The sequence below is a fragment of the Diaphorina citri genome, unplaced genomic scaffold (genome assembly GCF_000475195.1).
Source record: "Diaphorina citri unplaced genomic scaffold, Diaci psyllid genome assembly version 1.1 scaffold846, whole genome shotgun sequence".
Lineage (NCBI taxonomy): Eukaryota > Metazoa > Arthropoda > Insecta > Hemiptera > Psyllidae > Diaphorina > Diaphorina citri.
In genome coordinates this window covers 1-60326 of record NW_007378278.1, presented here as the reverse complement: position 1 = coordinate 60326, position 60326 = coordinate 1, and the positions used below count along the sequence as shown (strand labels likewise).

Genomic DNA, 60326 nt, shown 5'->3' with positions numbered 1-60326 from the left:
TGGTGTTAAATGCATCAAATTCTTCAAATGAACTCAAAGAAAGTAAGTACCTGTATTCAATTGTTCAATGAAGATTATATAACAACCCAGAAAAACTGATGATTTCCTCAAAATCCTCCAGAAATCCGTCAGTTGACAAATTGGTTTGGAAAAATATTTAGAAGTAATCAGTACCTATACGAGTAATTACGCATCTTTTTCAAAACTAACTACTTCTGAACTTCAGAGAAAAGAATTAAAAAAAAAAGTATATATTAAAAAAAAAAAATAAAAAAAAAAATGGAAACACAAAACATAGGAATGGAGTTTGGATAGATCAGAAAATAATTCAAAAAAGGTAAGTTCAAACAAGGGGAAAATTAGAAATTCTAAACGAAGGGAAATCAAGAAAAACTAGATGAACATGAGGTGATTTATTGGGTTAGTTTGTTTATGAAAAGAGATTCGCAAAATGCTCTCAAATCGAGGTACAGGAGATCTCAGTTGCACTTTTTTATTCAAAAATACAATATTTTGTATTAATAATAATATGTAATAAGTACTAACTAAATTTAATAATATTTATATAAATAATAATTATTTCCCTTCTTTTTCTTCTCCAGACAAATAACATTGGGTATATCCTATATCCTAGCACACATTACCGGAGAAGACAGATCAAGCTCTTGTGAAATGGATTCCGTTGAAGCAATGGACATATCCCACAACACTCCTAGTAGCAATCCACAGGAAGAGGTAAACAAGGATGAAAATGAATTAGAGAACATAGTACGGTATGGATACCGGTCTGCCTGCTCGCAAATCACTGTGGCAGTGGCACAAAACTTTCTCGTGTTAGCTCTTGGAATGTCATATGGGATGCCTACAGTGATTTTGGGAGCTTTGGATAACAAAGTTGCAACTAATCAGACTAAAATCGACACACCACACTTGATAATGAATGATGAAGAGTCATCATGGTTGGGAAGTATACTATTTCTATTCCATCCAGTTGGTGCTGTCATCAGCGGATATCTTGTGGATTTAATAGGCCGAAAAGTAGTCCTGATAATTGTATGCGTACCTTACTTCGTAGGATGGATTTTGTTGTCCTATGCCCAGTCCGTGGGTACAATAATGGTTGGATCAATGGCATTGAGCATAGGATTAGGATTTTGTGAAGGCCCTATGTATTCGTACTTGGGAGAGGTATGTGAGCCACGAATCAGAGGATCATTGACTTTATTAACAGCAGTGTCTGGAAATATGGGACTTCTTATCACATTCTTTTTGAACGCTCTTGTTCCCTGGAGAACAACAACATTATTAAGCTCCATCATTCCTCTACTTGCTGCAGTCATGTTATTCTTACTACCTGAATCTCCAGTCTGGCTGATTTCTAAAGGTAGAATAGCTGAAGCTGAAGAAGCTCTAAGATGGCTTCGAGGTTGGAGTAAGAAAGACAAAGTTCGAGCCGAGTTTGATCAAATGGTTAGGGGTATACAAAAATCTTCCAAGGATGCAAATAAAAATAACATGTCCAAAATTGACAAGATTCGAAATGAGTTAAATAACTTTAAAAGACCAGAAATTATCCGCCCATTTAATATGCTTATCATATTGTTTTTTGTTACTGTGATAAGTTCTTTCATATCATTGAGACCATATCTTGTTGAAATATTTCAAACATTTGGATTTCCTCTCAAGTCAGAATGGGTCCTAGTGTTAACAAGTGTTCTGGGTATTACTGGATCTTTGGCTAGCTCGTTGACTGTCAATAAGTTTGGTAAAAGACCAATGACATTGTGGAGCATGGCTATTTGTTTTGTTTTTACTATAGCTCTTGCTATATGTGCTATGAATGTGCACTGGCCTGGCTGGATTCCTCTGACAGTATTCTGTGTTTGTTTTTGGATTTCTGATTATGGAATACTAGCTTTACCATGGATGTTAATGTCGGAAATCTTCCCTACTGATGTTCGTGGTGTTGCTTGTGGCATTGGTGCAGGTATAAATTCTCTCATCAGTTTCTTCGTTACTAAAACTTATGTGGATTTGATACACTGGTTTGGCCTCCATGGTACTTTAATTATTTACAGTTTTGTAATGGTTATAGGCTTTGTATATGTGTACTTCTATGTTCCAGAAACAGAAGACAGAAATTTACAGGAAATTACGAAGTTCTTTGCCGAAAATGGTAGCGCTCGAGAATTTAAGAGACCAAATACCAAGAATTAAATGACATTTTTGATTTGCCAACAATTACGCTTAACTTACGTACCTACCTATTCATACAGTTTGATTAAGTCCCCTCATCTTAATTTTGACCGGGTGAATTTAGAAACTTGAAATTTTGTATACGGGCCTATATTTACCTTTAGTTTTAATAGGCTATCTAAAAATTCAGAGACTTTCTCAAGGTCGGCCCTTGTGGGACCAACTTTTTTAAAATCTAAAAATTCTAAAATGAGAACGCCCTACTTGTGAATTTTGTGCGACTACTGAATTTGGCGACTACAGGATTGCAAAATATAAAATGCAAAACCAAAAGTCAGCTTCTCAAATTTAACAGATCAAAAAATATTCAGGGGTTCCAGGACTTTGCAAACACTCAGTTTGTAATTATAATTAAGTACCTACCTAATATTTTTTATTAATATTTAATTAGAGTGAAATAATAATAATTAATTAATTAATTATTAGAAATATTACAAATGAGCAACGGAGTGAATTCTTCACTGTCACTAGATTTATATCAAATGTCAATAAGTTTATATACCACCTACTTGAAAGCGGTAGATCACGGGTTCGATTCCCTCCAGGGCGAAGTTTAACCTAAACCGAAAAAGTTCGTTCTCGGAACGGCAAGCTTTCTTCTATCTTGTCCTCCTCTCTTCGATTTCGGGACGATAAGACCTCCGTTGTTGCAATCCCCTCTATCAAACCTCTTGAAAAAAAAAAAATCTTTTCAAGATTTCGATCCTAATTTGGACCTTTGAGCTTCTGGGGAGGAGCTAGCCCTTTTTCTGAGTGCTTTCTACAGTTCACTAAATCACTAGTATGTACTTATACATGAGACAAATCCTCATTGACAGTGGGAGTAAGAGTAAGTACACCCCGAAACTTCAGAGGCGAAAAAAATGTCTCTGTCTGGAAATTGAACCTCCTGCGTGCAAATCCTGGAGCCCACAGTGTGATACGTACCAAGCCAAAGAGCTTGATTAGGTGCAACCAAAGTAATAAGGAAAGATTTTTACGCTACCTTGTTTGACTCGGAAGTATACATATGTATAGATAGTTATGTATGTAGGTAGGGTACTTGGGTACTCGAATCATTCATACAGTTCCTCACTAGGTAACATCGATTTCCATTTAGTTCCTGATGAAGAGAGACATGTGTACTTGTGTACTAAAAACAACATCGTGCGACAGAAAATAAATAAAAAATAATCATCGAAGAAAAAAATAAAGCAAATTCTAAAAAATAAATAATGAAAATTATCTCCCCAGGACTGATGTCTACATTTGATTACATTTCTGTTGGTAACACTTATCTACTTCAAGTTCAACTTTCTGATCTCCCAGTGGGGAAAAAGTCGTGTAACAATTTACTTACCTAACCGTTTGACATAATTTTTTTCTCTTTTATAAATTTATAATAATCTACATAATATGAAAAAATGGTTGTACATATTTAATTTTCCTCTCTCCCTGTGAATGTACGTATGTGAAACTGTGATTTTCTTTCAATGTTGCCGGGGTATCCGGTTGTTTATTGTGATTTGAAATAATTTTCTTTTTCTGATTTAAACTTAAATCCATTTGAAGTGAATACTTTTATTCTAAATAATAATTGAATGATTCTACAAATATTTTACAAAAGTTTTCCTAAGCTAACAACCCTCACTTTATTGTAAATTTCATTCAAAGGTTGTTCTGAAAACCATCCATTTTTAAGGGTGCCAATGTACGAGCAACTCGAAAGGAATTGAAGGAAAATCTACCCCATAATCTGGAAGGAAAAAGGTATGATATTATATTGGGTTTAACGTCAATGGCTACTTTGGGTTTTTCGTAACGAGGGTCTTACACTCCATTTTAGGGAAAATTTAGATTGTAGACATTACCTACTTTTACGCCATTACCTAGAGCAGGCTTGTCCAACCCGCGGCCCGCGAAGGCCCGCCTAAAAAAAATGAACGAGAATGAGAAATAATTAATGCATGAAATTTTTCAAATTAGTAAATATACTAAATAAAATAATTAATGCATGAAAATTTTCAAATTTATAAAAATTATCCCAATTTACCTTACGAATTTCATAATTAGTTTTCATAATAAAATAAAATTATATTATAATTACATTACCCCAGGCCATCCCCCCCCCCGTGAGTTGAGTTTTTGCGGCCCCCCAACTCTCTACCTTGGTCTCTTGCGGCCCTCAGGTGCCCTAAGGTTGGACAACCCTGACCTAGAGAAAAACAATAATTTTCATTTTGAGATAGGAATCCCAATATAAATCCAAAATAAGTTCAGGGATGTTCAAGAATAAAAGCGATATTCCAGGACAACTGGCGTACACTTTTCCTTGAAAAAATCCAAATTTTGTAATTTGAATAAAACAAATATAATTTTTTCATTTGTATCTTTTATCCCTAAATCCCGACGTTTTCTCATTTTCCTAGGGGGATAATGGTTTTTATTAGTCCTGACTCCGGACTGCGAAAAATTTTTCAATGTTCATCTGGACTCGAACGGGATTTGGTTGCCGACCCCTAGTTCATGACTTGTATTAGGCTTAATGAGTCATTCATTCAGTTCAAACAAACATACTATTTTGTGTTGGGAACTCCATCGTCACATGAACATGAATTGGTACATCATTAACAAAGATATATAGGGTAAAAGTAAATCCGATGGTACCTAAGGTGCTTGCTTGCTATGAAGAAGGTCCTGGGTTCGAAGCTCGGAATCGAGAGAAAAATTTGCACTCTTATCTCGATTGCAAGTATTCTTCCCACCCGGGGACGCATTTTATCCTAAACAGACAACGTTCGTTCTCGGAACGGCTGGCTTTCTCCTATCCTGTCTTCTTTCTTCGCTTTCGGGACGATAAGACCATAGTAATTGGAGTTCCCTCTATCAAACCCCTTAAAAAATGTATTTCAATGAGTTACATTTTCTCTGTTGTTTTCGTGTTAAAGGAGAAGATGTAAGAGAAAGCCAGCCGTTCCAAGAACGAACCATATCCTTTCAGAATAAAATACGCCCCGGGTGGGAATCGAACCCGCGACCTAGCGCTTACCAGGCAGACGCTCTACCCACCAAGCTGACTAGGTTGTCGCAACATTATTAATTGCAAAGTAATGACTAGAAAGTTGGGCTGAATATTTTTTTTACATTCCCAGTACATAGGTAGGTATAGGTACCGTGTATCACTTGCACCTATGTACATTGTACATAGATACCCCCAAGAGTTGTACCTATGAGACATCCTGTTTACGAAATTTTCAATAGAACTAGGTACCTATTCTCATTTGAATATAGACATTACTATGAAAAACATTTCCTGAACAATAATTTATTAAATTATAGAGGTAGGTCCGTTCTTTCGTACCTGTATTACACGATAAGGAAATCCACTTTTTTCAGGATGTTTGAATCGAAATGATTCTGTGCAAAAGAAGAAAAATATAAACAGATTCCACTAGTTACTGGCGACTCTTGAGGTATTGCCAATGTACACTATGTACCTACAGCCCATAAATTTAGACCACTATATTTTACGACCATTCGGAAATAAAGACCACCAATCTCTTCCGGAGAATTTCTGTTTTTTATAAGTACCAACATATTTTTTAGTTGAATGGGGAACCTATAGGATGTAATTTTATGTTGTTCTTGTTGTAGATTGGAAGATTAGAACCTTCATTTTTCTTTCACTCTCCATAATGTTCAAAAATAAATGGAATTCCTTTCCAAGAAGGCTCTTCACTGGCCCTGAAATGAAATAAAGGGAACTCTTCTTCGCCCATGTTGCAGGTGACACCCATCTCCTGAGTCAAAAGTTGAGCATGTGATAAAGTTTCTGAGGCTACAATGAAGGAGCCCCAGGACGCCGCTAATAACTACAAGGATGAACCAGAGAACACAATCCGGTATGGATTCCGATCTGCCTTATCGCAAGTCATGGTGGCAGTGGCACAGAACTTCCTACTGCTGGCGGTTGGTATGTCATTCGGCATGCCTACAGTGATTTTGGGAGCTTTGGATCACAAAGTTGCAACAAATCAGACAAGACTTGAGTCACCAGACTTAATAATGAATGATGAAGAATCATCATGGTTGGGAAGTATCCTCTTTTTAATTCATCCAGTTGGTGCTGTCATCAGCGGCTATCTGCTAGAGATAGTTGGCCGAAAAAAGGTTATGATCATTGTCTGTCTACCATTCTTCTTTGGGTGGATGTTTTTGTATTATGCCGAATCCGTCAGTTTCATTATGATGGGTACGATTGCAATGGGTATCGGCATTGGTTTTTGTGAAGGACCAATTATTTCCTATTTGGGAGAAGTTTGTGAACCTCGAATGAGAGGGGCATTGACTTTACTTACAGGAGTATCTGGAAACTTGGGTATTCTTATCATATTCTTCATAAATGCTCTTGTAGACTGGAGAACGACAACTTTGATTAGTTCAATCATTCCCATACTGGCCATGATCATGTTGCTCTTTCTACCTGAATCCCCAACCTGGCTCATTTCTAAAGGTAGAATATCTGAAGCTGAACAAGCTTTAAGATGGCTTCGAGGTTGGAGTAAGAAAGACAAAGTTCTCTTGGAGTTTGAACAAATTATTCGAGATATGTCAAAGTCTTCCAAAAATTTAAATGGAAACGATACAAAGAAGGTATCCAAGATTGAAAAATTAAAAGGTGAGTTTAATTACTTCAGAAGACCAGAAGTCACTCGTCCATTTAACATGCTCATGATATTGTTTATTGTTGTAGTAATTAGCTCCTTTGCACCAATGAGACCATATCTTGTTGAAGTATTTCGAACTTTTGGACTTCCCATTGATCCGGAATGGGTTCTTGTGGTAACAGGTGTTCTACAAATTAATGGTGCTTTAGTGAGCTCATTGACTGTTAACAAATTTGGTAAGAGACCAATATCCTTGTGGAGCACAGCCATTTCTTTTGTTGCATCTCTATTGCTTTCCGTGTGTGCCATGAATTTGCATTGGTCGGGTTGGATTTCTATGACACTCTTCTGTATGTGTTTCTGGATTTCTGGTTTCGGATTGCTAACATTACCATGGATGTTAATGTCCGAAATTTTCCCTATCCCTATTCGTGGTGTTGCTTGTGGAATTTGTGCGGCACTTAACTCCATCATCTGTTTCCTCGTTACCAAAACATACACGGATACAATCACATGGTTTGGACTTCATGGTACGTTGTTTATTTATAGTCTTGTGTCAGGTTTAGGATTTATTTATATGTATTTTTGTCTTCCGGAAACAGAAGACAGAACGTTACAGGAAATTATCGATTTCTTTGTAGAAAATCGCAGCGCTCGAGAATTTAAGAGACCAAAGATAAAGAAGAAGAAAAGTAAAGAAGTAGACAAAGTATTTACTATTGTAACCGAGTAGGCCTGTGAGGTACCCTGACTATAGAAGTACCTTGTACTTCTTGGTAATAGGAAGAGCCAAATTAGAAATGTGACACGAGTTATTCAGAACAATGTGGCTCACAAACTTCTTGACTGATAGTAAAGAACTAATGAATAGGTAATGCTAATAATATGATTAATATGTTTGCTTAGCAATACCAACAATGTACCTGATGTGAATATCGAATAGATATAGTAGGTACGTACCTATTGTGCGACAAATATTACTAGCAAAATGAGAATATCATTTCTGATACACACTTCAAAATGGGGTTTTCTCTTTTCTACGTTTGTTGTAAGTGTGAAAAAATTAATTAATGAATAGGTAGGTACTTTAAGATATTTATGTGTTCAGAGATATTCAAAGATTGACCATATTTTGGCCGTTTTATATTCTGGACTACCTGCGACTTCTGTGTTAAAATATGATATTTTATGTTCTAATTAGTGTCTTTCTGTTTATTGTGTGAATAATATTGTTTTATCGATTCTTACATTCTGAACTCCCAAGGTGTTCTTTCATTACTGTAATAAAATTGATTCTATTAGTATTTTATTTATTTCTGCAATTTAATATTTTTTCACCAATCGACAAGGCCTTGTATAAAGTTAATAGGCAGGTACATTCACTATTTTTATTAGCTTTTTTGCAACTGCATGACTTTTACTTGCAATATTTGTCTCCCACTAATTATTCATGGAGCTGGTTGGGTGTCTTGCCCATTCTACGCAATTCCAAGCAATATCTATCCGATCCTTCTTCTTCTTCTTCTTCTTCTTCTTCTTCCTCTACTATTGTCCAATTAATTTGGATAAGTAGATATATTCGATCCTGTAGGTACCTACATATTATGTATAGTGATATAATTTTCGTCGAGGTATAGGATAAGGAAAGTAGAAATGAAAAACTTTTGTTTTTATTTTTTGTTAATTGAGGGGTTTGAAACAAAAACGACTTATACCTAACTCATAATCATAAGTATATTAGGTAGTCTTATAGCCTATAAGTCATTATTAAGTCAAACGCCTCAATTATTTCTCTTTATTTCAAATTTACAGTTTATTTATACAAGTTTGATCAATCCTCAATGAGGGTTCTTTTAAATAGGGTAAATACAAGTTTATACATACATCCGTACATAATTATCGTGATTTTCGCTTTTTCTTTTGCAATTTAACTAATTCGTTGAAGGATTTTCTTTAGAAAACTTGATTGTCTGACGAAAAAATCAAGTAGCGACTGTCTTTGGCAGTATAACTAAGAACACCTCACTTCTGGACTTGACGTTTGCATGCCTCAGAGCAGGCTGGAATGGTTTTAAGAAATATTACAGACAGACACAGCTTTGCCTTACATTCTATCACCTACAGTAACAGTATAACTTGAGCCGGGCTTGATCAACACATCTGCTCTGGTTGGCATAGACATTCAGTCGACTAACATCCCCCACAATATCTTTAGTGTCCAAAATCAGATCGTATCTCATCGTTGACTCAAAAATGGCCAACCCTGGTACCGTTACGATAGAGATGGTATAGTCTCGTTGGGTCCAATTTCCTGTCTTAGATGACATAGAAAATATCGACTGCTCATACTGCGCGGACAATATCTTGTGTACTTTCAACTGATGACATTTGTCCGTCAGATTTTTTAGTAGGACCTCATTGATGTGAGATACCAACGTCTGGGATAACTCTCGAACCGTAGGACTTTCCAGTGACGTACGAATTAATTTGTTGTGGCAGGTACAGTAGTGTGCAGGAATGCCTGCCTGATGGCAGCCTCTCGTGTCAGGAATATTCCTGAACAGGCTGATACCTCGCGGAATATTGTCTTTATCAGGACCTCTGTCCTGTCTCAAAAGCTCATCTTTAAGGCTACTTACATCTATCAAGTCTTTGAACGTTTCGTGCAAATCGTAGGGTGTGGTAAGCCTATGTTGGTTGTACAGAAGATTCGAATAGGCGACCCTGTATTTGGTTTTGAACGTTTGAGGCATAATGAAAAAGAGGAATGGCAACCGTTCTTCCAAATGGCCTTGATAAGTTTCCCGAAAATCTCCCCATCTCAGGCCGTGGTCACTTGTTAGGATAAGAATTGTTCGATTCAGATGACCGTTCTTGTTCAAGTTTTTTACGAATTTTTGTAGAATAGAATCGCCCAATCGCGGTAGATTAAGATAATCGTGAGTTAAACTCGAGGTCCAGACGAAAGCAAAGTAAAAGTAATTCCTCAGTGCTGACGTGTACTTGAGGGCGTATTCGAGGACTGTTTTGAATATGAGTTGCGATCCCATACAGAGGTGAGCATTGAGGATTTTCGTGTTACCAATGACGGCTTCCGACTCCTTGCTGAATATGTTATAGAAGGTATCGGTGGGGGACTTTGCGAATCCGCTCTTGAAGTAGTTGAACGTGGACATTCCGAACGAATCTTCGGCGTATAACGTTTTGAAACCAGCCGCGCTGAAGTTTTTCCACAGGAAAGGGCAATCGTCAAATGTGGACTCGGGAGTTGGATAGCAGGTTTGTTCCAGCTCTTTTTCGGACATGCCTGTAACAATTAAGAATGAACACTAGTAGTAACTAGACTAATAGTTGAGAAAAAAAGTATCAATAACTTTCACAAAAACTATCCACAAGAAAGAAATCAATACCTATAGTGTAAAATGACAATTTTCGAGTACATGATAGTACCATAATTGTGTACATTCGACATAGTTTAGATTTCTTGGGGTGAGGTTGTTAGGTTCAAATATGTTAGCCTAAAGTGCCTTGAATTGAGTTGAAACAGATAAATCAAACTCACCCGTCAACGCAGCGACCAGATTGGGAAATGTGTTGTCACCAATTTTGTTGTACCCTCGCATGTCGACCAATTCGTAATGCGTATCCAGATACTTGTACGTCCGCGACATTTGTCTCAGGAAGTTTTGCCGGGACACCGCATCAATCCCGACCACCAGGACTGAGTACTCGGGCTCCGGGGGGTCCGGTGGCCGCGGGACAGGTAGATCAGATTGCGGGACGCGAGATTGTGGGTCACGTGATTGCGGGTCGCTGACGGGCGTTGGCTCCGGGACAAAGGAGAAGAAATCCGTGTACACTTCGACTTTGTCGAGGGAGCAATCGACGCGAATGAATTCGTCGGATAGAATCTGGACGGGAGATGTGAGAGGAACTTTTCTAGAATACCTGGTGTAGTGAAAAGAACAAAAACGGAACCGCTGTAATCCTGTATGTCATGAAGGAATTTGATCCAAATCCAGCTTAGATAGCTTGATTGGTAGCGCATCTACCTTGTAAAAGCTAGGCCGCCGGTTCGATTTCCGTCCGGGCCGGATTTTATCCTGAAGGGATAAGGTTCATTCTCGGAACGGCTGGCTTTCTCCTATCCTGTCTTTCTTCTCTCTTCGATTTCGCGACGATAAGAACCTAGCCGTTACAGTTCCCTCTGTTAAAGCGCTTCAAAAAAAATTGATCCGTCTACATAAACCATACCGACTTTCGCATACGGGAAGCATAGTCGCGTGACTTTTAGTCGCACGACGCCGCGCGCTAGCGCCACCAGAAATTCCAAGCCTCTGAAAATGATACTTAACTCTCACACTGAAATCGCGCGACCAGATCGCCTTTAGTGTGAGAGGTACTGAGGTATATATCATTTTCATAAGTGTGTATTTTCAGGTGGCACCAGTGTCCTCAAGAGAAAAAGTCAGATGACTTCAAATGTGCTAGAGGCCTAAGGCTGATCTCACCCTGCACGCGTAGACCCGCAACTTTCAATAGAGAGTAGTCGGCTGCAAAACCAAACCTATGAAAATGATATACAGGGTGCGGCATAAATCCGGTAAAGGCTGAATAATTGAATATGGTCAAATACTCGTAAAGTCAATTTCGTACCTGAAGCCAATCGGAAGATATTCAGCCTTGGTCGAATTTATGCCGGTGTAGAGTCTATAGAGGGTCTCTATCATTTTCATAGGTTTGGTTTTGCAGGTGACTACGAGCACCTAAAAGTCGAGCGTCTACGCTTCCAATGTGAGATGGGCCTAACGCTCAACCTCACGAACATGACTTACATGGTTCGCATCGTCCCATACTTGTTGCTTCCCTGTTCATACTTCCACGTGAAAGCCCTATAGTTGCACTGGATACTGCCTGTCGAGTTACCAACATAGTAGGGCAGGGCCGATTTGATGATGAATAGGAACGTTCGATTCGACCCCACCAGGCGCGGTTTTCCGTCGTTCCAACCACGACAGGACTCGAAGCTCTCAGGTTCGAAGTAATGCTCTAGGCGTTCATTACGGACGGGTAGTTCGGAGATTTTACAGGCGTTGCTGTAGACGAAGTAGCCGGCCCTGGTGGGCTCAGCGCGGATGTCATCTGAAATGAAAGCGAAATGCTGAGTTGGTTTGTGTGAAGAATGTAAAGATACACAGGCGTACTTATCGCACTTCTTTTTTTTATATGCTCCTAGACAAAATTAGCGCACACCTTAAACTTTTCAGGTTTACTTGACCCCTGGTGACCGAGGGTTAATATTGGTATGTTTACAAGTTTTATGAATAATGTACATTACTTGCAGTCTCCGGATGGACGTGAGCGCGTGTGGAGAAGGCTTTAGTGTTTAGTGTTTCAAATGCAGGCAACAACAAAATATTTGGAAATTTTCAAGGTGTGCGCTAATTTTGTCCAGGAGTATATAATTAAGCAAGGTCTTTTGTTGTAAACATTATGCATTATGGTTTAGACTGCTGGGGTAAAGGAGACTTTTTAGTGTCATTCGAGCAGGATAAACAAGGTATATTGTATTATTTCTATTCTGTTCTACTGGAACTTTGCCTGATTCAGTGCCATGTGCTCAGGTTATCATGACAAGAATATATTGATCTTAAAGTCCTTATATGTATATGTAGATCCATAGAAGATAGGACACGGGTAACCAATATGCTAGGGTTGAAATTTGTTCACCTTTTGTTTCCGGTCCTAAATAGGCACTGATAAACTAAAACTATGCCCTGAAGATCTGCAGAAGCAGTTCCGGAATACCTAGGTGCTATATTCAGAATAGAATGAAAGAGGAAAAGAAGTTAGCACCTTCCTATATTTTTCTTCTATTTTGCTATCCTAACTTAGCCCTGTGCATACTGTATAACCACCTAAGTATCATGATTCGTGAACATGAACACTGACCAAATGTTAATCGTTTTGAGTCGAGTCCAAGCAAAGCCCGTAACACCCTAGTCACCTATATTCTCATTCATTTCACGGACGGTACCCATGTTCATACCTGGTTATAGCTAAATGTAACTAAAGTAGCCGAAGCTAACCCATTAGCGCCTGAATTATTTTTTGATTCTATAAGTTTGCATCAATAATTACCTATCGTTTGAATCTTACGTATTCTTGAGAGTTCATTGCAACGGTCAATACATTAATTAGACTTACTTTATCATGGACACTCGTTGCTATGTTGAAAGCCCAGAAGAGGTTAGGTAGTAGAACAGCCGCGGTAGACAGTAATAGTACACAGAAACCTAACCTCTTCTGGGCTTCCAACATAGGAACGAGTGTCCATGATAAAGTAAGTCTAATTAATGTATTGACCGTTGCAATGAACTCTCAAGAATACGTAAGATTCAAACGATAGGTAATTATTGATGCAAACTTATAGAATCAAAAAATAATTCAGGCGCTAATGGGTTAGCTTCGGCTACTTTAGTTACATTTAGCTATAACCAGGTATGAACATGGGTACCGTCCGTGAAATGAATGAGAATATAGGTGACTAGGGTGTTACGGGCTTTGCTTGGACTCGACTCAAAACGATTAACATTTGGTCAGTGTTCATGTTCACGAATCATGATACTTAGGTGGTTATACAGTATGCACAGGGCTAAGTTAGGATAGCAAAATAGAAGAAAAATATAGGAAATAAGTACATTTTATTATTATTATTTTCAAGTATATAGCCTAGCCCTCTGTATAACCCATTAACCACCACATAAAGTTCGTTAGGTCCAGCCTAGTTAGCTTGGTTGGTAGCGCGTAAGTGCTAGGGCGTGGGTTCGATTCCCATCCGGAACAGATTTTATCCTGATCGGATAATGTTCGTTCTCGGAATCGCTGGCTTTCTCTTATCCTGACCTCCTTCTCTCTTCAATTTAGGGACTGTAAGACCTCCCTTGTAAAACCTCAAAAAAAGTAGTATTACTAAATACTGGTGTGTTTACTTAACAATTATCCTGTATTTTCACTTTGGAAAAAAAGTAGATAAAATAGTCACCTGCTTGCGTAACCAAGGGATGGTAGCTGGAGTTGTTGTCAACTGACGTAGGGTTGGGATAGTAGTACAAATAGACGCCGGTAGAGAACACTGTGAACAGGGAGATTAAGTAGAACCATTTCGGTCGTCTGTCATGGAGCATGAAGAGCCTGGAAATGGGAAGAAAAAAAATGGACAACGGTAAGAAAGAGTAGAGGTCAGTGAACTGTAGACCCCGATCGGAAAAGGATGTGTTGACTGTGCAATCAGACCCTATCCGAGGAAATAACACCTATTTGTCCCCATAACACTTATTATGTATATCAAAATATAATATACAATGTATGTCCACGAGTTGGCTATGGAGCCCAGTAAGATATTAAAGGTAGAAACACACTGGTAGTGTGACTGTCCTGAACGAAATTACCTACAATATTATGGGAAAACTTTGAACTACATCTTTCCGACTCCCCATGACTTCACATGACGTGACGTGATAATAGTGTGTTTCTACCTTCAGAGTTGAAAGGGCTGTCCCTCATCAGCTCATCACCAGTATTTAGTAATATTGCAAATATTACGGATGTCAATTTACAATTCGCTGTCAAGAATGACAAGACTTGGCCTCGCGAGGACGATTTATTGTGAAGATGACACACATTCCATCGAAGAAGAAAGATGGCTTTAATACGTAAGATGTGTAGAAGATATACTGTAATATTATACCTAAAATATGACTACAATAGAATTATCCATTATTTATCCTTGGATCTGTCATTTATCTCTTAAGACTAATGGATTCATAATTGCAAAATATAAATTGTCACTTTTGTCAGGTGACTCAGGTGGTCTGCAAATAAATAAGTATGGTGATTTCTGCAAAACTTTGCGATACGTGTCCTTGGACTCATCTAGATGCACACCACACTCAACGTTGCTTAACTTTAGTGTTTGAATGTAACCAGTGGAAAGTTTCTGAAAATGTGGTTGTTGTAAATTCCAAGCTACCAGTGAAGTTGATAAAGGTTTAACGGCATTAACCTGTATTAATATAGGCCGGACGGCACTTTGCGCGGTTCCCTGTACACTTGAGAACTAAGCTGCGTCCACACAGTTGATGGCCGTCAATCGACGTCGACTGACCCGTCCACACTGCCTCGACAACATAGATTCACCTCGTCGATCGACGGCCGTTGACTAAGTGTACACACAGTTTAAGAGTGCTAAGATTTGTAGAAGAGCTACCAGCAATACCATGTTGAATGCACCATCAGTTTCCCATGGATCACTGAAATTAAGCACCTCGTGGTTAGTGTCTGGATCGCGTGGTGCTAGCTTGAAATATAGATTTTTTTCAGGAACGAGTCCCTCATGGCATCCATCACCATGAGAAAGCTGTTGGCAAAGAACTCAAAATATTTAAAAGTAAACGCTTTGTTACAAAAATACGGAAGTAAAAGTTATCTGGAACTGCATGCCGACGCCACAGCAAGAGGTGTGGTAAAAGATAACGTGGGTGAGCCTGATGAAAAACTACCTACCTATTAGTAGGATAATTTGTAACCAATCTAATATTGACAGAGCATAAAGATAATATAAAGAAAAAGATTAAAAGATCAGGATATAAAAATAAGATCAGATCAGAACAAAGTAAACAGGTCTCTAACTTGGTTCAACATTTACATGATTACATAATCGTTCATTAGTTCGAGCTGCCGAGTTGAGTGGACAAATGGCGAAACATTTAAATATGGACATAAATGTAAATGTTTATAAAGACAATGAAAAATCAGAATCTTGTCACAGAAAAATGAGCATGTCTTCAGGCACCAACGTCCATCAATGTACAAAAGTGTCCCTATAGTTGGCAAAAAAGAAGGGTTCTGCTGAACACAGACCTTGAGGTTATTTTTGGTTCGAGTTTAGCTTGGGGCACAAGGGTACGCGCCAAGTTGCCAACTTTGAGTCAAAATATCTACACGTGATACTACTATATTACAAATCACATAAGGTACCTATGTAATACATACATATACAGATATTGGTATCAATGCATATTTATTGTCAGCAAATCAAAATGTCATTTCTTAAACACCCTCGCTTAGAAACTTGGAACCTGTTTCATTGTCGTCGTTAATTAGGGCGTCTCCCCGCTGGGGAGTTTCCATCTGTTTCTATGAGAAGTATTAGCAGGTTTTAATGGAAAATTCAATTAGAGACTCTTTCGTTATGTTTCTTTCGGAGACAATTAAAATAACCTAATGGCAAGTCTCATTATCGATTCAATCATACATGGGTTTTTGGATTTCAATTTCACTAATTGGCGAATTTTTAATCGCCTAAAATACGAGTACTGAGGTGGTAGATGATTCTGTGTTGTTGAATTTGCAAAATGTTCACACCCAAGTGTTTTGCAAATTACAACAACCTTAAATTATCTACAAAATTTGACGATTAAAAAATGCTAATGAGTGGAATCTCCCTGAGGCGTTGTAAAACCCAACATAGGGCACTAAGGCATTCTCTACCACCTAACCCTGAACCCTGAAGATCTCTGTTTATAAGGAGGTCAAACCCTCGAGTAAATTAGGACAAAGTTCTACATCTCGTCTGGGATTAAACCCACGCCCTTCTGTCTACCAGGCGAGCACCTAGACCACTGTGCCACCAAGAGAGGTGGTGTATAATATAATATGAAGTTGGTACCTGTCTACCTATAAGAAGTTTATGAGGTAGATCTCTGCAATTCAATGTCAGAATCAAAATTTATAACCCCTGGAACTCCTTGAAAGTCTGAAACTAATCCCAATTTGCACTATTCGCAGTGTTGTACATAATACCTACATATATGCATTTCATCTAATCTCCAAGATAATAAATTTAAATTTTAAAGGAAAGATTTAATCAGGATTTGATCATGGAGCGACTCAATATCAATTCAATTTTATTGTACAAATCTTCAGGTGTGCCCATATGTGGTAGGTACGTAAATTATCCTTTTCTGCACACATCTCCAACATATCAATGCGCTGTGCCTTTAGACTTCTATATGTATCACTAGTTCGCTCTTTGTTGGAATACGGTCTTCGTTTTAGTCTCAATATTTTTTTTAATTTTTATAGTTTTTTCTGAGATAATAAAAAAAAATCATGAGAATCACCAATTGTCAAGTTATAGATATATAGATTCTAGATGATTCTCTGGAAAAGATGTTCTTTCAAATCTTTTGTTACTAATAAAATTGCTTCGTTTGTTCATCTAGTCTAGTGCGTGGTAGCGCGGTAGCGCTTCGCTCCGCCAAGTCAAAATCAAGTGTGCCGGGAAGAGCGCGAACGTCAAGAGTTCGAAGCGCCGCCTAGCCTATAAGTGTGAACGTTGAGCTATTGTCTATTGAGGGATTCGTCATTCGAGGGAACTATCCCAAAAAGAACTTCATTTCCAAATTGTCTTTTTCAAAATAGAATTAGCCAGTCCCAGACAGTTTAAACAAGATAAGTTGTAAAGTAACGCAAATTAAATTGATCCCAAGGGCAAGGTAAACCTAGACCCTTGACAAGTGGAGTGTGTCAATCGCTCTGGAGATAAGAATATACCTACCTTGTTTATCTTGCTTCAATAGGACTGAAATGTCCCTTTACCTCAACAGTCTAAACAAGGTCTCATATACCCACTGAATGAGATAATAATACATCATACAATAGTAAAGCTTACAATTAATTCGTTACTTAGGTATTAGGTATGTCCCACATTGTAATACTTATAAAGATAACGATTTAAAAACGGGATCGGTCTAAAAATGTAACGCTTTGGAGATGCAAAGATATTAATAACAATAATAACAAGTAAGATAACAACGCACAACTTGTATTACCTAGGTATGGGCTTGCCAAATATCCAAAATATCGATTCGGGACGCGAATCCGCGAACATAATTGCCAAATCCGCGAACATAATCGCAAAATCCGCGAAAAAAATCGCCAAATCCGCGACCATAATCGCCAAATCCGCGAACAAAATCGCCAAATCCGCGAACATAATCGCGAAATCCGCGAACATAATCACTCTCTTCGATTTCGGTACGATAAGACCATAGCAGTTACAGTTCCCTCTGTCAAACCCCTTAAAAAAATGTACATGTACGAAGAAGTAACTACTTGAATAAGTGCAGAAAGTAAAAATGGAATGAAAATATCTAAATTTGAAAATAGGTATAAGTACCTAAGCTGATACCTATTGAAAAATAGTGATAACAAAATGCGTAGATAGGTAGGTACCTATTCGATCTATTTGAGCCCCTAACCCTAACCCAAATCCCTATGGTAATAAGCTCACAGCGCGTCGTGCGATATTGGTAGATGACGTCATCACGGGAGTACAGTGTTGTCGCTAGGTATGATATCGGCGTGCTTGAGACTCTCATGTTCCGAGAGCTGTATCTCACGATCTAGTGAACGCATTTTCTTCGTTTTAGTCTCAATATTTTTTTTTAATTTTTATAGTTTTTTCTGAGATAATAAAAAAAAATCATGAGAATCACCAATTGTCGATATGAAAGGACGTTATTGTTAAATTCTCAGCTTAGGCAAAAGAATCTGAGTGAGGTCTACAGTTCACAGAACCACTAGTTAACAACATTCTGCATTTGGAAAGTCGTTTGACCTAAGAAGGCCCTATAAACTTCTGGACAGAGTTACAGTATAATAAATGTAGGTGATCTGATGATACTGATGATGGACAATAGCCTAGAGCGAACTCTACCACAACCTATTGGGATGTCTGACATTATCTGGCGTAATATTTACCCTTGAAACATGTCTATTGAAACAACTTGGACACGAAAATATAATATATTGAAACAACTGAAAAATATATCATAGCAGGCGTTCCTAGCAAAACTGCGCAAAAAACAACATGAAGATCATGAGATAAACCAACGAAAATACAAAGATCATTAGCATCAAAACAAATCAGCAAAAAAATTGATTGATGAAAGAGCTCTACATTATTTGGAACGTTCCATGACAAGAATGGCGGGTTTTAAATTCTCCACATCATTATTATATTCATAGTCAAATAGTCAACAGTGTTAGCAGAGTGGCAGATACCAAGGTCGATGGAACAATGCTACAGATACATACGTAGAGGATTGATAATAAAATACTCTAGTACAGCAGTTCTCTACCTTTTTTCGTCCGCGTACCTCTTGGGTACCCGAGCTTTTCGCGTACCCCCGGCCCCCAGAGGGTCTCTTACGTACCCCCGGTTGAGAATCGCTGCTCTGGATGTCTAGTTGTCTAGTTCTAAAGGGTGTCCCAATAAGAACGCAAGATTTGAAACGGCCATAACTTTGTTATGACTTGTTTTATTTTGCACAATCTTTGACAGATTGATTGTAAACATAACAAAATTAGTCATCATGGTGTACTAAATCACTAAACTGTTTAACAACGTGTTAGCATAATAAAATCGACACATTAACTCTTTTGCGCGAGAATTTTCCTAGTCGAAATCGTGTCATTTTCCGTTTTACTGAGGAAAATGGCCTTCATGATCATGTAATTTTACCCCGCTAGACTTCTTTCTGTGAGGGTATCTAAAGTCACAGGTTTACGAAAAACTGAACGGGACGCCGGGACACCCCCTGAAATTCGGGACTGTCCCGGCCAATTCGGGACGTTTGGCAAGCCTACCTAGGTACAAATCTTCCAAAATCAAGAGCAGTGGTTCCCAAATGAAGGAAATGTAAAAACGGTTCAGTTTGTTCACGAAAATAAAAAAAAATGCAAGAGATATTAACAAGTGGTTCGCAAAATGGTAAGAATGAAAGATTAAAGTGGCTCGAGAATCAGATATTTAGGTACCTATGGAAATGGAACCACTCGTTTTATGGGATAAGTTTCATGAACGCCCGACAGCTACGGTGTATGCAATGTGCAATACACTAAGAATCGCGTTGCCTTTACTTTCTTTAGTGGATGTGCCAAAACCCCAAAATCAAATCGGTGGATGTGCCAAAATCCCAACATTAAAAAGGAAAAGACTTCCACTAACACCAACATTTTTGGACTAAAAACGAACTGTTTCTTTGGCAAAGTAAAGGAAACGAAAGGAACTGTATGGAACAATAAAAATAATGGAGCAGTTGCAAATGGGTAAAAATTATAAATAAATGGTCGATTCCTATGTAAAAAGTTGGGAAAAATCCAAATCTGAGGTCAAAACTCCGAAAAAACTTGAAAGTTATGTGTGTGGCTATATAACCATACTTCTGAACTTCATATGGGTTTAAGAATGTGTGCTAAGTTCTGATCATAGAGATGTGATATATCACCTTTCTTTTTTCTATAGTCATTTCTTTTTGTGTCTTTTGATACCAACCTGTTAATTGGCTAATTAATTAAAAGATCATTAAAGGCTGTCTCTATTTAGAATCGTGTAAGCTTAACCCGACTTTTAAGGCTGTTTGCTCCTACACCTAAGCTTTATGTGTACGTTTCATTACCTAAGTTAAAAAAATAGAAATCCGCCTATTTCTGAGTTTCTAATTTCCAAACTTTGCCTTCTTTTTTGATTACAGGTAAGCTATCCTGACATTTATTCACAAACACAATACAAATGTCACTGACACTCTGGGTAAGTCATGTAAGTAAGACCTTGCTAGATGTCTATTTACGAAACTGAACAGGAGCTTTTATTAATTTATTTATTTATTAGCTACTTACTTAGTCTCGAAGTCTTGCGCTTACTTATCTGGATTTAGAGGCGCTATTAAAAATCAAACAGAATTTGTTGTGTAATTCCATACCTGTAGGATTATGTATAGCAGGGGTGGCCAAACTTTTTTCATTGCGGTTCCCTTCATAACTTTCAAAAGTGTTCGAGGTTCCCCCCCCCCCACCCACACCCAAAGAATAAAAAATAAACTCACCAATTTTTGTTGCTAAGCGATTTTTCTTTAATTCTGAACGTCATCTGCCAACTTCTGGAAATCCACTTCATACCGAACCCTCGAGCGGTCAAGCGAAAACTAAACTAGCCCCCTCTCCTCCTCTCACGCTTTGCTTTCTTCTCTTTCTAAGAATCAGTGAATTTCTTTTTACAACTTGTTTCCGTATAGCTGCGTTTACCACACTTCAAACCGATACCGATGGAAATAATACCTATACCTACCTACCAAAATATTCAAAATATCTCCATTAGGTACTCAATAAGGTACATTTACATTTTTATTTTTTCCCGTTTTTTTTCAAAATAAGCTTGCGGTTCCCTCAAAATGGGCTCGCGGTTCCCAAGGGAACCGCGGTTCCCGGTTTGGCCACCCCTGCTTTAGAGGAGTTCCCTCAAAATGGGCTCGCGGTTCCCAAGGGAACCGCGGTTCCCGGTTTGGCCACCCCTGGTATAGAGGTACGTTACTCAAGGTGTGTCCAAACATAGTCGACCGGCCGTTGATCGACGAGATAAATCTAATATCGAGGCAGTGTGTACGGTTCAGTCGACATCGACCGACGGCCGGTCGACTACGTGCGGGCACACCTAATAGAATTCTTACCATCTTGTAGGTATTTTAGCTCTCATCTGCTCACTGCTGGTATAGTGCTCTGTTTAGGAGAAAATTGAGAAATAGCACAATAGCAGCAGGTAGACAGATAAGGTAGAATACATTCAGCATTTTCGTGTTTAACACATGCAGAGCTCCGCCCTATTGACTCACTGTAACACCTGTATAAACTCATGCGGTGCATAAATATTTCGGAGTGAGCATAACTAATACCTATGTCATATTTACAAATTATAATGAAATTAATAACAGGTTTTACCTATACACAATAATAAAATCTGTTACCCTATTCAGATCAACAATTGACATGAAATCACACGTTTACTATACACAAAACCACTACCTATTAGAGCCCTAACAACATCTATGGTTGGCAAGTCGTAGGGTTGGCTCATCCCTAGGAGAATGGTTGGTCCATCGTTGGGAAATGGTTACATGGTTGGAGAACTGTTGACCAACGCGCCAACGGTAAGACAGCGCGCCAAATCATTGCCTACCACCAAAATAAATGTTAGGCTAACAATTAGGTACTGTGATATCCCGTTTGTAAAAGCAAATGCTTGTACCCATGATGGGGACTATTTTCTTTTTAATTGGGTATATCTGCTCTTTGGAGGTAGGATAGGTACGTACCTAATTGACACTTAAACCTTCCAAATTATTCATCTTTTTCTTCGCCTTTTCTCGTGTACAGACGGGGTCGGCGTTTTTCGTCAGTCTCTCAATCAGCCCTAACTAGGGTGATTGCTTTGGGCTGACATTTGGTATTGGCTACAAATGTATAGGTACAAATATTACGATGCCCTTCGCACTCAACCTTCGCTATTTCTTTAGCAAGGAAAATTCAGGCTGGTAAGCTGGTATACTTCCTCTTGAAAGTCCCCCAGCCAGACTTACTTTTACCGATAATTAAAATGAAAATTTACTTACTTTCATGCGAAAACAGGGTGCACGTTTTGTAGTCAGGCCGGTGTTTGTGTCCAAAATGAGTTCTGCTTCCGAATTCTTCGTGTTTATACTCCTTGGCCCTGTGAGATGTGAATTATGAATACATATCGATCGGCCTTGAGACAGGCGACGGCGTCAGAAGGGGGTAAGGAGGGTGGTAAGTTGGGGTGGCATCATATATAGGGGGTTGGGTGACAGAGAGGTGAAGGGAGGGGTAGAATAGAAGGGTGGTTGGGGAGGCAGGATAGATGGAGGGCGGGGTGGTACAATAGAAGGATGGTGGGGGGTGTTTGGTGATAGATTGGAGGGTGGTTAGATGGGGAGGTTTGGGGTGGTAGAATAGAGTAGTTGGGGAGGCAGGATAGATAGGGTTCTCTCATGCTCCTCTTCCTCCTTTCACCTCCTTTTTCGCGAAAATACAAGATAATGCGCCGGACTCTTCCTGTACCCCCACCCCCACTTACACCATCTCTCCTCTTCATAGTATAGGTATATTATATACATAGATATGTGTGTGCATTAGTTTTGTAGCTTTCCCCTTCCTTTGTCTCTTTTATTGAGGAAAGATTTACTGAGGAAAAGAAAAGAACACTGTCTCCATTCGCAAGATTTTCAGTCATGAGGTGCAAAATTCTCAACCCAAATCGTCTTGCCGTCCCGAAATCGAAGAGGGAAGGAAAACAGGATAGGAGAAAGCCAGCCGTTCCGAGAACGAACATTATCCGTTCAGGATAAAATCCGCCCGGGGCTGGAATTGAACCTGGCGCCTAGCGCTTACAAGGCAGACACGCTACCAACTGAGGTTAATAAGGCTGGCTATGGCTACTTTACGCTTTACTAACATTAAAACGCAAGCTACTTTCACACATTCGTACTTGTGCTTTACATGAGGGGAAATTAAATTTTTCCGTTTCGGTGATCGCACATTTCACTATCAGTACACGGGAACCATTTTACTCCTGAGCACCTAGTAGAATTCCCTTCTCTAGTCACATATTACTCTCCCCTGGATCTTCCATACAGAAAAATTAAAAATACGATAACGTTTATCACTAGAGAAACCCTATTTATTGCTATGACACAGGTGTGAGCTAAATACAACGCGTAGAAATGTCGTGACTGCTAGGTACGAGCGTGGGAATACGATGCCATATGGAACACATTTGTCAAATTCAAACTACAAGCTATTCTTCAACTCGATAATCCTTCCGGGGTTATTTATATTGGAATTTGTCACAGGGACGCTGTTACTATGACAATCAAAATCACGTTACTGTTCTCAATATGTTGTTACCATAGTAACTAGAGACGTAGGTAATCATCGACTTCTCATTTTTCAGGACACTGTTACTATGACAACCACATCTTTAGTCACGTGGCTGTTCACTAGATCTCCCAGGACGCTGTAACCATAGCAACATATTCATCTTTTGCAACATCTCATGTTCCAAGACGCTGTCTCCATGGAAACTAATAGTTCCCTCACTGATAGACACTATTTCCTGCGATCTTGTCCTTCAACATCATCTGTCCTGCGAACTTCTTGACTGCCGGACAACACGTGGACTTGCTTGTACACTGTCCTGCCTTACTTTCTGGACAACACCGGGGTGGTTCATCCGTACACTCTGCCGGGATGACGATCAGCTTGGGACCGCACGGAGGGCGCATGCGCGGACTAGAACACGTGACCGTGGTAGTGACACAATATGGCGCCTGCGTAGCACAACAGCCTCCTCGCTTCGCACGCCCCGCGATCAGTTTGACAACACTGTCTCGAAGCGCGTCTGCGGCGATTCCTGAGTCTTCGGCAACACTGTTGGAATCACTGTCAGATAGGCTTGTAGGGAGATTACTTTCAATATCTCCGGCAACACTGTTGGATAGGTCTGCAGCATCCTCTCCCCTATCCATATATTCAACGAGTTCCAAGTTCTCGCTAGGTTTGACAACACTGCCTCGTAGTTTCTCTCTCGTCTGACTGCTGGAGTATAGCTTCTTGGTTTTGTCAAGTAATTTGTCTTTGCCTATCAAGTTCCGATCCATCTGATCTACCATATTCACATACACGTCTTCGTTTCTATCATCAGCATTACGCGTCTCATCACTGAGATCATTATCCTCGTTGGTATCTATTAAGCTGTTACTTTCGTCTTCTTTGTCTTCGAAGTCGTCGGTTTTATCATCTATAGCGTCACTACCGAGCGGTGGGTTCCCTTTTGCCATTTTCTTCACGAACTGTCGGTTCCCAGGCTCCTTGTTGTAGATGGTCCGCTTCCCAGCGCCTCCCTTGAGCGGCTTCTTATTGGCTACCACCATTTCCACTTCGCCTATCTCTCGCCGGTAGCCTATAGGAACGCTATGGACCTTGCGAGACGGACTGAATGTTATCTTGTTGTCTTTGCCCACCTTGCTCTGTCTGTCGGGAGTGTCATAGACATCTATATAATGAGGAACGGTTTCGTCCCCAGTACACCGGATGGAGAGGTGTACCAGCAACACAACGGTGTACCAGACCCACCGCATGATGCGTTTAGAAGTGTTTGAAATTAAAACTCGACTTAAATAAAAACTTGAAAAACATTTAAAATAACTCACAAAACATGGATTGAAAAATTAAAAATAATCGGGTTGTAAAATGTGGAGGTCTGAATTCGATGGCGCTACGAAACAAGTCCTATCTATGTTTCAGCCAACTACAAAACTTCAAACTTTCGACGAGTGAAGTTCAAACTACCAGCGTACCTATTAACATATTCATGATTAGTTGAGAGTTGTTATGGAATATGCACGGATAATAACATGAACGTGGATCTCCACACACAAAACTTCATTTGTATATGTTACGGCAGTTACGGTAAAAGTCCGACGAGCGGTAAATCCTAGGATTTACCGCTCGTCGGACTTTTTACATATACATATTTATAACTAGAACGATTCTACTCCAAATAGAAAAAAAAGCTCACATACTCTTGACTTTACCATAAAACAGGTATATTATTACTCAGTACAAATATTATATTACAAAAGAAGAACAAATCTGATTTTACACACATAATAATGTACAGGCAGTCACTTTCATTAGATGAAAGGTTGCAAAACGTGTAGGCCACCTAGAGGGGGATAAAATTACATACCCCGGGCGAGAATCAAACTCGGGTCCAGTTGATTATAAAGCGAGAGGAATAGGGTCAACGAGGTGATCATTTCAAGTTCACAATATTTTAATATGTACCCTGGCAATCATCAAAGTGATGGCGGAACGTAAAGTACATTGTACTGTCTTCATTGCAAAATTGCGAAATTAAAACCCTAACCAAGATAACACCGAAATACCAAAAGGCAAAAAGACTCTAAGTAGATTTTGTAATAAATGCTCCTGTGATTTGCCACCTCTAAAGATCTTTCGATAAAACATAATATACGTAAATGCTACGATTTAATATCTTTAGATAAAACATAACAGCAACAGTTTACGAATATCGTGTGATAAATGGTGTTACGTCAACTCCAAAAATGCCAGGTGGATAAATGGTCTCCGATCAACAAATCACAGAATGGTTCACCTCCACAGATTCCAGAGTTGGGGGTAGACGGTCACTCCCGTTAAATCAATGGATAGATGGTTTCTCCCCACAAATAACAGGGGGTAAATGGTCTCACACTGACAAATCACGGAATAAATAGTTCACATCCACAAATTGCAGTGATAGGGATAACTGATTACTCCAGTTAAATCGCGAGGTAGATGGTCCACCTCCACAAATACCAAGGGTAAATGGTCTCACGCTGACAAATTACAGAATAAATGGTTCACGTCCACGAATACCCGGAAGGTAAATGGTGTCCCTCCCGACTCAGATGTGGCTAAGGTGGGCAACTTAATTGAAATTGACTAGATAGTGACCCATGGCGCTTTAATAGCCTCTCAGTCCATTGTACACGTTGTTGATAGATTTCTGCTGTAACAACTTCCGCACAACTGAAAACAAAAGTCGAAAACAAGGTGAGCGGTGAGAAACAGAAATGAGACGAAAACGTAAGACGAGAAATCATATTATGGGAATCAGATGTTTTGGATGAGACTAGCGTGACACAATCAGAGGTCAATGAGATAATTAACTATGTACTTGTTTTGATCTAAAATGAAAGGGGCGGGAGAAATGGACAGAACTTTTCTTAGGGATCTCTAGTCACTGGTAATTGGAAAGCCACCTCTAGTCATTTCCTCAGGGAAATAAATTTCAATTGTGTTACCATGAATGCTGGTAAAAAAAAGTCTTTCTCTTGACTTTGGCAACTTGACTTGGACTCGAACCACCAACTTTCAGTACCGGAAGTCCATTGTTCTAGCCCCTATACAACAGAGGTGTTGGTCATCTTCCTTAAGAAAAGCATTGTCTCTTACCTTCTTTCTCCTCTTCCGACAGTTCATTCTTAGGGAACTCGACATCGAACGTAATATATAGGACGCCCTTAGCGTTGTTATTCTCATAGGAGGGCATGCCTTCGTTTTTCTTGCGGATCCGAGCACCAGGCCAGGTGATTTTCTGTCGCTCCACGGTGATCTTGCGACCATCGAGTTGATCGATGTCAAATTTGAACCCTGGAGACGAGAGGGAGTAGAATAGAACACATAATATATGTATACCTTGTTTATACTACCAGCATAGGACTGAAAAGACCCTTTACTTTCGCAGTCTAACAAGAGAGGTGCAGTATTTAAAAATAGGAGCGATATTTTAGTAAATAGAATATAACTTGTGCGTCCTGTACGAATAAGAGTGAAAAATTACCCTAACCCTGACAGTTTAAGCATAAAGTCTTGTATATTTGATAGGAATATGAAGCACTGTTTGAGATTAAGACCAATACAAGTCGGATCAAACCACGTCAGATTAATCCGGAATTGATTTTAATTTTGAAGTGGTATTAGCTCCTATGATAAACGGTTTTATGTGGAATATGGGGCTGGTGTAAATCAGGCTATGTCCTTATGAGTGTAAATTCCAGATAAATATCATATGTACCCGACTTTATAAAACCAAAAATTGAGTATTTTGAGGTGTGTATTTTAGTGACAAAGCCTTATAATCCTTATATTGATATTTTAAAACAATAAAGAAGCATTTGCAGAAATAATTTTACCTGTCAGTGCATCTTGTAAGGAGATCGTAATATTGGTGTACAGATCATCCCCTCTCCTTTCAAATCGAGGATGAGGCAACGTTCGGATGTGAAAGATAAGATCTCCAGGTTCTCCATCAATGTGAGGTTCTCCCTCTGCCGTGAATTTGGTCTGCTGTCCATCCTTCATACCCATCTCGATTTCCACCTCCAAGTGATGCTCCTCGTTTTTAAACCTGGAAGAAGAAAAGTAGTTCAGTGAATGTTGAGTGAGAATGGTTAATTTTGATATTTATCAAACAAAGCATTTCCCTTGCCTGAGAGGTATTTTTAATTTACAAGAATTATTTATTAATAACATAATCAACAAAAGACTTTAAGGCTTTAATTTCCTATAGGAAGGCACTTGACTAAGTATACAAACACTAGGTACCTACCCCAAATAACATTAACAACTATTGAAGTTTGCTCCCACCTTTTAACAACAACTCTTACCTAACATTAGGACATTCATCACAGACTGTCTGCTGCATCATCTGGAACCGTCCAGGACCCAACTGTCGGGTCTGCATTTCTTGCCGACAGTTGCATTTCCGGGTCCCAAGTGCTGGCTTCATCACAGGCTTGTTCCTCGTCACCTCCACAAAGTTGCCGTTGTACAGCTCTTCCAGAGTTACATACAGATCAATATCAATGTTGGCACCCCTAGCCACTTCCCGTTCTCTTTCATTCTCACCGCCAAAGTGAAAACCAAAGTCCCCGAAGAAACTTGAGAATGGATCCATACCTTCCATCATACCTGTAAGAAAAATTCAATCTCATTCAATTTACTTATCTAAACAAAAAACATTATATAGGATTTACAAGAAGTCTCTTTCACATTTTTTATGATGCAGAGGAAAATCAAATGAGAGAAAAAAAAAAGGTAATAAAATCAAGAATTCTGCATCCTAAATTCAGAGGCAACTTATTGTACAAGTGCTCATAACTGCATTTATTTAGCAGTAATAATACCTCCTCCACTGAATATTATACATTTTCTTCATTTAGGTACTCTGGTAAGTACTCTTTTTATCATAATTATTCCTGAATTCCAATATTTTACCTTCTTTCTTAACACATTCCATTCCACACTGGTCATATCTTTGTCTCTTCTTCTCGTCCGATAGAATTTCATAAGCAGCACCTAACTCCTGGAACTTGGCTTGGGCCTGATCATCATTAGGGTTTTTGTCAGGGTGCATTTTCTTTGCCAGGGCTCGGTATGCAGATTTGATTTTGTTGCTGTCTGCATTTCTAGGTACTCCCAAAACTTCATAGAGATCTCTTTCTCTGAAACATAAAAGGGGGGGGATAGGTACAAGATTAACAGATGAATTTTGGATACTAATTCTTCTTCTTCTTTCTCCTAGCCTTTTCCTAATTAAATAGGGGCAGCATTTCTTGTCAGTCTCTTCCAGGCAGCCCTATTGTGATACTACTAATTAGCATAAACTAAGAATATATTCCTGTCATTTTATCCTCCCCTTTATTTAATTGTCTGACAGCAAGTCCAGGCATAAATTAAAGAATTGAAAAAAGGGGAGGATATTTGGGCACCTGCCCTTTTGAATTTACTAGGTATGAAAAATTTCTAAAACAATCATCCAAGTTACCAACTAAATATAATAAAGTTTAGAACACAGCCTTTGAAATGCCTTAATTTCAGTACAATCAAAACTTGCTAGTGGCTATCTGCACAAGGAATGTACATTCTCCTTCCACAATTAGAAGATCTGCTACAGCACTGACAAAGCTTCTTGTGATTTAAGAATCCCAAGTTCTTATTAGCTAAGGGAGTCGGTTAAAAATCCTATATCTTTCTCTATAGTATGTAAGTAGGTTTCTCTGCCATATCATTCATCTGGTTTCTTCATTACGGGTGCTCATCATTTTGATTAAGTCTCCTTGATTAGTAGATCACACTGGTGGCATTTACAGATACAGTATCTATCACCTCACTGAACTCAGCCATGAAATCAAAGCAAATTCAGTCCTTCTTGAGTTTCTTGGCAGAAGTAAAAGCATTTGAATTTGAAACTTACTTGGAGCTCGCTGATATCACACATAGAGCTATCTGCATGAACACACTCAGCCAAAGGTCTTTCATGGTGATAAGTCAGATTTGACAGTAGACACTAAAATTGCTTCGGATTATCTCTGGTGCATTCCAGTCTGAAGTAAAATTGCTAAATCACCACCGGTGGCACATTTCCTTGCTATTTCAGTAGAGGTAGAGATCAAAGTTGTACAAAAGGAACTACAGAAAAAGAAACTATTAAAAAAATCACAAAAAATAATCACAGCCACAGCGGCCCAGAACTTTGCGTGTATCGGTCATGTATCGGTCTTGCATGTGGAATAATCTGATTGGTCGAAATGAAATCGTAAATAAAAAACATCTGGGAGCTCACGTTTGAGAAGCGAGTCATTCGTAATCTGTTGTCAGCAACTCATGTTGGGGAAGCGAGCCATCCTTCATCAGTTATCAGCAACTTGTAAATTTTGACTTTTTTTTATCTCGTATCTTTTCGTAGCTTTTGAACTTTTTAAGATAATTTCTTATTTAATAAGGGCGATTTCGAGGAGGAAATAGGCACCTTTTTTTCCTGGTAAGAATATTTTTTTTAGTAATCATTGCATGCACGGGGATTAGGGCGAGAAGAGCTATTTTTTCAGGAATTTCAAATCAACTTTAACAGGTTGGTGATTCCACTTTCTTGACGTTCTCCGTTTTTTTATTAAACAAACCAACTCCACACGTGAGATCGTATGGCACGTGCGCAAGGTTCGTCCACATCGAAGCCCTCGTTTTGTGGACACGGACTGGGTACCTGCCTATAATTTGTGTCGGATAATAATCGTAAATCTACTCGTACATCCTTTACAGATAATAAGTAATTATACTTATTTATGGTTTACTTACCACGTCCTATATCTCTGTATATGATTCTCCATATCACAGAGATTGTAATATTACCGGTAATTTATTTGTTCCCCTTGAAGTACCTAATGGGACAGCGGTGCCTCAAAGTAGGTAGGTACCACTACAATCTTTAAGAAAATGTTCTATTGACAACTGATTTCTACAGGGTAAAACCCACTCTGATTATCCACGTAAATCCTTGAACCTGTTTAGCGTTAAATATTGTTAGGTATTTTTTCTTCCAAAATTGACCAACATACGTGGCGTAGTGATAACCCAACTACCCAACAGCATTCCTAACGTCGCGTCGGAGTCAGCAACATGCCAAATGGCGCTGCTTTATCCCAGCAGGCCCTAGCAGGGCAATCAGCGCGACGTTTGTTGTCCCAACAGGATTCGATAAACAGCGTTAGCGCGGCGCGGCGCTTTATTTCAACATGTGCGGACGTACAAGTACAAAGCGCGTCATCGTGTCAAGCGTCAGAGCTTTATTCAATCTATTTTAATGTTAGCCAGCCTAGTTAGCTTGAAGGGTTGCGCGTCTGCCTTGTAACCGCTTGGTTGCGGGTTCGATTTCTGTCCAAGGTGGATTTTTTCCTCAACAGTTAAGGTTCGTTCTCGGAACGGCTGGCTTTCTCCTTTTCTGCCTTCCTTCTCTCTTCGCTCTTGGGACGGTAAGACCTTAGCAGTTACAGTTCCCTCTATCAACCTCTTGAAAATATGTAATGTCATTTTTTATGGCGCTGGCCATATCAAAGGCTCTGACCTATACCTACCTCTCGCCATTTCAAGGTTTATTAGGTAAGAGCTAGGTGCATAACCCTAATTACCTACTTAGGTGGGTACATAAAATTACGAATTTGAATAAGCACGAAATATGTGAGATAGGAGTCTCATATAAGACAGATAAACTAGTGTAGGTACGTACATAAATTAAGGCAAGTAGGCAGAGTTCATTTTCCGTTACCTACCTTTCTGTTGTGCCTAAACCTAAACATTAAAGTAATCAACTAATCATAATCACTACGATTAAGTACGATTAGTAAAGGAAAGTTCCTATATTTTCATTGTGCCTAACTCTAATATACATAATATGTAAATAAGTGGTGTGACAAGTACTAGGTAAGTAAAGTAAAATGTATAGTAGGTTGTAGGTAATAGCTAGAAGTTGTAGATAAAATAAAGTAAGGATCCCTCATCTTGATTCCTTGTAAGTTGTATAGGTAAAAGGTAGATGAGGGTAGGTAAAATAGACAGTAAGGAGGTACTTACCTCGAGTCCCTGATCTTGAGTCCTTGTAAGTTGTATAGGTAAAAGGTAGATGAGGGTTTGAGGGTAGGTAAAATAGAAAGTAAGGCGGTACTTGCCTCGAATCCCTCATCTTGATTCCTTGTAAGTTGTATAGGTTAAAGGGAGATGAGGGTAGGTAAAATAGAAAGTAAGGAGAAAGGTTCTTACTTTGAAGCCTTGTGCTTTATTTCTTGTAGGTTGTAGGTAAAATATAAAGTAAATAGGTACTTACTTTGAAGCCTTGTGCTTCATTTCTTGTAGGTTGTAGGTAAAATATAAAGTAGGTACTTACTTTGAAGCCTTGTGCATCATTTCTTGTAGGTTGTAGGTAAAATATAAAGGAAATAGGTACTTACTTTGAAGCCTTGGGCCGCGGTGGGTAAGGGTTGAAACCACGATGTGTCCGCTTGACTTTGGGCGGGTCAGTAAAATGCTCAAGGAGCAAAACTATAAAAACAACGGCCATAATAACAAACACAAAGTACTTGAGAAACGAATAAAACCGTCTTAACAAGGTCATAACGGACCTTTTGTGTAGGTAGTTTTTCCGGAAGATTGTTAAAATACAATAAAACAAACTACTGCTGAATGATGATTTACGCAAATGGGCACTCATTTTTAGCTCTTCGAAGATTTTGGTTTGTCACCGAAATATCGAAAAATAATTTTGGCTAAAACGTAAAATTAGGGTAACGCCGAATCCTGAGCTTTTTGAGATCAAAGCTGTGTACGTTTAAAATTTATAAGATGTCCTCGGCAATAGGGTAAACATTACCCTTTTGTCGGTACCTACACATTTTTAAGCTAATTTCTCTTGGGGGTTGAGCTATTAATTTTTCGGCAAAGTTAAAACTTTGGGTTGGGATTGTGCTTTTTGGGTCTTTTGGGTCACTAGGAAGCTATTCGCTATGAAAACTCATTTTGCGAGTTTTCTTTTCCTCTTTATGGATTGCACAGATTTTTTTACTCCTACATATTATTATTGGCTGATGATTTTTTTCACCCTTTATTTTCCCCAATAGATTTAACCCTTTGACCAAAGGTCCCTTCTAAATGTGAAACACGCTGATCATCGTCAATCGAGGACCTAAAAATTTACCCCTTTCCAAGACCAAAAAAAGAGCATGGCGTTGAAAGGAATCACAGTGTTGGAATTTGCCGGCTTAGCACCTGCGCCTTTCTGTGGAATGATCCTGAACGAATTTGGAGCGACTGTTATACGAATCGATAAGGTATAATACATATTAACATTATAATAAATATACTTGTGCTGGGGGTTTTACCAACTCGGGATTGAGATGAAACGAGGATTTCCCTATAATTAATACCAAGGGCAACCTCGGATTGAACTCAAACTATAAAAAAAAAACAACTCTATCAGCGAATAAAAAAAAAAAAAAAAAAATGAAATTCAAAATCGGTTGGAACTTCGAAAGACTTTTAATGCTTTATTTATCTACCTCTTGCACCCTTTTTTGCTTACGATTAACCACCAAGCGAGTTTACCCAACTGGTTTTCCCTCCCACAGCATGGAGCACAACCGTTTGTTCAGGACACGGTTGGTTATGGGAAAAAGTCACTCTGCATCAACCTGAAAAAAGCCAAAGGGCTCTCGGTCATGAAAAATCTCGCTAATCAGTCAGACGTCATTTTGGAACCTTTCAGAAAAGGTAAGGTACCAAGCCAGCGTTCCGAGAACGCACTTGCATTTCGTACCTACCACAAAAGTTTTGACGTAATAAGTATTACCAAAGGGCGAAGAAATGCATACATGTGCAAGAAGTTATTAATTTGATTCACTCACAAACTGAGCATTGGGATAAGAAAGACATAAATCTCAAGGTGTGTCCATTTGTCCAAACATAGTCGACCGGCCGTCGATCGACGAGATAAATCTATATTGTCAAGGCAGTGTGGACGTGTCAGGCGACATCCGGTCGACTATGTGTGGACCCCCCTTAAGATCAAAGGCCAATTGAACCTTTATAAGATGGATCTTACGTCAAAATTTTCCAGGGGTGATGGAAAAGCTCCAGCTGGGTCCCGATGTCCTATGTAAATCCAATCCTAGACTGATCTATGCTAGACTAAGTGGTTATGGACAGGATGGCCCGTACTCCTCTATGGCAGGACATGACATTAATTACTTAGGACTATCGGGTAAGTTGCTGCAGCTAAAATTTCACAGAATAGACTTTAGGTAAAGACATCATATGGTCCACGGAATAATAAGCATGTTAAAATAGGATCAAATTTAATTGATCCCAAGGGCAAGGAAAATTTAGATCCTTGACAAAATAAATGGAGTGTGCCTCAAGGCATGTGATGTGTTCCAATCCACTCGACCCCAAAGAAAAAGAGAAATTGGGATATACGGGACTCACGAAATTTAGGAACACTCAGGACATCCCTCGTAAAATATATCGAAGGCTCACAGTGAAAGAGAAAGAACAGTGGTTGTGTGGAAGAGCTCCCTCAGGACTCTCAGCAGAACTTCTGTCCAATAAATAAAAATTCCAACTCCATATTGTGTACCACATAAAATCCAGAGGTAACTAATAGCGCTGTATGAGGACACTATGTCATAAGAATGAATTCTCTCCCCGTCGATTCATACATAAAAAGCCCACTCTGAGGCTTAGAAGTTGTTATTGTAGTACCTAGCCATTGCCCCAGTCAAACGAAATCTAACTCCTTCGGTAGTTGGCAGTCCCGGGCTCAGATGTAGGGGCAGAAAAGATGGGTTAAGCTCATACGAATCTCCCCGTCGCTTACAGGAATTCTATCTCTCCTCGGTTGGCGGAACAGGAACCCAACCCCACCCTGCAACCTAGCGGCTGATTTCGGCGGTGGTGGCCTCATGTGTGCTCTAGGCATAGTGATGGCCCTGTTTGAGCGGTCCAAGTCAGGCCGGGGCCAGGTGATAGACTGTAATATGGTGGAGGGGTCGGCCTACCTAGGCAGCTGGCTGACTCGAACCCAGGACACTTTTCTTTGGGATAAACCGCGCGGTGAAAACCTGTGAGTTCTTCAAAGTCAGTTATTTAAGTTGTGTTCACACATAGGCGACCTCGTCGATCGAACCGTACACTGCCTCGACAACGTAAATCCACCTCGTAGATCGATCCACGTTGGTCGACGATGTTGACTGTGTGGAGACAGCTTTACTTTCACTTAAAAATGCTCAGTTATCGGTTTTTTCCCCGAGGTTTGATAAAGGGAACTTAAACAACAGAGGTCTTATCGTCCCGAAATTGAAGAGAAAAAAAGGAGACGGCCAGCTGTTCTGAAATCAAATTCAAGACCTGGCGTTTACATTTTCAGACTGGATGGAGGGGCACATTTCTACGACACTTATGAAACTAAAGACGGCCGCTTTATGGCGGTGGGTGCTTTAGAGTCGCAGTTTTACGCACAACTCCTAGCGGGTTTGGGGATGACTGAGGAGGAGCTACCTCAGCATGAAGTCGAAACGGGGAGAGCCAAACTGACGGAGAAGTTCAAGGAGAAAACACAGGCTGAGTGGTGTGAGGTAAGTCTCAATGAGGCAGAGATAAGTGAAGACGAGAGGCACTCTGTTAATTTTTTTAAGCAACCTAACACGAAATTTCGTTACGAAATAAAAACGGCGGAAAACACTCTTAAAAATAACCTTTATGGACACCAAGGTAGTGTGATGCACGCTGGGGGGTTCTCGATCCAATTCCCGGCAAAATCAATTTTTTTCGGTTCTGTGCTTTGGAGATAAATTAAAAAGAACACTTGTTGCTATTTCAGATTTTTGACAACACTGACGCCTGTGTCACCCCAGTGCTATCTCTCTCCCAGGCCACTTCTCATCCCCACAATGTACACAGAGGAAGCTTCATCCCCAACCGCGCTGGGGTAGTTGCCCCCGCCCCTGCTCCCCGCCTCAGTCGAACACCGGGAACGTCGAAAATCACCGAGCACAACCCTGCCCCGGGGGTACATACGAGGGAAGTACTGCGACACTTTGGCTATAGCGATGCTAATATTGAGGAGTTGATACGAGAGGATGTGATTGAAGAGACTATCGAGATGAACTCGAAACTGTAGCCTCTAAAGACTTCACATGTAGGGTCCTGGGTTTGATTCCTGGCAGAGTCAAAGCTTTCATAAGATGGAAGTTGAATTGGAAGATCCGTTTATAATTCAATGGTATTTTGATTGACATCAACTGGTAGGACTTATTCTTGTAATTTAGGTGATACTCTTAGAAGTGGGCTGCCACAAAATTTTCTCAATTGATAGAAAACATACATGAGTGGCATCCTCTTTATCACTATGAATTCTTTTTCATTTAGGTGTAAAATTGTATGGGTGATACCATAATTCAATATAATCTCAAATGTTTTCCATGAGAAAACAAAGGTTAAGCTTGTCATTTCTTTTTTTATTCATTTCATTTCCCCCTTTTTTTTCAACCCTTACTTTAAGCTGTACAAGGAAGATCCATTCTCTTTACCAAATTTACATTACACTGCTGGGGTAAAAAGGACATTGACACTGCACTCCTATGAAGGCTGCATAACCAAGTATACCTATTCTACACTGGCTGAAAACTGGGTAGATGACAAGTAAATAACCAAAAAAATTATACCTACATCACGTTCTCATAAATAAAACACCCCACACGTGTTCTTCACCTTTATTGAAACATATTTGATATATTGACAACAGATAGATACAAGGGTATATAAAAAACAAAAACGCACCTCTCTCCGCACAAACCTTCTCACTTCTTCTTCGACACTCCCACAGTTCTACCACGTCGGCCGGTAGTCTTGGTGTGTTGACCGCGTACTCTCAGACCCCAGTAGTGTCGCATACCACGGTGGGCACGGATCTTCTTCAGTCGCTCAAGATCTTCACGCAGTTTGGAGTCAAGCTGGGCGGTGGAGGTCAACTGTGGAACAGAAGAGGGAAAATGAAACAAAATTAGTGATAGAAGATGACCAAACATAAACATTACTTGAATTAATATAGGGTCGGGTATTATTAGAACTTTCTTCCATACAACCTTCTCTCAGCTTTTCATCAACTGGTGTGATCCTAAAACTATTACTCTTAGCCACATAGAACTATAGCATTAATGTTACCTACATAATCCTGTTAGAAGATCGAAAAGTGCTGTTGCATGGAACATACAGAAATATTTCTAAACAATCAAAAAAACATTCCCGACAAGTCCATACATTTGCTGTAGCATTCATCTATTGTGCAACATACAAATTATTAGTGTATGTCACATACCTTAGGTATAAATGCACATGGTAGTAAAGTAATGATTTTTTCCCTAGTACCTAAGTACCTATGTAATTTAATGTGTACCCGAATAAGATGAAGAGTGTATCAATATACTTGAAGATAAGAGAATGAAATTATAGCTCAGAGATAAAGAAAAAATAGAAGGTAACAATAGTCTGTCCACTATACCTTTTATTATTAGTAATAATAAAGGAAGGATGGACTAAAAATGAAGGGTAAAAAGAGTGTAGCTATAAATTGGAACACAACCTTATGATCCCACATTTTGTACAAGTAGGTGTTTGGCAGCTATCCAATGAGGTACAGGGGTATTGACCATCTGCATGAAACATACAACCCAGGAGGCATTGCATAAAATGCAATTTTGGCAAAGAAATAGGGACAAAAACTTCAATTAAAACTATGCTCTTGTAGATACTATTTCTATGGGTATTTCTGCCAAGCTTCATCTCAAAATGAAAGTTTTCTTCTGTAAAATTGTACTGGACAAATATGTATTACCATATTACCCAACCAAAATCTACAAATTAAAAAAATAATAATAATAATAATAATAATAATAATTAAAAAAAAAATGTACAAAATAATATTGTTTGAATTAGATTGCTCATTCAGACTCAACAAAGTCAATCAATTTTACTGATAAACTTACCTGTGAGTATTTGCCATCAACAATGTCTTTTTGTCTGTTCAAGAACCAGTCTGGGATTTTGTATTGTCTGGGGTTGGTCATAATGGTGATGATTTTGTCAACCTGAAATGTGAAAAACAAAACTTTGATTAATGACAATGATTTCTCTCAGAATTAGCTAAAAGCCCATTTCAAAAGAGGGTTGTTACAATCAATTCAACCATCCATTAGATTTCAAAGTACTTAAATCAGATCACTAAATCCAAGAGCTAAACATAAACCAATGTTAACTTATATTGAAGCTCCAGTCAATAATGAAATACACAATAATTACCTCTTCTTCACTGCATTCACCAGCTCTTTTGTTCAAGTCAATGTCAGCCTTCTTGAGGACAATGTTGGAGAAACGTCTACCACAACCCTTGATGGCAGTCAGGGCAAACATGACCTTACGTTTTCCGTCGATGTTGGTGGACATCACACGAAGAATGTGTTGGAATTTCTCTGGGATTACAAGAGACTGAAAAAGACAAGAAATAATGGGTTAACTGACTACCTATAAAATGTAGCGTACATCCAACCTCACAAGTTTAGGGTCAACATTGTATAGACTTAAAGAGCTTCAAGTACAGTACCTACTAAACAAGAGATAGTCTCACCATGTCTGAAGGATGTGATCAAAGAAATCTACGAGTTCAGCTAAATTATAATGAAAATCTTCACCAAGGTAATTTATTGACTATAGCCAAATATGAGATTATAATCAAAGAAATAAAAGGTTTCTGAATTTCATGACCTATTCTTATTGAGGATGTTCCGGTGTTCTGAGGTTGAGACGAAAATGATAGGGTCCATTAGACAGACGGGTGTCATTTTCAAAACATCGCAGTAAAGAGCTCTAACAGAACTAAGGTTTGGACACCTATCCTGAAGGATTACAGGGATAAATCAGGATGAAACTTACCATTTTGATAGTTTGGAATCACCTCAGGAAAATTCCCTAGACCAAAAACCCAACACTTGAAATGTTTTGATTTTAAGCGCTGTTTGTAAACAAAGCTAACTTCGGCAATGATCGATAAACAACAGCGCTCTCTTCCGAGGAATTTTAAAACTAAAATAAGCATCGTTCACACGATCACACCATCGTTTATGACATATCTTTTGGTCCTACTTCTAATGTTTAAATGCGGATTTCTAGAAATCTGTGGTCTTGATATCGATAACTGATCATTCTTCAATCGAAAAACTTGGTGATCCTAGGATTTAATCTAGAAAACTAATGATTGCCCCCTCGATTAAAATTTAAGAACCCCTACTTTAGATGTCGTGGATTGAGTGCCAGCTTCACGAACATCCATTTCAAAGTTGATATGGCGCGAAAAATATTTTTGAATATTTATATTTAAATTTGAAAGTTGAAACTTTTTGGACACCCGTCCCTTCGCCTTGGGTCCTGTCCTTTCTTTTATAATCCGCTGAAGTTCTGAAGCTATTGACCGATCTGAATCCACCTACTAGCCTCGGAGTCAATATTCTATCTCTGAAGATTTCAGATCATCCCATCAAAAACACTCAATGCTAAAGCTCTGGCAGGTAGTCAATGGAGGTACCTAGGTAACTAAAAGTTAATGGTGTTTTATACCTAGTTACTTGGTAATTTTCCTTCAAAAGGACAGCCCAACAATGAGTTCGGCATCTGTAATATCACCAGCTTTAGATAATTCATTAGAAGGTAATCACATCACTAATTATCTTTCAATAATATGTTTTCTATCAGATGAATTCCTACACTAACCTGTTGATTGGTAGCTATTTGAACTGATAAAACTCTTATTGTTGAAGTGTTTTACACCTAGAATTTAAATTGTTAGGATGAAAAAGAGACCTATTTCCTCTGTATGAAAACACTTTTTTTATGTACCTTATAAATTACCTTCTACTCTTCCAATTTGTTTGTAGGAATACTTGAAAATTTTCTTCTTGACCACCATGAAAATGAAATCATTGAGATTCTGAAAGCAGATGATGAGCTGAAACATTACTCTCTAGTCATGAAAAAGTAAGTTGGTCTAAGGTGCTTATTTAAACCCACTCCTTCATTTCCCTCACAAGACAGCAACCCAAACTAGTCAGCAGCATATCAAAATTTTGACAAGACCTTTTAAACGAAAATATTTGAACTCAACTGATAATGGGGTTTTAATTTTCCTGCTTGTGTTTTAAATATGCATTTAATTAGCTCATAGCATACATACTTGAAAAATAATATTTGTTTCTTTCAGTTTTGTTGCATTGTTTGAGAAGAGCACAGAACTAGGAGCTGGTATTCTGGGTAACCCAGTTAAAACATTTACATTTTGCAATCAAGTTCTCATCTCTGCACAAAACAGACTACTGGAGAAAATCAGAGATGATACTCAAGATGTGCAACTGTCTGTCAAACCTAATGTACATGTAAGAATAGCAGGTATGTTGAATAGATAATAATAGCAGATAAATGAAAAAAAGAGAATAATATAAACCAAGAGGCAGGCTCCTAGGTCCCTAACTTAAAAAAAAAAGAGGAGAAGAAGTAGGCACTTGGGGTGGGGAAAAAATGTGTATATGTAAATTGAAACAGTTATTTGAAAAGGAGAGAGAAAGAAAAGAAGGATAAAAAAATCTAAAATCTGAAGAAAAAATGTTTAAAAAAAATCTCATGCTCCATATTTCAGAGTTACCCATCTGTCCCCAACTTCACCGCACTCAGTTTCCTAACAATGAAGACATTGGGTCCCTGTTACAAATATCGGGTACTGTTGTTCGAATTACAGTGGCTAAAATGTTGGAGTTCAGACGGGAATATGTTTGCACCAAATGCAAACAGTGTTTCTATGTCAAGGTAAGTACCTACTGCCAGCCTAGTTAGCTTGGTTAGTGGCAAGTGCTAGGCGCTCGTTCAATTCCTGCCCAGGGCATATTTTATCCTCAACGTATAATGTTCGTTCTCAGAACGGTTGGCTTTCTTCGACAAAAATATGTACTCATTTTTCGATTGCAAAATATTTCAACGGGTTACTTTCTGGTGTTCTCGTGTTGACCCAGCACCTAAATGGGAAGTATTGTGTCTCTTCTCGCTCATCTGATGAGAGGCATACTACGGGATGGGCATGCTACGACACAGACCACAAGCGTCTAATGTAGCAGTTGTTTCATCGCTACGAAATAAAAACGGCGGTGAAACACTCATCTTTAAAAAAAAAAAAACAAAGTTTACTCGATATTGTTACTCAATTGTTCTCACGAGGTCCGGGAACTCCAAGCACAGAGCCGAAAAAACTTCGACCCCACCAGGAATCGAACCCGGGATCTACGACGTGTGAGCCTAGTCTAGTGTGATACGCACTCGCCATGGAAGTTGACCAATGGATAAAATAATAATAATAGACTATTTTAAAAAAAAAAAAAAAAAAAAAAAAAAAAAACAATAACAGGTATGTAAGTAGGTATATAATTTTTATTGTTGTATTTTTATTTTATCTATTTTTATTCAGGCCGATTTTGAGCAGTTCTATTCGATCGCCAACCCGCTGTCCTGTGGCTCCCCCAGCAGCTGTGATGGAACTAACTTCTCCCCAGTGACTAGCGTGGATCAGGATAACTATAAGGATTACCAGGAGATCAAGATACAGGAGAGGGCTGCGGGGGTGGGGTCGGTACCGAAATCTATTTGGGTCACCCTGGAGGATGATCTGGTGGATTTGGCGCGGCCTGGAGATGATGTTATTGTATGGTGAGATTTTTTTATTATTATTATTATTATTATTCTGGCTGGGGAACGTTAAACAGGAAGTAGAGCAGTTTAATCTGGCTGGGAGACTTAAAACATGGAGTATACTAGCCTGAATTTCCCTTGTTAAAAAAAAAATAGCAAAGGTAGATTGCGAAGGGCATCCACTCGTAAAATTTGTAGCCAAAACCAAATGTCAGCTCAAAGCAATCACCCTATTTAGGGCTGATTGAGAGGGTGATGAAAAACGTCTGTACTCGGGAAAAGGGTAAGAAAAAGATTATTAATATTATCTTCTTTTTTTTTCGATTGCCGGTATAGGGTTGGTTGGAAGTTTTTTCGGCTTTGTGCTTGGAGTGCACTCAGCCTTGTGAGGCAGATACTTTAATCGAGTAGCGACCAGTGGTAGCCCAGTAAAAATGAAAGCCATGAAATTTGGTGAGGTGCATTAATCGTGGACCGAAATTTGTAACAAGCTTTTCTTTATAGAGGAAACTGTAACTGCTGAGGTCCTATCGTCCCAAAAGCGAAGGAAGACAGGATAGGAAAAAGCCAGCCGTTCCGAGAACGAACCTTATCCTTTCAGGATAAGATTCGTCCTGGGCGGGAATCGAACCCGCGACCTAGCACTTACAAGGCAGACGTGCTACCCTCCAAGCTAACTAGGCTGACTGTGACAAGCTTTTTTTTAAGCAAATACTTTCATAATATTTATTATTAAATCAAGCACAGAACTCAAAATATAACATAGAACAAAAACAAAAAAGTATGCTTATGATTCTAGCTTTCATGACTAAAAGCTCCTCACTTTTTCCTCAGTGGTGCAGTGTTGCGACGGTGGCGTCCCGTGGTCAAGGGTGTTCGGTCTGATATCGAGCTGTGTCTGAGCGCCAATTATCTGACCGTGTGTAACGACCAGAGCTCTTCCCTTGTGATAACTCCAGAGCTTAGAGCAGAGGTGACTCAGTTCTGGGAAGATCACAAGTATGATGGATTGGCGGCTAGGAATCACATTCTTGCCTCCATATGTCCCGCTGTAAGTCAACGAGTTTTTGATGGTTCGAAATATTATTACTAATTATTTATTTTTTAAGAGGTTTGATAGAACGATGTAAGTCAACTGCCTTTTGGTGACTCGAAGTATTACTAGGTACTAATTATTAATTTTTTAAGAAGTTTCATGTATGAGGGAGCTGTTAAAACGGAGGTCTTGTCCCGTAATGGAAGAGAGAAGGAGGACAGGATGAGAGAAAGCCAGCCTTTTACTTCTGTGACTAACACATACTCATATTCTATTGTCAAAGTATTTTGATTTGGCAGGGCGGAACGCAACCGCGCTCTTTAATTCTATTCTTAAACCTCGTTCGTTTGTTGATCCATGACATCTTTGTGTTTCAGATCTACGGCCTGTACCTCGTGAAGCTCTGTTTAGCCGTGGTGCTAGCAGGTGGCGTAGGCAGAGGAGGAGAAGACGGGTCCAAAGTACGGGCTGAGTCTCACTTACTACTGGTAGGAGATCCTGGTACCGGTAAATCAGAGATATTGAAGTTCGCTAAGCGTATGTCACCCCGCTCGGTACTTACCACTGGAGTAGGTACTACTACAGCTGGACTTACCGTGTCTGCTCTGAGGGTAAGTAGAAACACCTTTATTTTTATTTATTTATTTTTTATTTCGAAAGAAAAGTCCATTTATTCCTTAATTGTGTAGGTAAGGCTAAGGGGTTTAACCTCACTGTATAACTAACTACTACACTGAGAGAGTACGGAGACTTTACCCTTCATTCATTCGGTGACAATCTACCCACCTGCTCATAACAACGTCATCCAGCCCTAGTTAGGGCAGGGAAAGCCAACATCACGCCATTGCTCAGATGGTCACCTATCTAGATATGTATTAACCATGCTCAACGCGTTGCTTAACTTCAGTGATCCATTGAGAACTGGTGCATGCAATGTGCCTATTGTCACTGACACTGACTCGAATGAGGCCAAAACAATATACCTCTACCTTTTACCGAAGTTTTAACAAATCACAAAGCACTAGAGAACTAGATCTAGATTGTCTAGCTGATGAGTTCTAATAAGGACGAAACGCATCCTATGCTGGAAGATGTTGGTCAAATACTCTTCGTTTTATTTCTCATTAGGAAAATGGCGAGTGGCATTTGGAAGCTGGGGCCCTGGTACTCTCGGATGGGGGCGTGTGCTGTATTGATGAATTTAGCTCTATCAAAGAACATGATAGGACCAGCATTCATGAGGCTATGGAACAACAGACAATTAGTGTCGCTAAGGTAATTATGTATGGAGAAAGTAGTCAAACCAGCTGCTGAAAAATAAAGAAGCGCGAACTACTTTTGAGTTTTTTGAATGTTTGCGAAATTGCGAATGTTTGCGAAATTGCGAACTGGATTTTTTTTGTTTTTTTTTTTTTTTTTTTTTTTTTTTTTTTTTTTTCCTCTCGCCATTTACACGCTCTTTCACTTCCCGCTCGTTTTGATCACGGGGGAAAGTGTTAAAGTGTTCTTACCCCCAGTGTTGAGGTGCTCTTATCTATAGATCCATTTTGAAATGTGTTTGGGGTCTTTGGGCTTGCGGATTTCAACTCCAGATTTTAACTCCAGCCCATTCGTCAAACTGAGGCTCTTTTTTTTGACAAGTTGGAAAAAATCTGGTGTGAACATCAAACAACTTTCCTCATCCTATTGAATGATGCTTATTTTGGGTGTTCTTGTTCTTATAGCCAAACTTTTACAATATCTCTAACCATTTAGTCGGTTTAGCTAAAACCGCCAAAAAGCGGTAAAATGCCGCCAACATTTGCACCGATCTTGACCATCGAAATTTTGACCCGATTACATAATTACTTTCCTTCCTATAGGATAAGGAAAGTAAAAAGGTAAAGGTTAAGAGTTAACTGCTGGGTAGAAGAAGAAGAAGAAAGAGAACGGGAAGGAGGACGAAAAAGTGCTCCATTCTACTTCAAAAGAAATTAATATAGGTACTCGTACATACACTTGTGACTTTATCTCACATAATGAAAAAAGTCTTTTTATCAAACATAGACGCAACATGTTCATTTAAATTACATTACCTACATAATAATGTACAGCCCATCTATGTACTTATGTATTGTATAGTGTATACCCATCAAAAAATATACCCAGGTTACTGAAGCCTTTGTGGGAAATGTTGCCTCAAATGTTCACATTCGGTTCATTTTCGACAAAACCTTTATCGACACTTTTCAGTCTCGTGAAAATGAGGCACTAAAAATCTCCCCTACCCGCTTGGCAAACGAGATTGCCGGGAAAATTGAACGAGACTTTTCGCCCTCCTAAAGTCGGTGAACTTTGCTAGAGCGAAAAAAAAAAACTTTTCACATTTAAAGTTTTGCTCTTTTTCGTTTTTATTGAAAAAAGAAGAACCCTCACCTACCTATATGTACACAGTAGGAATAAAAGTAAAAGTTAACGCCAGATAAAATTGAACATTATCCCTTCGACTCCTCTGGGAGAGGGAGAGAGAGGGAGAGAAAGGGAAAGATGGATAGGGAGAAAGAACAAGAGGGAAGAAGGAAATAAAGAGAAATAGCGATAGAGTTTACTGGAAACAAAAATTGTCATTGTTGTTGCTGCTCTTGTTATTGTTGTGATAATTATTATTGTTGCTGAACGTATACAGGGTGTTCAAACAGATTTACCTACGGTTTTCTAGTTGTTTTTTTTTTTTTGTTTTTTTTTTTGTTTTTTTTTTGTACCTCCTTATCTATTCAGCTGTTCAATTTACATTTAAAACATAGTACACATACACCTAATTTACATAGGTGAATGGGGTTTTACCTCACCTAAATGAACGCTTAATGTCTGTTGTGCAATTTAGCCTTTCGTAACGAAACAATTTCCTACATTCCTACCAATAGGAAGCTTAGGATTTTACTTTCTTAGAAAAAATTATGACCTTATTTTTATTTTAATAAATTCATTAGAATCCCCGCTTAACAACTTTCTTCTACAAAAGTTTTGTTCAAATAACGCTCCTTCCTTTTCTCTTCTTCTTCTTCTTCTTCTTCTTCTTCTTCTTCTTCTTCTTCTTCTCCTTTCTTCTAGTTGGTAAATAGTTTTACACAACCTTTTCTTCTAACTGTACACCGATTACAGAAGGAAATTTTTACTTTCTATTTTAAATAAATAATTAAAAAAAACAAACTGGTGCAAGGAGAAGGAGGAAATAGAAAGAGGGGAGAAGAAGAGAAAGAGGAAAGAGTAGAGGTAAGATAAGAAGGAGGAGGGAATAGAGGACAACAAAGAGGGAAAGCAGGAGGGGTAGAAATTGAGGAAGGAGGAGTAGAAGAAGTAGGAAAAGGGTATAGGAAGAAGAATTTAAAAGGGAGGAGGAGAAGGTTGCTCTAATGACTGGGCTACTGAGGCTGTGAGGTTGCTCTAATGACTGAGCTACTGAGAATTGTTTGTGTAGGAGAGAGACAATAAGAGGAAAGGAAAGAGAGAGGAAGGAATAGAGAGAGAAAGGGAGAGGAAGAGAGAGAGAGAGAGAGGGTGATGATAAATGGGATTGAAGTCCAATAAAGGCTTTTTCCCGATATGCCAGAAAATCTTCTATCCTTCTTCCTCCTTCCGAAAACATTTTAGACAGACGTTGCAAAATAGGAGAAAAAGTAGTTTTCTTTCCCTCTCACTCCACTTCTTTCCCTCTCTCTTCCCCCCTCTCTCTCTCTTCCTCCTCTTCTTTCTGTTCTCATGTCTCTTCTCTCCTTCTTTCCCTCCTCCTCTCTTTTTCTTTCTCTCATCCCAGTCCTCTTGCTCTTTCTTCCTCCTCTCTCTATCTCTCTTATAAAGTAGTCTTACGCTATCTCTCCCTTTCTCTCTCTTTCTCTCTCTCTCTCTCTCTCTCTCTCTTTCTCCTAAAGTTACACTTTAATCTACTTAGGATAGTAACCTACTTTATCTATGGCTTTAGACGTTCCAGTCTTCCCCATTATTAGAGAGAGAAAGAAATGAAGGAAGAAGAAAAGAGAGAGATAACGAAATGAAGAGCAAGGGCAAAAGAGAGAGATAGAAACAGAGAGAGAAAGAAGAAGAGAGTGTGAAAGAGATAGATAGAGAGAGAGAGAGAGAGAGAGCTCTTTTCGTTCTCAAAATTGAATTTGATGCTTTCTAATAAAGAAGGAGGGGTAGAACCATTAGGAAATCTTTTCCGAAAGCGTTTTAGCCTGTTTTGAGAGTGCCAGAAAGAGGAGAAAATGGGGTACGAAATCTGGAAACCTCATTTCCAGCAACCCACAGTCCAGCGCTCTAATGATTGTTGTTGTTGTTGTTGTTGTTGTTGTTGTTGTTGTTGTTGTTGTTGTTGTTGTTGTTGTTGTTGTTGGTGTTGTTGACTAGGCAATCGCGAGTTATAGCGGAAAAATCAAATGTTCAAACATTCAAAAATCGAAACCAAATGCAAAACTGTCGAGTTAAAACGTAGACCTTCACTTCGTTCGGTCAATTAAGTTCAAATTTCAAAAGCGTACTTACAAATTAGATTGACACGAATAAATATCTATCAAGGGGTACTTGACCCGTTGTGTTGCGTTGAATAAAGGAAGAAAATCCACGCTTAACTAGTGATGGCATAATGATGTGAAGTAGAAATATCTACTTAGATACCTATACAATAATGATTTTTTTATCGCTGTTCGCTGCACACGATAACGGTTTCATAGTAGAAGAAAAATGACCTCAACCATGAAAATGTACTCTAGCTTCAGTAGCTTCCCATTTCAGAGGAAAACTGGAAAACTTAGTGCATGAAATTTAGTGGTTGAAGCCCTGCTTGCATATATCGGATATTCTCATTTCTGTGTTAAGTACCTAATTACCTATACATATACGATGACATACGTACATATTATTCCCTACATTACCTTTTACTACCTACTTATCCCATTGGCGCGGCGGGCGTAGGAAAGTCTAAAAATAATAAGTACACACGACTTTTGTTGTTGTTGTTGTTGTTGTTGTTGTTGTTGTTGTTGTTGTTGTTGTTGTTGTTGTTGTTGTTGTTGTTATTATGGTCATCTCCCGAAAAGTAATAAAAACCCTAACCTAACTGTAGGAGATGTCTATTTTTATATTGTTAGAAGTATCTTTTCGTATTTTGTTATTTCTGTCAATTCTTACATCTGTTCTTTAGGTATTTACTTTACGTTTGGACTTTGGCTATTTTTATGTCCCTCTGTAATTCTGTACCTGCGCAGAAACTCAAAATGACATTTTAACACGAGACTGTAGATTTCAGGGTCGTATTTAATGGGGACATGGGCATGGGGTTCGACTCCCCCCCAACCCCTCGGACATTTAGGGACCTCGAAATGTAGTAATAGGTATACTAGAAATATCTGTCTGAAATTTGGAGCATCCAAGCCCCCAACCCAATATTTTACTACCTCCCCCCCCCACACTAAAATCCTAGATACGGACCTGGATAGACTTGGGTGCTTTTTTGCGCTTCTACAGAACTACACAGTTCGACGAAACTTTCTGTTAAATTAAATATTTTTCAGAGGGGTTGTCAAAACGTAAACCACACACAATATTTTGAGTGTTTTATCGCCGACTATGGGTCGGTGGTAGAAAATTGACATTTTGAGTTATGTTGACAGCGGCCAAGAAACCCCCATGGAGCAGGAGAGAGAGAGAAATGCTTCGGATAAAAATTTGGAGATGAAATTGAATGAAGGAAGAGGAGGAGGAGGAGGAGAAGAAGAAGAAGAAGAAGAGGAGGAACATGAAGAAACTACTTGGGGAAAAGAGAAAAACACTAGGTTTATTTTCTAAAGAAAATGCCAGGAAAAATAACTACGTAAGTACTTGCATACCTACCTTGAAAAAAGGATGGTAAATTATGAGGCAGGTACCAACTGAACAATCGTAATCGAGAAACCTGACATTTTTGTATTTTTATTTTGTTGGCAGTTAAGTAGGTAATTATTTAGGACATTTTTATTGTTCACTTATTGTATGTGTTAAATTAAACGAAATAATGTCTTGACTCTAAACTAGTATAGACAAAAAGCATCAAGATTTTTCTCAGAACTTGTCGGACAGCAGCACGGCCGATCGCACATGACAGAAAACAATATCGAAAATGAAAAATTGGCGCCAAAGTTTTCTCAATTTTGTCTTCCTTGCTTTTATTAGTGTGGAAATTCTCTCAGCTATACAGAAGACGAGCCGAGCTGCTTTTCAATAGAAATACGAGAGCAGCTCAATAGTTCATCATATTCAATAGGAATATTCTTCAAAATATATTAAAAAGAAGAAGAAGAAGAAGAAGACGGGGTAAATAAAAAATTAAATTACAAAAATTTCATGACATGACTTGGACTCGAACCACCAACCTCCAGATCCAAAGTCCAACGCGTTAACAACTGCACCACTGAGGTTGGTAACGAACCTTATCTGTTTAGGATGAAATTCGTCCGGGCGGGAATCGAACCCGTGACCTAGCGGTTAACAGGCAAATTTTCTTTCATTTTGACTTCGGATTTGAAATATCCAATTTTCGACTCATTTGAACTCAATGTCTGTTGTTCATTGCGATCAAAATTTTCAGATTTCTACTCAACACCCACTTTTTAGTGCATTCCTATCACAACTATGTGGGTATTGACAGATCTGATGATTATATGGACACAAACAATATTGATAAAGATTTGAATCAACAAATAGCCTAATCAGACTGGCTCTGCATCTATCAAGCAATGAAATGAAAACCAGAACAATAAAAACAGAACCACTTATATAAGTACCCGAGCTTAGAAGAGATAATTTCAATAATGCACCTTAGTAGGGCCAACAGGGCCGGTCACAGGGGGGTCATTCGGCCCCCTTTGGGCCCGGGATCCTCTCAAGGCGGTTTTAGAAGCACCTGTTTTCCACTGTCGGGAGTCCAAGTTCACCCGTAGAAGGGAAGAGAGAGGAAAGACTGGATAGGAGAAAGCCAGCTGTTCCGGTTGAGGTTAAAAAGCGCCTGGGTGGGAATCGAACCCTCGGCCTAGCGCTTACAAAGCAGACGCGCTACCAACCAAGCTTAGCTGGCAGTATTAAACTTTGAGTCCATTTTTAAAAGTTTTTTTTACTTTTTTTGCTCTGAATCTAAGCCATTCAATTTACAATGAAACAATAAAGTTGCCTATGATCGCCCCTGTCGCACCCTAGTGATAAAATAGATGACTAGGTTGAGGGAGGATTATCCAATATGCATGTTAAGAACCTATTTGATATTATCAAGTGCATAGTGGATTGTATGAATGTAGTGGATAGCTTCTACTGATAAAGTAGAAAACAATAGAATTGTATTGGCTTAGTTATGACTCTTGTAGTAGTGCAGGCGTTCTCAAACTGTAAGCCTGCAAAAGGTTTGAGTTAGAAGAGGAATAATCCCAGTAGTGCGGTTTCAGGGGACTACACGTACACATTTTAGTCATTAGACGGATCGGACTGCGCAGGACCATTCTCCGGACCAAAATTTTGTCCCCCACACTAGTGTGTAGGCTAAAATTTTGTCTGGCGGTCCAACTTCCCGGATCAATGTGTAACGCTCGGACCATCGGACTGAAAACGTTAGCTTTTTCCAAGTTTTCCTGTCATTTTCTCACTAACTGAAAATGGTCCGTTGGTCCGTATGATGATTTGGTCTAGTACAGTCTGGCCTGTCCAAAGTGTAGTCATGAGAGGCATACTACGGGATGGGCATGCTACGACACAGACCACATGCGTCCAATGTAGCAGTTGTTTCATTGCTACGAAATAAAAACTGCGGTGAAACACTCATCTTTAAAAAAAAAAATAAGTGATATGAAACCAACTGCTGTATTATACGAGCATTTTGGATCTTTCCATTTTCACTTTCAACGAATTTTCTCTGACTTTCTTTCTTTTATTTCTCTTTTTGACTTTTCAATCTTCTCTACCCCTTTCTTCTTTTGCTTCGTCCCTTTTCTAAGTTTCTTATCATGTCTTTCGTCTCTTCCTTCGTCTTTCCTTCCGTTTCTCTTTTTGACTTTTCTCTATTTTCTTTCGTTGTCTGCCTCTTCTCTTTCCACTTTTCCGGTGTTCACCCCATGTGTGCCAGTTTCCTGTGGAAATTGAATATTCGAACACATTACTCCTACATTCAAATATTTACATAGACATACACATTAAAATATTTACATGTTTTTGGATATACATAGGTATAAATGTGTACATCCATATTTAAATTATTTACATGGGAATATAAACATTTCTTATCGTTTGGGGTTGACTGCGTAACTTGCGTACCCTGACGCTGTTCAAGTTTCTACGCATCATTGAGCCTGTGATAAATTCCGTACGCAAATCTCTCTCTCTCTTTCTACTTTTTCGCTGAAGCTTTTTCTTTCTTCATATTTATCTCTTTTTCGTCACTTTCTCTTTCACTCTCTCTCTCTCTCTCTCTCTCTCTCTATTGACCTATGTCTATCCTTTTGCCGTCCTTCTCTCTTTCACTCACTCTTTCAATTTCTCTCTCTCTCTCTCTTTCTCTTTGCTTTCTCCCTCACTCTCCCTTTATTTGTCTTTCTATCTTTTTCTTTGTTTATATTATTATCTCTTTTCCGTCCCTCTCTCTTTCTCTGTCTTTTTTGTTCCACTGGAAAAAAGCCCAATGTCTCACTTTAGTTGACATTTACCCCCTGCTGAAATGGGACTGGATTATTTCCGCTATGGCAGTAGGTAAGTCCTATGTATTAGGTATATCCACATTTCCAGTATACTTTCAGATCACGTTCTAGTCAAGTAGATATAGAGTAATTTTTTCCCCCTAGATTTGATAGAGGGAACTGTACCTACCTAACTGCTAAGGTAATTGAACCCGCGACCTTGTGCTTACAAGCTATAACTAGGCTGGCATCAATTAAAGGGTTTTGTCACAAGAATAATATTATGAAAAACTCTTTTGGTACACCCTTTATCTTCATAGGCTGAAATTAAATTAACCCAAAATGTATCCAAAAGAGTATCGCTATTGAATTTCTTCACAGACAGAGCGGCCTACTTGAAATGCTAATGAAAGTTTTAACCCTTTCCTATGAAATCAAATTAAACAATTAAAAGTTCAAAATGCCACCGAACTAAGAAAGACGTCAGTTTCTATTCTGAGAAGATCGTCTTATGACTTGTAATTGAATTAGCCTACTCCGATCCTTCTCCTAACCTTCTTCAACACCCACTTTGTCTTCTCAATATTTCTTCCTCTTCCTCTTTGACGTGTCCTGAGTTTGTAACGCAGCGGTCACCAAAGCCACAGTACCTACACGGAGTTAAATTATCCAATTGTGGATTAAATTTTGTTACTTGGGCCCTCTATAGTCGGTGCAACAGTTAACTTACCAAACTTAAACCTGATATTTATCGAGTTAAAGACTTTGGTCTTCCCCACTAAATGAAGTAAACCAACCCTTTAATACGTACCTTTTTTTTACGTTACCTTTTCAGAGAATTTAATGACCCATTAGGAAGTAGAGCCAGAACCAGAGCCTTTGTATTTACGTTAGGAATTTATGTTAGGTAGGTTTTTTTTTTTCTTCTCTCTCTTTTTTACCTAAAATATACCTATTAAGCCGTAAATATTATCTCTCTCATTTGAGTTCCTTCCGACTTACAAATTTGCAGGCCCATTAATTATACTAGCACAGTGTAGCACGGGCTACATTTTACTAACCACTGCAACTGTTGTTAGTAAGTAAAACTTTTTCCACTTCTCATTGGAGGGTAGATATGGGGGGGAGGGGGTATTGAAGATTAGATATGGGGGGGATGACCCGATACCCCTGGGGCCTGGGGGAGGGGGGGTAGCCCCATGCCCATACCCCTTGGGGTGGGCTCTGTAAGCGTGGCATGCCGTGCTGTGGCTTTTCTTCTTTTGAAGCGTTTTGGGTCATCAGTAAGAAGAACTTTGATAGCAAAACTTTTTTTGCTGGGGTTAACACCCATTTTTCTCTCTATTCTTTTTTTTTTTTATATCGAGAAACCCCTTTCCATGCTTTCGTATCTATTGACCTTTACTGCTTTCTATTTTTTCTTAGACCTTAATTTCGACTGAAAGTGAGGTCTAAGTTTTGTATGACTATAGTGGTTGACCCGCCCTTTGTTCAGGATCAATGCAGCGTAAGAGGCATGACTTTGAAGCGCCGCCATTTTGAATCAGGAAATCGGGATAATGCATGTATTGTGTGATCCACGGTAGGTAACTGCCGATCGGATCGGTTCATTTGATTAAGTACTATATCTACACATAATAATGTGTAGAAGAATCTACTTACAAGGGAGGTAGATAATTAGATATACATATGTAGGTATATCTATAAGTTGTAAAAGTTTCTTTTCTTACTTTATTACTTTTTCCAATTCTCCGTATTTATTCCTTCTTGAAACCACTTTTTTTTTAATTCTTAAGAGTATCACTTTTATCTCTTTCTTCTCCTCTATGTATTGCCTGATTGCCGCGCGTATCGCATTTTGAGTATTTAGACGACGCAACGATTCGAGCTGTTAGCTAAATTGCAATTATGTTTTTTATTTATATGTCTTTTTTTATATATAAAAGGAAATGCTTTTTTAAAAAGATTTTTATTTCAACATGGTAACCTAGGTTGCAAAAGCGGCGAAAAAATAAGCAGTTAAAAGGTGTGTGTACATGTAATTCATTAGAGGTATTTTCAATGTCTTTGAAGAGTGCTTTCTCTGCGTTTCTGGCTTGGTATGCAGTGAAATTACTCGTTTGAAGATTCCTACATAGGTACCTAGGTATAATATATATTTAAAGTTATTTTAAAAAGAAATACTTAGGTACCTATATTTATATATACATATATATCTAGCTTCTACATATTCCGACTAGTTGGCGTTCTGTCGCCACAGAAATTTCCATTTCTTCTTTTCATTTCCTCTTTAAAAAAATATTTTTCATTCTAACTATATCTTGCGAAATGCATTCAAAATTTATTTTCTAAGGCATATAGGTAGGTAGATATTGGTATCATAAATTTTGTTTAACCCTTATAGTACCTATACCTAGGCCACATGAAGGAGTTTCACTCACGGCAACCTTGTGAGGTAACTTTAATCCTTTAATGTCTTAATAAAATCAATATTAGTGGATGTGTTATTTTTGTATTATGTACTTGTACCTATAGTATTCGGGTATTTCGGGTTCCGGTAGAACTGGGGTAATTTTGGGCACAATAAGAACAAAGCATGTTATGCCCGACATCACTCCATACTCAGACTGTCTGATAGTCCCATAGGTCTGATCAGATAGTCGGAATGTATGTAGGTACCTACATGGTGGAAAACCTCAAGGTCTTTGAAGTTAAACAACGCGACATTGTTTAACTTCAATGAGCGTCGCCTCACGTCGAAACCATATTACATTGGACGTCATAGAGACGTCGACTGATCGTAGAGTTTTTCCAATGGGATTTTCTAAAACTCAGAATATTTTTTTCTTTTCTTTTTTGTCTTCATACCAAGACTGTGTTAAATATGAAAATTGAAATGAATGGAAGCTTATTTTATAGTAAGTGTGTGAGACTGTGAGATAAAGATAACAATTTTCTCTTTCTCTCTTTTTCGTCTCTCTCTCTTATTGGTCTTCTCTTCCTCAGTTTCATCTCTCTGATATTTCACTTGTCTCACAGTCTCTATCTCAACATTCTCACTACGTACCTCTCTTTCAATTTTATCTCTTCCCATTTCCATTCCATCCCCTTCAAATTGCTCTCCACACTCTTCTATTCTCCTCCCTTCAACTTTCTCTCCTTCCCTCCCCTCATTTATTTCATGTCTATTCTCTTTCACATTTCTCTTCTCTCCCTTTCAAAATACTTCCCCCCCCCTCCACACCTATTCTCTCCCTTTTGAAATGCTCACCAATCGCCTATCTCTCCTCTATTCTCCCCCCCATTTCTCTCTTCTCCCCTTCAACTTTCTCTCCCTCCACGTCTATTTCATGTCTATTCTCTCTCTCTCTTTCTCTCTCTCTCTCTCTCCCTCTCTCTCTCTCTCTCTCTCTCTCAATCGCATATTTCATGTCTATTCTCTCCCTCCCAAAATCCCTCTTGAAATGTTCTCCCAATCGCCTATTTCTCTTCTCTTCTCCCCCCCCCATTTCACTTCTTCCCCTTTCACCTTTCTCTCCCTACCTTAGCTGTTTCACGTCAATTCTCTCTCCACACCTATTTTTTCCCCCTATTTCACTTTATTTCCCACTCAAACTGTCCCTCTCCCAATGGAATTCCCACTGTGAAGTGCCCGAGTACTACTCCTGTTGTCAGTTTGGTTCCCTGCTGGTGAAATAAACACTCTTGATATTTTGTATTCCACGAGCATTCATATTCAAACAGGAGAGACTGGGAGATCTGGAGAGAGAGAGAAAGAGAGAGAGAGAGAGTGGATGTAACTGAACATCAGTAAAATAGATATATCTATAGATATGCAGATCTAGTTATGTAGGACTGTAGGTATTGTAGATAGATCTTTTAGATGTAAATGTTACATAATATGTACAACATGAATACAATACATGTAGATGTGGAAAAAAACAGGAAGAACACGATGTTCTCTCTCTCTCTCTCTCTCTCTCTCTCTCTCTCTCTCTCTCTCTCTCTCTCTCTCTCTCTCTCTCTCTCTCTCTAGGGGTGCTTAAATTTGACTAAGCTTAGGGGTGCTTAAATTTGTAATGTGTCATATTTGAAAAATAAAGATTCATATATTCAAATTCAAATTCAATTCTCTCTCTCTCTCTCTCTCTCTCTCTCTTTCTGTTTCTTTCCTCTCCTTCTTCTTCTACTTTGATAGAGGGAATTATAAATATTTCTACTTCTATTTTCTATATAGAAGTGAGAAGGAATACAGGATAGGAGAAAGCTAGCAGTTTCGATTACGAACTCTAATCTGTTTATGATAAATCGAACTCGCGATTCAGTATTAGGTATCCAAAAAATCACGAATTCTGTATTCTATTCTCAATGTTTAAGTTCAGTGTAAAAACAAGATAACATACCATTTCAATTTTGAAAATACACGATGTTCTTTCCGCTCTTCAAAAAAAAAAAAAAAAAAAAAAACATTTAAATTTTAAAAAAACACAATTTTTTTTCCCCCCTTAAAAAAAAAAAAAAAAAAAAAAAAAAAAAAACCAACAACAACAGTCGGACAAACGCACGGGTAGGTAAAATAATGCTAATACTTTCCCACAATGACTATAACATACGAGTACAATAGGTATGTATTTCTACGAGTATTGCATAGATTATACATATACCTAGGTAACTATAAACAGACACAAGTGGGTGCTGAATTGCTGACACATACAAATACCTAATAGCGGACTAGCTATGAATTTTCTGCAAACGTTTTCCGTTTTCCATTTTTGAAGTGGTTTCTGTTGGAGCAGTGAAAATTTTATTATTTTGAGCAGAATAATATTCTACCTACTATCCCACCATAGCAAAGAGACAGAAAACACACAATAATACTACTTGCCCGCTATAACAAACTCAACTCACATATAACTAACAAACCGACAGATAGACAGACAGACGAACGTAGATGAATGTATAGGGATTAGATAGACAACAGATACCGACTCTACGTATTAGAATGTGTATTTCTGAGAATATTTTGAATATTTGAAACGGAATGTCAAATATTTCAAAATATTTGGAAATATTTTGAATTTTATATTGAGAAGATAGAAAGACAGACAAGAGAATTTTTGCAGTACCTATAATGGTATTGACCACGATGTGTTAAAGCAAGCGGATGGGGGGAAAATTTGAAATCTACCAATCAGATCACTTCATTCAAGACCAAGAGTTACCGAAACTAAGATTAAACTCATCGTGGTCCTGTGGCCATTTCTGTTATGCAATGTTTTGTAAAATATGAAGTAGAAAAAAGAAGAAGAAGAGGAGGAGAAGAAGAAGAAGAAGTAGGAGAAGACGGAGAACAGAAAGAAGAGGAGGAGGAGGAGAAGAAGAAGAAGACGAGGAAGAAGAAGAAGAAGAGGAGGAAGAAGAAGAAGACGAGGAAGAAGAAGAAAAAGACGAGGAAGAAGAAGAAGATCAAAACATTGAAATTCCTGCAACATCCGCGCGGTGTTAGTGTGCAGGTGCACATAACTTACCACTTAGGGTTAGTGAAGTGTGTAAATGACTATGGACTTTACACAATGTAGCTATGTACCTAAATATACATAGATAGATATTGTAGATACTAGAGAGGTAATATTCAAAATCAGTAGGTATTGCGTAGAGTTAGAGGGGAAGAAGGTGGAAGAGACACACGGGGGATGAAGTACAGGTTAGAGAAGAGGGGGGGGGGGGGGGGGGGGAAGTTTGAAATCTACCAATCAGATCACTTCATTCAAGACCAAGAGTTACCGAAACTAAGATTGAACTCATCGTGGTCCTGGCCATTTCTGTTATGCAATGTTTTGTAAAATATGAAGTTGAAAAAAGAAGAAGAAGAGGAGGAAGAAGAAGAAGAGGAAGAAGAAGAAGAAGAAGAGGAAGAAGAAGAAGAAGAGGAAGAAGAAAACGAGGAGGAAGAAGAAGAAGAAGACGAAGAAGAAGAAGAAGAAGAAGAAGAAGACGAGGAAGAAGAAGAAGAAGAAGATCAAAACATTGAAATTCCTGCAACATCCGCGCGGTGTTAGTGTGCACATAACTTACCACTTAGGGTTAGTGAAGTGTGTAAATGACTATGGCTTTTACACAATGTAGCTATGTACATCAATATACATAGAATATACACATCAGATAGATATTGTAGATACTAGAGAGGTAATATTCAAAATCAATAGGTATTGCGTAGAGTTGGAGGGGAAGAAGGTGAAAGAGACACACGGGGGAAGAAGTACAAGTTAGAGAAGGGAGAAAAGGGAGGGGATAGGGAAAATGAGGAGAAAATGGAGAAAGGAGGGAGAAAAGAAGAAAGAGAAATGGGAGAGAAGGAAGAGAAAAGAGAGGCAAGAGACGACAAAGTAGGAGAAAGCAGAAAGGAAGGGGGAGAATAGAAGATAAAAGGGAAAAAAAGAAGGAGAAAAGAGAAATGGAAAGAAAAGAAAAAAGAGAAATTTGTTAGGGAAAGGAGATAAAGCTGTGGAAAAAGAAGAGACTGAAGAGAGAAAAAGGAGAGAGAAGAGAAAAGGGAGAGAAAGAAGGAAAAAGAAGAGAAGAAAGGGAGAGAGTTTGCCTGATCGGAATAAGTTGAGTGTAATGAGGTGAAGAGCTACAAGGTAGTGAATAGTGTGGATGAAGAATATTGAGTAGGAGAGAATGACGTTCTCGACAATATTATAAAATAATGTTACTGCAACAAGAACCAGGGAAAGAATAATGGAAGAAGAAATCGTGAGGAAGAATAAAAATAAATAAGGAACAAGAGTAACAATACAGGTAGAGCAAGAAACGGAACAAAAGAAACAAACATGGAGGGAAAGATAAGAGACATACAAGAAGAACAAGAACAAAAGAGAAAGAATAAGGATTCTACAAGAAGAACAAAAACAAAATCAAGACAACCGATTACCAGTTTTCTTTTACGGCATCGTCAGTGCTGGTGAAATGGAGAAAGGAGGGAGAAAAGAAGAAAGAGAAATGGGAGAGAAGGAAGAGAAAAGAGAGGCAAGAGACGACAAAGTAGGAGAAAGGGAGAGAAAGCAGAAAGGAAGGAGCAGGAGAATAGAAGATGAAAGGGAAAAAAAGAAGGAGAAAGGAGAAAAGAAAAATGGAAAGAAAAGAAAAAAGAGATAATTGTTAGGGAAAGGAGATAAAGCTGTGGAAAAAGAAGAGACTGAAGAGAGAAAAAGGAGAGAGAAGAGAAAAGGGAGAGAAAGAAAGAAAAAGAAGAGAGGAAACGGAGAGAGTTTGCCTGATCGGAATAACTTGTGTGTAATGAGGTGAAGAGCTACAAGGTAGTGAATAGTGTGGATGAAGAATATTGAGTAGGAGAGAATGACGTTCTCGACAATATTATAAAATAATGTTACTGCAACAAGGACGAGGGAAAGAATAATGGAAGAAGAAATCGTGGGAAGAATAAAATAAGGAACAAGAGTAACAATACAGGTAGAGCAAGAAACGGACCTTTAAGAACAAGAACAAAAGAAGGAAAATCACGAAAGAAGGATAGGTAATGGATGACATACAAGAAGAAGAACCAAAGAGAGGATGAACAAGGATCCTACAAGAAGAACAAAAACAACCAGTTACCGGTTTTCCTTTACGGCATCGTCAGTGCTGGTCCATTCTGCGGATGTGACCGAAAATTGGTACATTTATTTCGTACCTAGGTACTTCCTAAAATTGTCTGCATTCCCTTGATAAGACCCATCAGTTGAGAAAAATTAGTGCATTCTTACATAATATAATGTAAATACAATACACCCTAAATACAATTAATGTGGAATTCTATTGACCCAAATTCTAAATGATAAAAAATATTGTCACTGGTGCAATTTCTCGAAGTAGTAAAGTGGTACACCTTACTATTGTCTGCATTCTGTTGACTCAGTACTCTACTCAGCATCTCAAATTATTGGTGCATTCCCAACACTTAATTAGAGAGCTCCCTATAGGTGAAGTAGGTATAAACTTACCTAACATTACAAGTGTCTCTCCTAGTAGGTATTTAGGTTCGTTAATCATCTTGACAAGGAAATGACAAGTACCTACCTACAGCATGGATGTTGTACGTAACAAGCACTTAACTATGGGGAACACTCATTTTTTTTTTTTTTTTTTTTTTAAAAAAAAAAGTGAGAAGGAAGACAGGATATAGGAGAAAGCCAGCAGTTTCGATTACGAACTCTTCTAATCTGTTTATGATAAATCGAACTCGCGATTTAGTATTTATAGGTATCCAAAAAATCACGAATTCTGTATTCTATTCTCAATGTAAGTTCAGTGTAAAAACAAGATAACATACCATTTCAATTTTGAAAATACACGATGTTCTCTCCGTTCTTAAAAAAAAAAAAAAACAAAACAAAACAAAACAAAAAAAAAAAAAAAAAACAACAAAAACGGTCGGAAAAAAAAAAAAAAAAAAAAAAAAAAAAAAAAAAAAAAAAAAAAAAAAAACAACAACAACGGTCGGACAAACGCACGGATAGATAAAATAATGCTACTTTCCCACAATGACTATAACATACGAGTACAATAGGTATGTATTTCTACAAGTATTGTATAGATTATACTTAAAACTATAAACAGACACAAGTGGGTGCTGAATTGCTGACACATACATACAAATACCTAATAGCGGACTAGCTATGAATTTTCTGCAAACGTTTTCCATTTTTGAAGTGGTTTCTGTTGGAGCAGTGAAAATTTTATTATTTTGAGCAGAATAATATTCTACCTACTATCCCACCATAGCGAAGAGACAGATAACACACAATAATACTACTTGTCCGCTATAACAAACTCAACTAACAAACCGACAGATAGACAGACAGACGAACGTAGATGAATGTATAGGAATTAGATAGACAACAGATACCGACTCTACGTAGGTATTAGAATGTGTATTTCTGGGAATGTTTTGAATATTTGAAACGGGATGTCAAATATTTCAAAATATTTGGGAATATTTTGAATTTTATATTTATTGCGAAGATAGAAAGATAGACAAGAGAATTTTTGCAGTACCTAGGTATAATGGTATTGACCACGATGTGAGTTTGAGTTTACCTCTTAAAGCAAGCGGATTGGGGGGGGGGGGGG

At 38.6% G+C, this 60326-nt stretch overlaps 6 protein-coding genes across 9 annotated transcripts; 3 read left to right on the top strand and 3 right to left on the bottom strand.

Moving 5' to 3' along the window:
* Positions 1–265: 265 nt before the first annotated feature.
* LOC103512513 lies at positions 266–8066 on the top strand. Its single transcript, XM_026825964.1, has 2 exons — positions 266–2214; positions 6052–8066. The coding sequence occupies exons 1-2, from the start codon at positions 673–675 to the stop codon at positions 7633–7635; spliced, it is 3126 nt and encodes a 1041-aa protein (XP_026681765.1). The 5' UTR covers positions 266–672; the 3' UTR covers positions 7636–8066.
* Positions 8067–8113: 47 nt separating this feature from the next.
* Positions 8114–23293, bottom strand: LOC103512515. Of its 2 annotated transcripts, XM_017445435.2 has the most exons (6): positions 23275–23293; positions 22415–22512; positions 13948–14096; positions 11738–12044; positions 10465–10850; positions 8114–10209 (listed from the first exon to the last, which is right to left on the bottom strand). In XM_017445435.2, the coding sequence occupies exons 3-6, from the start codon at positions 14087–14089 to the stop codon at positions 9017–9019; spliced, it is 2028 nt and encodes a 675-aa protein (XP_017300924.1). In that variant the 5' UTR covers positions 14090–14096; positions 22415–22512; positions 23275–23293; the 3' UTR covers positions 8114–9016. The 2 variants fall into 2 exon arrangements, with proteins under 2 accessions (XP_017300924.1, XP_008475501.1); XM_008477279.3 differs by lacking the exon at positions 23275–23293 and having other exon boundaries at positions 22415–22554.
* A 2106-nt stretch (positions 23294–25399) lies between these two features.
* Positions 25400–32447, bottom strand: LOC103512511 (dnaJ homolog shv). 2 transcript variants are annotated; one of them, XM_008477272.3, is made up of 6 exons: positions 32171–32447; positions 28665–28891; positions 28055–28358; positions 27581–27795; positions 26841–27038; positions 25400–26414 (listed from the first exon to the last, which is right to left on the bottom strand). In XM_008477272.3, exons 1-6 carry the CDS (start codon positions 32428–32430, stop codon positions 26350–26352), a joined length of 1269 nt encoding a protein of 422 aa, XP_008475494.1. In that variant the 5' UTR covers positions 32431–32447; the 3' UTR covers positions 25400–26349. The 2 variants fall into 2 exon arrangements, with proteins under 2 accessions (XP_008475494.1, XP_008475495.1); XM_008477273.3 differs by lacking the exon at positions 32171–32447 and adding an exon at positions 29644–29925.
* On the top strand, positions 30063–36594 carry LOC103512512 (alpha-methylacyl-CoA racemase). 2 transcript variants are annotated; one of them, XM_008477275.3, is made up of 7 exons: positions 30063–30210; positions 32837–33046; positions 33344–33485; positions 33832–33975; positions 34593–34836; positions 35140–35347; positions 35593–36594. In XM_008477275.3, exons 2-7 carry the CDS (start codon positions 32939–32941, stop codon positions 35890–35892), a joined length of 1146 nt encoding a protein of 381 aa, XP_008475497.1. In that variant the 5' UTR covers positions 30063–30210; positions 32837–32938; the 3' UTR covers positions 35893–36594. The 2 variants fall into 2 exon arrangements, with proteins under 2 accessions (XP_008475497.1, XP_026681756.1); XM_026825955.1 differs by lacking the exon at positions 30063–30210 and adding an exon at positions 31545–31646.
* LOC103512510 (40S ribosomal protein S18) lies at positions 36431–38856 on the bottom strand. Its single transcript, XM_008477271.3, has 4 exons — positions 38700–38856; positions 38070–38255; positions 37757–37858; positions 36431–36742 (listed from the first exon to the last, which is right to left on the bottom strand). Exons 1-4 carry the CDS (start codon positions 38700–38702, stop codon positions 36572–36574), a joined length of 462 nt encoding a protein of 153 aa, XP_008475493.1. The 5' UTR covers positions 38703–38856; the 3' UTR covers positions 36431–36571.
* Positions 38857–39167: 311 nt separating this feature from the next.
* Positions 39168–43842, top strand: LOC103512520 (DNA helicase MCM9-like). The gene is made up of 8 exons (XM_008477284.3): positions 39168–39470; positions 39698–39797; positions 40021–40205; positions 40453–40619; positions 41272–41510; positions 42327–42543; positions 42906–43139; positions 43657–43842. Exons 1-8 carry the CDS (start codon positions 39422–39424, stop codon positions 43840–43842), a joined length of 1377 nt encoding a protein of 458 aa, XP_008475506.3. The 5' UTR covers positions 39168–39421.
* Positions 43843–60326: the final 16484 nt, after the last annotated feature.

Excerpts from the sequence above, each read along its gene's own strand:
- LOC103512513 (XM_026825964.1), top strand. The coding sequence starts at position 673 with ATGGATTCCGTTGAAGCAATGGACATATCCCACAACACTCCTAGTAGC. Across the intron at positions 2,215-6,051 it reads AGAGACCAAATACCAAGAAT|GCATGTGATAAAGTTTCTGA; the intron begins TAAATGACATTT and ends GTCAAAAGTTGA.
- LOC103512515 (XM_017445435.2), bottom strand. The coding sequence starts at position 14,089 with ATGCTCCATGACAGACGACCGAAATGGTTCTACTTAATCTCCCTGTTC. Across the intron at positions 12,045-13,947 it reads TCCCTTGGTTACGCAAGCAG|ATGACATCCGCGCTGAGCCC; the intron begins GTGACTATTTTA and ends CTTTCATTTCAG. Across the intron at positions 10,210-10,464 it reads TCTGGTCGCTGCGTTGACGG|GCATGTCCGAAAAAGAGCTG; the intron begins GTGAGTTTGATT and ends TAATTGTTACAG.
- LOC103512511 (XM_008477272.3), bottom strand. The coding sequence starts at position 32,430 with ATGAGTGCCCATTTGCGTAAATCATCATTCAGCAGTAGTTTGTTTTAT. Across the intron at positions 28,359-28,664 it reads GGAATGTGTTAAGAAAGAAG|GTATGATGGAAGGTATGGAT; the intron begins GTAAAATATTGG and ends TTTTTCTTACAG. Across the intron at positions 27,039-27,580 it reads CTTACAAGATGCACTGACAG|GGTTCAAATTTGACATCGAT; the intron begins GTAAAATTATTT and ends TCTCGTCTCCAG.
- LOC103512512 (XM_008477275.3), top strand. The coding sequence starts at position 32,939 with ATGGCGTTGAAAGGAATCACAGTGTTGGAATTTGCCGGCTTAGCACCT. Across the intron at positions 33,486-33,831 it reads TTTGGAACCTTTCAGAAAAG|GGGTGATGGAAAAGCTCCAG; the intron begins GTAAGGTACCAA and ends AAAATTTTCCAG. Across the intron at positions 35,348-35,592 it reads CACAGGCTGAGTGGTGTGAG|ATTTTTGACAACACTGACGC; the intron begins GTAAGTCTCAAT and ends TTGCTATTTCAG.
- LOC103512510 (XM_008477271.3), bottom strand. Across the intron at positions 37,859-38,069 it reads GTGAATGCAGTGAAGAAGAG|GTTGACAAAATCATCACCAT; the intron begins GTAATTATTGTG and ends TTCACATTTCAG. Across the intron at positions 36,743-37,756 it reads TTGATGGCAAATACTCACAG|TTGACCTCCACCGCCCAGCT; the intron begins GTAAGTTTATCA and ends TCTGTTCCACAG.
- LOC103512520 (XM_008477284.3), top strand. The coding sequence starts at position 39,422 with ATGAGTTCGGCATCTGTAATATCACCAGCTTTAGATAATTCATTAGAA. Across the intron at positions 39,798-40,020 it reads TACTCTCTAGTCATGAAAAA|TTTTGTTGCATTGTTTGAGA; the intron begins GTAAGTTGGTCT and ends TGTTTCTTTCAG. Across the intron at positions 42,544-42,905 it reads TTGCCTCCATATGTCCCGCT|ATCTACGGCCTGTACCTCGT; the intron begins GTAAGTCAACGA and ends TTTGTGTTTCAG.